The 72,089-nt window shown below is 36.8% G+C and overlaps 1 long non-coding RNA gene and 1 pseudogene across 1 annotated transcript; one reads left to right on the top strand and one right to left on the bottom strand.

Annotated features, from left to right (window-relative positions):
- Nucleotides 1–29,631: 29,631 nt before the first annotated feature.
- Nucleotides 29,632–49,032, bottom strand: LOC112805602 (uncharacterized; annotated as a pseudogene).
- A 4,288-nt stretch (nt 49,033–53,320) lies between these two features.
- LOC112698187 (uncharacterized) lies at nt 53,321–55,117 on the top strand. The gene is made up of 3 exons (XR_003151419.3): nt 53,321–53,544; nt 53,630–53,737; nt 54,578–55,117. It is a non-coding gene; the product is annotated as an uncharacterized lncRNA (long non-coding RNA).
- Nucleotides 55,118–72,089: the final 16,972 nt, after the last annotated feature.

Genomic DNA, 72,089 nt, shown 5'->3' with positions numbered 1-72,089 from the left:
GATAAGCGCATGAAGATGCCTTCCCTTCCGTCTCTCTGCTTTCCTACTGTCTTCATCCAACCCTTCTTACTCCTTTCCATGGCAAGCTTGTGTAGGGTTTCACCGTTGTCAATGGCTACCTCCCATCCTCTCAGTGAAAACGATTGCATATGCTCTGTCACAGCACGCGGAATTCAGCTGTCGGTTCTCGGTCAGGCCGGAATAGAATCCATCGATTCTTTTGCGTCTGTCACTAACGCCCCGCCTGCTAGGAGTTTGAAGCACGTCACAGTCATTCAATCATTGAATCCTACTCAGAATACCACAGACAAGGTTAGACCTTCCGGATTCTCTTGAATGCTACCATCAGTTCTTGCCTATACCACGAAGATTCCGGTTAAAGAACCCAAGAGATATTCACCCAATCGAAGGTAGAACGGAGGTGGTTGTCAGTCACACGTTCATGTGTGAGAATGATGATGAGTGTCATGGATCATCACATTCATCAAGTTGAAGAACAAGTGATATCTTAGAACAAGAACAAGCGGAATTGAATAGAAGAACAATAGTAATTGCATTAATACTCGAGGTACAGCAGAGCTCCACACCTTAATCTATGGTGTGTAGAAACTCCACCGTTGAAAATACATAAGAACAAGGTCTAGGCATGGCCGAATGGCCAGCCTCCCAATGATCTAAGATAGCATAAAAATGAAGATAGCTACCAAAAGTCTCTAAATACAATAGTAAAAGGTCCTACTTATAGAAAACTAGTAGCCTAAGGTTTACAGAGATGAGTAAAAGACATAAAAATCCACTTCCGAGCCCACTTGGTGTGTGCTTGGGCTGAACAATGAAGCATTTTCGTGTAGAGACTCTTCTTGGAGTTAAACGCCAGCTTTTATGCCAGTTTGGGCGTTTAACTCCCATTTGGGTGCCAGTTCCAGCGTTTAACGCTGGGATTTCTGAGGGTGACTTTGAACGCCGGTTTGGGCCATCAAATCTTGAGCAAAGTATGGACTATCATATATTGCTGGAAAGCCCAGGATGTCTACTTTCCAACGCCGTTGAGAGCGCGCCAATTGGGCTTCTGTAGCTCTAGAAAATCCACTTCGAGTGCAGGGAGGTCAGAATCCAACAGCATCTACAGTCCTTTTTAGTCTCTGAATCAGATTTTTGCTCAGGTCCCTCAATTTCAGCCAGAAAATACCTGAAATCACAGAAAAACACACAAACACATAGTAAAGTCCAGAAAAGTGAATTTTAGCTAAAAACTAATAAAAATATACTAAAAACTAACTAGATCATATCAAAAACATACTAAAAACAATGCCAAAAAGTGTACAAATTATCCGCTCATCAGGCGTCTATAGGAACTCAGAGTTCAGATAGTGTTATTGATTCTCCTATTTAAGTATGTTGATTCTTGAATACAGCTACTTTTATGAGTCTTGGCCGTGGCCCTAAGCACTTTGTTTTCCAGTATTACCACCGGATACATAAATGCCACAGACACATGACTGGGTGAACCTTTTTAGATTGTGACTCAGCTTTGCTAAAGCACCCAGTTAGAGGTGTCCAGAGCTCTTAAGCACACTCTTTTTGCTTTGGATCATGACTTTAACCACTCAGTCTCAAGCTTTTCACTTGGACCTGCATGCCACAAGCACATGGTTAGGGACAGCTTGATTTAGCCGCTTAGGCCTTGATTTATTTCCTTGGGCCCTCATATCTATTGATGCTCAAAGCCTTGGATCCTTTTTACCCTTGCCTTTTGGTTTTAAGGGCTATTAGCTTTTTCTGCCTGCTTTTTCTTTTTCTTTCTTTAATTTTTTTTGCCACATTTTTTTCGCAAGCTTTTGTTATTCACTACTTTTTCTTGCTTCAAGAATCTATTTCATGATTTTTCAGATTATCAACAACATTTTTCTTTTTCATCATTCTTTCAAGAGCCAACAATTTTAACATTCATAAACAACAAGATAAAAAATATGCATTGTTCAAGCATTCATTCAAAAAACAAAAAGTATTATCACCACATCAATATTGTAGGACCTCAGGCGCTACCAGCTTGACTAAAACCAATTGGTGTTAGAAGAAGCGCATACCCTAGCCTTATAGTGCATTCAGCAACACAAGCGCCCACGACATTCGATTGTGACTTGGCCCACATAGCCTCCGCCACGGGACAATTGATGCACACATGGCCAACAATCTCCCCCTCAGCAATTGCTCCCGCTGGGAATCGAACTCGTGACCTTGGCTCTGATACCACTTGTAGGACCTCAGGCGCTACCAGCTCGACTAAAACCAATTGGTGTTAGAAGAAGCGCATACCCTAGCCTTATAGTGCATTCAGCAACACAAGCGCCCACGACATTCGATTGTGACTTGGCCCACATAGCCTCCGCCACGGAGCTTAACCCTTTGAAAGACTTAACCGTTTAAGGGAAAAGATCATGGCAAGCACAGGCTTTAACAACAACAACACTAGCGAAGGTAACTCAACCGCTAGACCTCCTCTTTTTAGCGGAACAAATTACTCTTATTGGAAAAATAAGATGAGAATTTGGATCCGTTCTCAAGATGTGAGAATTTGGAAAGTTATTGAGAATGGAAATCATATTCCAACAAAGACAACAAGCGTCAAAGAAGAAGGAGTCTCCGTCTTAAAGCAAGTACCGAAAGGAGAAAATGAATATAGTGACGATGATTGGAAGAAAGTGGCAATGAATGATAAAGCCATCAACTTCATTCATTGTGCACTTAACGAGCATGATTATATGAAGATCTCTACATGTGAAACCGCTAAAGAGATTTGGGATAAACTCCAAATCACTTACGAAGGAACCGACCACGTTAAAGAATCAAAGGTATTCATGTTGGTTCATGAATGGGAAAATTTCAAAATGAAAGATGAAGAAAGCATTGAAGAAGCCCTTGAAAGACTCTCCAAGATCTTCAACAATCTAAGCATGCTTGGTACAAAATACAATGATAAACAAATTGTGACCAAGGTGCTTACAAGCCTTACACCAAAATGGAACTCCAAAGTGAACGCCATTGTGGAAGGAAGGCTCTATGATCAACTCACTTTTGATCAACTGCGAGGAAATCTTCTCACCTATGAAATGACTATGCTAAATAGACAAAAAGGTGAAGAAAGCAAGAAGAAAAGTCTCGCCCTTAAAACAACATCACTGCAAGAAGAAAGTGATGATAATGAAGAAGAAGGAGATGAAGAATTTGCACTCTTGTTGAAAAGATTCAATAAGTTTGCAATGAAGAAAAACTTCAAGAGCAAAACAAAGGTACCAAAATGCTATGAGTGTGGAGAAGTTGGACACATCAAACCCAATTGTCCAAAACTTCAAAAAGAGGACAAAAACAAGAAATTTAAGAAGAAGGAGAAAGCGTACATATCATGGGAGAACGAGGATGAATCCGACTCCGATGACAACGAGGTTGCAAATCTTTGCTTAATGGCAAGCGAAGAAAAGGTTAGCAATGACAACCCCACTTCTTTTAATTTACAAGATGAATATGATGCCTTACTTGAGGTGTACACAAAACTTACCCAAGATTATTCTCTCCTAAAGAAAAAGAATATGGAACTTTTAAAACAAAATGAGATGTTGAAAAACGAGAATATCAATCTTGGAAAAGATAAGTGTAGCACAAGTAGTGATCCATACAAATCTTGTAAAATGCATGAAAACGAAATTACAAATCTTAAGAACACTTTAGCTAAGTTCAATGAATCTTCAAAGAACTTAGATAAAATGTTGAAAGATCAAAAGCATGTTCATAATAAGGAAGGTTTGGGTTTTGATAAAGGAAAACTTAAAAATGTTAAAACCCCTATTAGGCAACCGCAAGCCCAAAAGGTAAGCATGCCTAAAAGGAATGAAGCCTTTAAACATCCTTCTCAACATGCTTCATTTAGAAATTATAATTACAATGCATATAGATCAAAAGAAGTTGCATTTAGGGAACAACCTAGGCAACCATTTAGAAACATGCATAGGATGCATAATCCAAATGTAATATGTCATTACTGTAATAAAGTAGGTCATATAGCACCCGTATGCTTTACTAGAATTAAACATATAAACTTTCGTAGTCAAGATATGAGATGGGCACCATATGGGCATTACGCTCATGCTAACCATCAAGGACCCAAATTCACTTGGGTACCTAAATCCCAATTTTAATTATTTTGTAGGTACGTGTTGGAGCTAAGGATACAAATTGGTATGTTGATAGTGGATGCTCCAAACACATGACCGGCGATGAATCAAAGTTCACCGCAATAGAACCTACAAACGGAGGAAACGTGATCTATGGAGACAACAACACCGGCAAAGTAATCGGCGTTGGAAAAGTTGGTAAAAATCCTTCCACTTCCATAGATAATGTTATACTTGTCAAAGGTCTCAAACATAATCTCATTAGTGTTAGCCAACTGTGTGACAAAGGAAACTTAGTCACCTTTGATTCAAAATGTTGTTTGATAAAAAGGCAAGACACAAATGAAATTGTGCTGATTGGGCACCGTGTTGACAATGTATACATGATTAATCTAAATGAAGTTTCCTCAAATGATGTGAAATGCCTTGTTAGTAAAAATGATGAAACTTGGTTATGGCATCGTAGAGTAGCTCATGCTAACATGGACCATCTCAACAAGTTGGTCTCTAAAGAATTAGTAATTGGCTTACCAAAGCTACGATTTGAAAAAGACGTCCTTTGTGACGCATGTCAAAAGGGAAAACAAGTAAAGGCCTCTTTTAAATCCAAAAACATTGTTTCAACAACAAGGCCATTACAACTTTTGCACATGGATTTATTTGGTCCTTCTAGAACTATGAGCTTTGGTGGCAATTACTATGCTTTAGTTATTGTTGATGATTACTCTCGATTTACATGGACTTTGTTCCTAGCAAACAAGAGTGATGCATTTCGAGCATTCAAAAGATTAGCCAAAGTTATTCAAAATGAAAAGAATTTGCATATATCATCTATTAGAAGTGATCATGGTGGAGAGTTTGAAAACAACCTCTTTGAAACTTTTTGTGAAGAAAATGGCATTGAGCATAATTTTTCCTCTCCTAGAACACCACAACAAAATGGTGTGGTTGAAAGGAAAAATCGTCATTTAGAAGAAATGGCGAGAACTATGCTCAATGAGGCTAATATTCCTAAGTACTTTTGGGCGGATGCGGTTAGTACCGCGTGTTATGTTATGAATAGGATTATCATTCGACCTATTCTTAAGAAAACACCGTACGAATTGTACAAAGGAAGAAAGCCAAATATTTCCCACCTTCACGTCTTTGGTTGTAAATGCTTTATTCTAAATAATGGAAAAGATAACTTAGGCAAATTTGATGCTAAGGCTGATGAAGGAATCTTCTTAGGCTACTCTCTATCTAGCAAAGCTTTTAGAGTATATAATAAACGCATCATGACTATAGAAGAAAGTATTCATGTTGCTTTTGATGAAACTAACCATTGTTGTGCTAGAAAAGATTTTGACAAAAATGTAGAGAACCTTGGTTCACTAAATTTGAATGGTGAAGACAAAGAAAAAGATTTAAATAAAGCCTCTACAAGCTCAACAAAGGATAATGCTCGAGTTGAAGAAATTGAAACATCACAAGCACAAATAAATGCACTTCCAAAGGATTGGCATACTTCAAAGAATCATCCTCTAGACAACATCATTGGTAGTGTTTCGAAAGGGGTAACAACTCGATCCACTTTTAGAAATTTATTTGCATATAGTGCTTTTGTTTCTCAAATTGAACCATCTACCATCGAGTCCGCAATTGATGATGAACATTGGGCTATGGAAATGCAAGAAGAGCTTAACCAATTCAAACGAAATGACGTTTGGGAATTGGTACCTAGACCAAGTAATCAAACAATTGTAGGAACAAAATGGGTTTTTAGAAATAAACTCGATGAAAATGGTACAATTGTTAGAAACAAAGCTAGATTAGTAGCTAAAGGTTATAATCAAGAGGAAGGCATTGATTATGACGAAACTTATGCTCCCGTAGCTAGATTAGAAGCTATTAGGATGTTACTTGCTTTTGCATCCTCTTATAACTTCAAACTTTATCAAATGGATGTTAAGAGTGCCTTTCTTAACGGTTTCATTAAAGAAGAAGTATATGTTGAACAACCTCCCGGTTTTGAGGATTATGAAAATCCTAATCATGTTTTTAAACTTAAGAAAGCTCTTTATGGTCTTAAACAAGCTCCAAGAGCTTGGTATGAACGTTTGAGCAAGTTTTTAATAGAAAAAGGTTTTAGAAGAGGGAAGGTTGATACAACTTTATTTATCTTGATTGAAAACAAAAATATTCTTTTGATACAAGTTTACGTCGATGACATAATATTTGGTTCAACTAACGAATCACTTTGCAAGTTTTTCTCAAACCTCATGCAAAGTGAATTTGAAATGTCCATGATGGGCGAACTCAACTTCTTCCTTGGTCTTCAAATCAAACAAGGAAAAGAAGGAACTTTCGTTAGTCAAACCAAATATTGCAAGGAATTGCTCAAAAGATTTGGAATGGACAATGCTAAGGCAATGGACACACCAATGAGCACTACTTGCTACCTTGACAAAGATGAACAAGGTAAAAGCATAGATGTAAAGAGGTATAGAGGCATGATAGGATCATTGCTTTATCTAACAGCAAGTAGACCAGATATCATGTTTAGTGTATGCATGTGTGCGAGATACCAAGCTAATCCTAAGGAATCTCACTTAAGTGCGGTAAAAAGGATTATGAAGTATCTCATAGGTACATTGAATGTCGGACTGTGGTATCCGAAAGGATCCACCTGTGATTTGATTGGCTATTCCGATTCCGATTTTGCCGGTTGCAAATTGGATAGGAAAAGCACTAGCGGCACTTGTCACTTACTAGGAAATTCTCTTGTTTCATGGTATAGTAAGAAACAAGTAAGTGTAGCCTTGTCTACCGCCGAAGCCGAGTATGTAGCCGCCGGTAGTTGTTGCGCCCAAATTTTATGGATGAAACAACAACTTATGGATTATGGACTCATGCTTGACCACATTCCTATCAAATGTGATAATACTAGTGCAATAAATTTAACCAAGAATCCGGTTCAACATTCAAGAACCAAACATATTGAGATTAGACATCACTTCATAAGAGACCATGTTGAAAAGGGTGATGTGGTTATTGAATTTGTTGAAACTAGTAAACAACTAGCGGACAACTTCACTAAACCTTTATGTAAAGAAAATTTTTTTAACATCCGAAATGAACTTGGTATCTTGGATTCTAATCTAATATGATTTGCTTAAATTCATTGTATTCATGTTGCTATTTTTTTTGTATCTCTTACTGACTTAAGCATTGGAGATATCCAATTAGTCTTTGTTTTGCAGGTTTATGAGTTGATGAATGAGTAATCAATCTTGAGGTAGGTTGAAGAATTTGAAGACTGGAGGATCAATAAATTGAAGTTCATAATGGGTTAGAGTCAGTATATACATGATGGAACGCACAAGGGTTGAAGAAAGAACCTCCAAAGGATGAAATCTTGGTGTTTTCGGGCAACTGATGCATGTTGCATCGATGCAACCAAACTGTGCATCGATGCAAAGTACACGACGTACTATGTGCATCGATGCAACCAAACTGTGCATCGATGCAAAGCACACGACGTGCTATGTGCATCGATGCAAAGCCTATTGCATCGATGCAAACTCGCCCAAATTACACAAAGACACGTGATTTTGGCATTTTTTGAAAACCTAAACCCCCATTTTTCATCATCTTCAACCTCACAACTCATATCCCCACATTCAAACCTCCATAACCTCCAAAAACAAACTCACACATACCTTCATACAACTCACAAAATCTTGATACCCACTACAAACAAACTACATATTTGAAGTCCCCACTTTCTCCTCTACAAAACCCATAAAACAACATCATCAACAATGCCTAGAATCAAGAGAACCATGAAGAAGTCAAAAGGTTCTTCAAGTGTGGTTCCACCTCCAAGTAATCATCCTTTGGCAAGGTACTTTGCTTCTAATGAAGATCTTCAATTCTATGAGGAAAAACTCGCCGGAAGAAAGGAAATTCCTCCGAGGTATTTGGATCCGACCCTTCTTGCCACTCATAATTTTGATAATCTTAAGGCTATTCTAGTTCATCAAGGTCTCATGGATTTTGTTCAAATTAAGAGTAGATATTACCCGGATTTAGTTGCCATAGCCTATAGTACACTCATGATTGAGATTGTTGAGGGAGATGAATCAAGTTTCACATTGCTCTTCAAGTTAGGAAGAAAGGATTATAGGCTAGATGGAGATGAATTAGCCACCATTTGGGAGTTGCCAAATCAAGGTGACTTATTTCAAGGTGGTAAAACCCCAATTGATGAATGGGGTTATTCTAAGGAAAATGCCATGCATCTGTTCAACCTTGTACAAGGAGCTCACTCCAAAATTAGTTGCAATTCCATGAGTGCGGAACATAGAACCCTGCTATATCTAGTCACCTATGTATTGCAACCAAGAATATCCGGGCATGCGAATGTAACTGATGAAGATTTGATTATCATGTGGGCTATGGTAAATGGGATTAAGATCAATTGGCCATACTTTATATTACAACATATGATTAGGCTCAAGATGAAGGATAGGAATGGTGGACTAGGTTTCCTTTGCCTATGGTCTAAAGTCTTCGATTATGTTGGTATTGATGTATCAAATGAGATTGCAAAGGAAGTACCACCCCAATCTTGTATCAACACTCATCTTCTCAATAAAATGGGAAGAAGAAATGTTGATGAGCAAGATCCTCAAGAGCAAGCTCCTCCACAAGCACCTCAAGCTCAAGAACCACCCTCCTTGGTTGATGTAATGAGAGAATTACAATCCATCAACCAAAACATCCAAAGGATTGAAGTTGATCATGGTAGGCAACTTGAAGCACTTAATCATCGTGTGTCTCGTGTAGATCGTCGCACTGGTCGCTTGGATCGTCGCTTTGATGATTTATATGAGCATTTTGGCATCCACCTACCATATGAAGAGGATATCGATGATAATGAAGACCAAGATTGATTATCTCCTCTTCATCAAGTCATTTTTTTTTTATTGCTTTATGTTTAATTGATCATATGAACTGTTCAACTAACTCCTAGTAAGCCAAGGTTTTCTCTTATGGTTTAAACTCTTTAATCTCTGTTTAATGATTATTGCTTGTATGCCTTTTTAGTAAATGACTCAAAATAGGCTTGGTACTCCTATTTTAAGTTAATATGCATGCTTTGAAATCTTTCACTTCTTTAGGGGGAATTATGCATGTTTATCATATATAAAAAGAAAGGAAATCAAAATCTCTTCTTTTTGATAATGTCAAAAGGGGGAAGAAAAGGTTGAGGATATTTAAAGATTTGAAATATTTGAAGATTTGAAAAGGAAGAAAAGTTTGAGGATTTGAAAAGGAAAGAAAAAGTTTGCAAAACAATGATTTCAAAAAGACTTCCGCTAAAGCAAAAACTTTGATACCAAATTTTTTTTTCATTAAGCACCCTCTTAAAGGAACAAATGCACATACTTAGGGGGAACTCTTGCAAAAGTTTTCTATAAAGGAAAGTGCATTACAATTGCTTTCAAAATCATTTATATATCCTCAAAATTGGTTTGTCATTATCAAAAAGGGGGAAATTGTAAATCATAGTTGCTTGTATGCAAAGTTTGTATTCGTAGGTTTTGATGAATGACAAACCAACGACATGAAAGGACAAATCAACAAACATCTTAAATGAACAAACATGAAGAGTTGAAAGCAAACACAACAACAGCAAGAAACTCAAGTCCACAACTTTTGAAGACATATATAGAATCTTAGGACTTAGGTAACTTCTTGTAAAGAACCAAATGTTAAATCTCTCAACACACACTCACAAAATGTTTTGATGATTCAATGCTAGCCAAAAGGATTTTAAAAACTTGTTTTCAAAGGTACAAAAGCATAGGAATTGACTCCAACAAGTTTGAGATCAATCCTAAGCATTTTGAAGCGTTTTTAAACCATTCCTTGAGGTTTGCATCGATGCACACTCATCTTGCATCGATGCAAAGCATGCAACGACTTGTTGCATCGATGCAAAGATGCTTGCATCGATGCAACCTAGCTGAAAATTCAAATTTCAGCATCAAAGGCATATTTGCATCGATGCAAAGTGTTATGCATCGATGCAAATAATTCAAAAACATAAAAAAACGGCTAGTTTTGACATAAATGCTCCATCCCATTAATTCCCCAACGTTTCTAAGGTTTAGGAAATCTATAAATGGATGGATTGAAGCCTTATTTCACAAGTTTTTGATTTAGAAAATTACCTCATTCATATTCTTACATTCTACACATTTTTCAAGTGATTTAATACACATTTTTGAGAGATAAATTACAATTGGTTCAATAGTGCAAAAATTGTAATCACACACTCTTCCAGAGAGCACTTACTTTATCTCAACAATTCCTTGAGAATTGTTTTTCTTGTACACCTTGTGAATTGGAGTGTGATCTCCAAGGCTGAGTCGAGAGTTATAAACACTATAGTCGGTGAGGATACCAAAAAGGCATACTAAGTACTCAAGGCAAATCTTAGAGAAGGTATCTCTAAGTGGAGTGGGTTAGTATACGAGTGGTGATCACATACCGTGAGGTGTTAGAAACTAAGGACTCGAATTGTAAAAGGTTTTGCGCGAGCACCTTGAAGCTTGGCAATAGTGGAACTTCTCAATTGCGATTGAGAAAGAAAGTGGACGTAGGACAAAGATTGTGCCGAACCACTCTAAACAGCGTTTGCTTCTCTCCAAACTTATCTCTTTAATAATATTGCCTTTTTACTTTTGAACAAATAAATTGTGATCGAAAAGTAGCTTCGTAAGTACTTAAGGAGTGGCTTAAGTCCGATTGGTGAAAATCTTGATCAATTTATTTGAGTTAGTGTCTATTGGAAAGTAAAAGCTCCTTATAATTGCTTAGCAATTGAGTTAAGCTCTTGGAAAAATACTAGTACAATAACATTTTTATATATTGTTCTTAAATTTCGCAAAAAGATAAATTGTTGTTGCATTACTCAATTCACCCCCCCTCTTGAGTAATTGTGCATAGGTTCTACAAATATAATTAAACTAATTTCAAGGATGAATTCGGAACTCATGTACTTCTTGTTCTTTTGTATTAAAAACATTTTTCATTTAAGAAAGGTGAAGGATTCATGGAATTATTCATAGCCTTAAGACATAGACACTAGATACTAATGATCATGTAATAAAGACACAAACATAGACAAACATGAAGCTCAAAAACCAAAAACACAAAATAAATAGACAAGGAAATTAAGGAATGATTCCACCTTAGTGAGGGTGGCGTCTTCCTCTTGAAGAACCACTGGAGCTCTTGAGCTCCTCTGTGTCTCTTTCTTGCCTTTGTTGCTCCATCCCTAGTGATTTTCGTGCTCCTATCCTTAGCTGCTCCCAATAGTTATGTGGAGGAAAATGTATCCCTTGAGGCATCTCAGGAATTTCTTGATGAGGGAATTCCTCATGCTCTTGTTGAGGTCCATGAGTGGGCTCTCTTGATGTGCAGTCAAATGCTCTACTACTGAGCTATGAACCCTTGAGATGAATCTCTCCATCTCCCATGACTCGAAGGTAGAAGCATTTGTCTTCCCTTTCCTCTTTCTAGAGGTTTCTCCGGCCTCAAGTGCCATAAATAGTTATAGAAAAACAAAAAGCTATGCTTTTACCACACCAAACTTAGAATGTTGCTCGCCCTCGAGCAAAAGAAGAAAGAATAGAAGAAGAAGAAGAAACTATGGAGAAGATGGAGAGAGGGGTGGGTTTTGGCCAAGAGGGAGAAGAGAGGGTAGTGTTGTGTGAGAATGAAGAAGAGAGAAGTGGGGTAGGTGGGGATCCTGTGGGATCCACAGATCCTGAGGTGATCCTGTGGGGTCTACAGATCTTGAGGTGTCAAGAATTTCTCATCCCTGCACCTTTTAGGCATGTAAAATGCCTTCTTTATGCAATCCCAGCATTTAACGCAAGACTGCAACATGTTTCTGGCATTAGACGCCACTTCTATGCTTGTTTTGGGCGTTCAACGCCAATCTGCAGCATGTTTTTGGCATTGAACGCCATTCCATGCTTATTTCTGGCGTTTAACGCCAGTCTAATGCTTCTTTTTGGCGTTACTGGCATTTAAATGCCAGCTCTATGCTCCTTACTGGCATTTAAATGCCAATGAGTTCCTCCTCCAGGGTGTGCTTTTTCTTCTGCTATTTTTTATTCTTTTTTTAATTTTTACAATTTTTTGTGACTCCACATGATCATAAACCTAATAAAACATAAAAGAACAATAGAAATATAGATAAATAAAAATTGTGTTGCCTTCCAATAAACGCTTCTTTAATGTCAATAGCTTGACAGTGAGCTCTCATGGAGCTTCACAGATCATCAGAGCATTGTTGGGACCTCCCAACACCAAACTTAGAGTTTGATTGTGGAGCTTTGTTTGACTCTGTATTGAGAGAAGCTTATCGTGCCTCTTTTCCATGGTTGCAGAGGAAGATCCTTGAGCTTTAAACACAAGGTAGTCTCCATTCAATTGAAGGACTAGCTCTCCTCTGTCAACATCAATCACAGCTCCTGCTGTGGCTAGGAAGGGTCTTCCAAGAATGATGGATTCATTTTCATCCTTTCCAGTGTCTAAGATTATGAAAGTAGCAGGGATGTAAAGGCATTTAACCTTCACTAGCACGTCCTCTACCAATCCATAAGCTTGTTTTATTGACTTGTCTGCCATCTCTAATGAGATTCTTGCAGCTTGTACCTCAAAGATCCCCAGCTTCTCCATTACAGACAGTGGCATAAGATTTATACCTGACCCCAAGTCACACAGAGCCGTCTCAAAGGTCATGGTGCCTATGGTACAGGATATTAAGAATTTACCAGGATCTTGTTTCTTTTGAGGTAGAGTTTACTGAACCCATGTATCTAGTTCACTAATGAGCAAGGGAGGTTCACCTTTCCAAGTCTCATTACCAAACAACTTAGCATTCAACTTAATGATGGCTCCTAGATATTGAGCAACTTGCTCTTCAGTTACATCTTCATCCTCTTCAGAGGAAGAATAGTTCTCAGAGCTGATGAATGGCAGAAGAAAGTTTAATAGAATCTCTATGGTCTCTATATGAGCCTCAGATTCCTTTAGGTCCTCAATAGGGAACTCCTTTCTGTCTGGGGGACGTCCCATGAGGTCTTCCTCATTGGGATTCACGTCCTCCCCTTCCTCTTTGGATTCGTCCATTTTGATTATATTAATGGCCTTGCACTCTCTTTTTGGATTCTCTTCTGTATTGCTTGGGAAAGTACTAGGAGGAGTTTCAGTGATTTTCTTACTCAGCTGACCCACTTGTGCCTCCAAGTTTCTAATGAAGGACCTTATTTCATTCATGAAACTTAAAGTGGCCTTAGATAGATCAGAGACTATGTTTGCTAAGCTAGAGGGGCTCTGCTTAGAATTCTCTGTCTGTTGCTGAGAAGATGATGGAAAAGGCTTGCTATTACTAAACCTGTTTCTTCTACCATTATTAAAGCCTTGTTGAGGCTTTTGTTGATACTTCCATGAGAAATTTGGATGATTTCTCCATGAGAAATTATAGGTGTTTCCATAGGGTTCACCCATGTAATTCACCTCTGCCATTGCAGGGTTCTCAGGATCATAAGCTTCTTCTTCAGAAGATGCCTCTTTAGTACTGTTGGATGCATTTTGCCATCCATTCAGACTCTGAGAAATCATGTTGACTTGCTGAGTCAACATTTTGTTCTGAGCCAATATGGCATTCAGAGTATCAATTTCAAGAACTCCCTCTTTTGAGGCGTCCCATTACTCACAGGATTCCTTTCAGAAGTGTACATGAATTGGTTATTTGTAACCATGTCAATGAGTTCTTGAGCTTCTGCAGGCGTTTTCTTTAAGTGAATGGATCTACCTGCAGAGTGGTCCAGTGACATCTTAGAGAATTCAGATAGACCATCTTAGAATATATCCAAGATGGTCCACTCTGAAAGCATGTCAGAAGGACACTTTTTGGTCAACTGCTTGTATCTTTCCCAAGCTTCATAGAGGGATTCACCATCTTTTTGCTTGAAGGTCTGAAGAACTTGGCCAAGAAGGTCGTGACCAGCTTATCCTAAGAGCCCAGACTATCTTTAGGTTGTGAGTCCAACCATGTTCTAGCTCTGTCTCTTACAGCAAAAGGGAAAAAGCATGAGCCTGTAGACTTCAGGATCTACTCCATTAGTCTTAACAGTATCACAGATCTGCAAGAACTCAGTTAAAAACTGATAAGGATCTTCTGATGGAAGTCCATGAAACTTGCAGTTATGTTGCATTAGAGCAACTAGTTGAGGCTTCAGCTCAAAATTGTTTGCTCCAATGGCAGGAATTGAGATGCTTCTTCCATAAAAATTGGAAGTAGGTGTAGTATAATCACTAAGCATCCTTCTTGCGCCTCCACCATTGTTATTGGGTTCAGCCATGTCTCTTTCTTTTTTGAGATTCTCTGTAAGGTTTTCTCTGAATTGTTGTGCTTTAGTTTCTCTTAGCTTCCTCTTCAGAGTCCTTTCAAGTTCAGGATCTGCTTCAACAAGAATGTCCTTGTCCTTGCTCCTGCTCATATGAAAAAGAAGAGGATAGAAAAGAAGAGGAATCCTCTATGTCACAGTATAGAGATTCCTTTATGTGAGTAGAAGAAGAAAAATATAGAAGAAGGAGGACAAAAATTCGAACACAGAGGAGAAGAGAGGGTTCGAATTTTAAGATGAAGAGAAGTGTTAGTAAATAAATAAATAAATAGAAGGAGATGAGAGGGAGAGAATTTCAAAAATTGTTTTTGAAAAAAAAAAGGTTAGCAATTTTCGAAAATTAAGAGAAGAAATAAAATTAAAATTAAAATTTGAAACAATTAGTTAATTAAAAAGAATTTTGAAAAAGAGGGAGATGATTTTCGAAAATTAGTGAGAGAAAAATAGTTAGGTGGTTTTGAAAAAGATAAGAAACAAACAAAAAATCACTTGGTTAGTTGAAAAAGATTTGAAAAGCAATTTTGAAAAGATAGGAGGTTAGAAAAGATTTTTGAAATTGATTTTGAAAAAAATATATGATTGAAAAGATATTATTTGAAATTTATTTTGAAAAAGATTTGATTTTTAAATTAAAATTGATTACTTGACTAACAACAAACTAAAAGATATGATTCTAGAATTTAAAGATTGAACCTTTCTTAATTTTTGAATCAATTACATTAATTGTTAGTAAAGTTTTCAAAAATTATGAAAGAAATATAAGAAAAAGATTTTGAAAATCAATTTTAAAAAATTTTCGAAAAATAATAAGAAAAATGAAAAAGATTTAATTTTTGAAAAAGATTTTGAAAAGATAGGATTTTTAAAATTGAAATCTTGACTTGACTAACAAGAAACAATTATTTTAAAAATTTTTGACTAAGTCAACCCAAAAATTTTGAAATTTATGTGTAAAATAAGGGAAAGATATTTTTTATTTTTGAATTTTTAATGAGGAGAGAGAAAAACACAAATATGACCCAAAACATGAAAATTTTGGATCAAAACCAATGATGCATGCAAGAACACTATGAATGTCAAGATGAACACTAAGAACACTTTGAAGATCATGATGAACATCAAGATTTATTTTTGAAAAATTTTCAAGAAAAGAAAAATATGCAAGACACCAAACCTAGAAATTTTTCATGTTTAGACACTATGAATACAAAAATGCATATGAAAAACAACAAAAGACACAAAACAAGAAAATATGAAGATCAAACAACAAGGCTTACCAAGAACAACTTGAAGATCATGAAGAACACCATGCATGAATTTTTCGAAAAAATGCATAAATTTTAAAAACATACAATTGACACCAAACATAAAAATTGACATTAGACTCAAACAAGAAACACAAAATATTTTTTGTTTTTATGATTTTATTAATTTTTTTGTATTTTTTTCGAAAATTACTTTTTGGAAAAACGAAAATAAATAAAAAAAATTTGAAAGATTTTTGAAAACTTTTTGAAAAGAAAATAAGAAGAAAATTACCTAATCTGAGCAACAAGATAAACCGTCAGTTGTCCAAACTCAAACAATCCCCGGCAACGGCGCCAAAAACTTGGTGCACGAAATTGTGATCATCAACAATGGCGCCAAAGACTTGGAGCTCTCAAACGTGAATCACACTTTGTCACAACTTCGCACAACTAACCAGCAAGTGCACTGGGTCGTCCAAGTAATACCTTACGTGAGTAAGGGTCGATCCCACGGAGATTGTTGGTATGAAGCAAGCTATGGTCATCTTGTAAATCTCAGTCAGGCGGATTCTAATGGTTATATTGGTTTTCGAATATAAGGATAAATAAAGCATAAAATAGAGATGGAGATGCTTATGTAATTTATTGGTGAGAATTTCAGATAAGTGCATAGAGATGCTTTGTTCCTGTTGAATCTCTGCTTTCCTACTGCCTTCATCCAATCCTTCATACTCCTTTCCATGTAAAGCTGTACGTAGGGCATCACCATTGTCAATGGCTACTTCCCATCCTCTTAGTGAAAATGGTCCAAATGCTCTGTCACAGCACGGCTAATCATCTGTCGATTCTTGATCATGTTGGAATAGAATCCAGTGATCCTTTTGCGTCTGTCACTACCCCAACACTCGCGAGTTTGAAGCTCGTCACAGTCATCCCATCTCAGATCCTACTCAGAATACCACAGACAAGGTTTAGACTTTCTGGATCTTAGGAATGGCCACCAATAATTCTAGCTTATACCACGAAGACTCCGATCTTTTGGAATAGAGGCTATGAGATACACGCTCGATCTAAAGTAGAACGGAAGTGGTTGTCAGGCACGTGTTCATAGGTGAGAATGATGATGAGTGTCACAGATCATCACATTCATCATGTTGAAGTGCAGTGAATATCTTAGAATAAGAATAAGCGTGAATTGAATAGAAGAATAGTAGTAGTTGCATTAATACTCGAGGAACAGCAGAGCTCCACACCTTAATCTATGGTGTGTAGAAACTCCACCATTGAAAATACATAAGTGATGAAGCTCCAGGCATGGCCGAATGGCCAGCCCCTAAAATGTCATCAAAGGATCAAAAGATAATCCCAAGTTCGTCCAAAGATCAAAAGATGAAAATACAATAGTAAAAAGTCCTATTTATACTAGACTAGTTACTAGGGTTTACAGAAATAAGTCTTAGGGCAGAAATCCACTTTCGGGGCCCACTTTGGTGTGTGCTTGGGATGAGCTTGAGCTTTACACGTGCAGAGGCTTCTCTTGGGGTTAAACGCCAAGTTGTAGCGTGTTTTGGCGTTTAACTCTGGCTTGTGACGTGTTTCTGGCCTTTTACTCCAGAATGCAGCATGGAGCTGGCGTTGAACGCCAGTTTGCGTCATCTAAACTCAAATAAAGTGTAGACTATTATATATTGCTGCAAAGCTCTAGATGTGTACTTTCTGAAGTAGTTGAGAGCGCATCATTTGAAGTTCTGTAGCTTCAGAAAATCCATTTCGAGTGCAGGGAGGTCAGAATCCAACAGCATCAGCAGTCCTTTGTCAGCCTCCTATCAGATTTTTGCTCAGGTCCCTCAATTTCAGCCAAAAAATACCTGAAATCATAGAAAAACACACAAACTCATAGTAAAGTCAAAAATGTGAATTTTGCATAAAAACTAATAAAAACATCCCTAAAAGTAGCTAGATCCTACTAAAAACTACCTAAAAACAATGCCAAAAAGCGTATAAATTATCCGCTCATCAGGTCCCATGAAATCTATGCACCATATGTCAAACAACTCAATCTCTAGGATTCCTTGCGGAGGCATACTGTGATCATGATGGAGATTGCCAGCTCTCTGGCAACTATCACAGTTACGAACGAACTCTCTAGAATCATTAAAGAGAGTAGGCCAGTAAAAGCCACTTTGGAGAACCTTGGTGGCTGTCCGCTCACCTCCAAAGTGTCCTCCATAGTCTGAGCCATGTCAATGCCATAGAATTCTCAGTGCCTCTTCTTCAAACACACATCATTGGATTATTCCATCCGAGCATCTCTTAAAAAGATATGGTTCATCCCAAAAGTAGTACTTTGCATCATGCATGAGTTTCCGGGCTTGTTGCCTGCTAAACTCCTTGGGAATGAACCTTATAGCCTTGTAATTTGCAATATCTGCAAACCAAGGTACTGTCTGGATGGCATAGAGTTGCTCATCTGAAAAGGTTTCGGATATGTCAGTAGAGGGAGAAAAAGTCCCTACTACTGGTAAAATCCTGGACAAGTGGTCAACCACTTGATTTTCTGAGCCTTTTCTGTCTCTAATTTATATATCAAACTCTTCTATCTTATGAATCTGGGCTTAGAGTCCTGCTTAGTGAGCAGATACTTTAGAGTGACATGGTCAATATAGATAATGACCTTAGATCCTACTAAGTAGGATATGAACTTGTCAATGGCATAGACCACTGCAAGTAGCTCCTTTTTGTAGTAGTGTAGTTTTTTTGCGCATCATTTAATACATGACTAGCATAATAAATGACATGCAAAAGCTTGTCATGTCTATGCCCTAGGACTGTGCCAATTGCATGATCAGTGACATCACACATTAGCTCAAATGGTAAGTCCCAGTTGGGTGCAGAGATGATAGGAGCAGTGACAAGCTTGGCTTTCAGAGTTTCAAAGGCATGCAGGCATTCTTGGTCAAAGACGAATGGAACATCAGTGGCCAAGAGATTACACAGGGGTTTTGCGATTTTAGAAAAATCTTTTATGAACCGCCTGTAAAATCATGCATGTCCTAGGAAACTTCTGATTGCCTTGACATTAGTAGGTGGAGGCAAGCGTTCAATCACTTCCACCTTAGCTTGATCCACTTCTATCCCCTTATTTGAGATCCGATGCCCAAGAACAATGCCTTCAGTTACCATGACGTAAAATTTCTCCCAGTTTAGAACTAGGTTTTCTTGGCATCTTTTCAAAACTAGGGTCAGATGATCAAGACAGGAGTCAAATGAGTCTCCGAAAATAGAGAAGTCATCCATGAACACTTCAAGGAACTTTTCTACAATATCAGAGAAGATGGATAGCATACATCTCTAAAAGGTGGCAGGTGCATTGCACAGGCCAAATGGCATTCGCCTATAGGCAAACACGCCAGATGGGCATGTGAATGTTGTCTTCTCTTGATCCTGTAGATCCACTGCTATTTGATTGTACCCGAAATATCCATCCAGGAAACAATAAAAAGCATGCCCTACTAGTCTTTCTAGCATTTGGTCAATAAATGGTAAAAGAAAAATTATCCTTCCTGGTGGTGTCATTGAGTCTTCTATAGTCAATACACATACGCCACCCTGTAACTGTCCTTTTAGGGATAAGTTCATTCTCTTCATTATGAATCATTGTCATGCCTCCCTTCTTGGGAACAACTTGGACAGGGCTCACCCTAGGACTATCAGAAATGGGATAAATAATCCCAGCCTCCCAGAGCTTAGTGACTTCCTTCTGCACCACTTCCTTTATAGCTAGATTCAATCGCCTCTGTGGTTACACCACTGGTTTGGCATTATCCTCCAACAGTATTTTGTGCATGCATCGGGTTGGGCTAATTCCCTTAAGCTCACTTATAGTCCACCCAAGGGTGGTCCTATGTGTTTTGAGCACTTTGAATAGTACTTCTTCTTCCTGTGGCTCCAAGGCAGAGCTTATTAATGAAGCAGGTATTAGGTTGATGCTTGCTCCAAGGTCACATAGAGCTGTCCTTGTGTAACCATCACCTATCCTTAAGTTTCTTTGGCAAGCTATTTTGAAGTAGTACACTGCACTCTTCAGTGAGGAGGACTGTTTACATCTCTCTCCAATCCTTCTTATGACTCAGAATGTCCTTCATAAACTTAGCATAAGAAGGTATTTGTTCAAGAGCCTCTGCAAAAGGGATCTTGATCTCTAATGTTCTGAGATAATCCGCAAAGCGGGTAAATTGTTTATCTTTTTCCTCTGGATAGAGTTTTTGAGAGAATGGCATCTTAGCCTTATACTCATCAACTTTGGTTGATGAAGGCCGAGTGCCATGTGTGTTGGAAGGAGGGTTACTAGCTTGCATAGGAGGGTTGTTATCAGTGAGTGACTGTCTTCCCTTGTGGGCGTTCAACGCCAAAGGGTGCTGCCTCCTTTGGCGTTTGAACGCCCAGTCTCTGCCATTTCCTGGCGTTCAACACCAAGAGTGATACCTCCCTAGGCGTTTGAACGCCTAAAGTTATCTTGTGTAGAGACTTGGTTATCCTCTGTCAGTTGGTCTTTTCCTAACCTCCTGTTGTTTTGAGGATGGTATTCAAGGTTTTTCCACTCCTTAGTTAAATGGCTTGGCATTCATCTGTTATCTGCTTAGATAACTGCTGCCTTATTTGACTCAACTGTGCTTCTACATTCCTGTTAAAAGCCCGAGTTTCTCGCAAAGCCTCTTGCAATTCCAGTAGTTGCTGGGCAAGGGCATGCAATTGCTGAGCCAATGGGCCATCCTATTCTTGAGGGTTAGGTTCAGTAGTTACTACCTTAACCTCTCCTTTTATGGAAGTCTCAGTAGATGAGAATAGGTGTTGATTAATGGCAACTGTCTCAATAAGCTCTTGAGCTTCTTCAATGGTCTTTCTCATATGTATGGAACCACCAGCAGAGTGGTCCAAAGAGATTCTAGCCATGTCTGAAAGTCCATAGTAGAAGATGTCTAACTGTACCCGTTCTGAAAACATTTTAGTGGAACATTTTCTTAGCATCCTCCTATACCTCTCCCAAGCATCATAAAGAGATTCATTATCTCCTTATTTGAAGCCTTGGATGTCCAGCCTTAGCTGTGTCATCTTACTTGGAGGGAAGTATTGGTTTAAAAACTTGTCTACTAACTGTTTCCAAGTTTTTAAGCTAGATCTGGGCTGATTATCCAACCACCTCTTTGCTTGGTCCTCTACAGCAAAAGGAAAAAGCAATAATCTGAAGACATCTTGGTTTACTCCCTCATTATGTACTGTGTCAGCAATCTTTAAGAAATTTGCGAAGAACTCTGTAGGTTCTTCATGAGGAAGCCCAGAATACTAGCAGTTTTGCTACACTAGAGTAATGAGTTGAAGATTCAATTCAAAGCTACTTTCTCTTATGTGAGGTATGCTAGTACTTCTTCCATAGAAGTCAGCAGTGGGATTTATATAAGATCTCAGAGTTCTTCTGAACTCCTCATTCCCATTTAGGTTCATGATGAAGAAAGGTAGAAGAAGAGAAAAAAGAATAAAGATAGAAGAAATAGAAGAAGAAATATAAGTAGAAAAGATGAACAATAATTAAAATATTTTTTATTTTATTTTATTTATTTATTTAATCCAAAATTAAAATTAATTAATTAAAAAGAATTAATTATTAATTTTGAAAAAGAAGAAAGAGAGGTAGAAGAGAAGATTTCGAAAATTGGGAGAGAGAAGAATTAGTTAGGAAGTTTTAAAAAAGAAGAGAGAGAAGATAAGTAATTAATTAAAAGAGATTTGGATTTAAGATTTGAAATTTGAAAATTAAATTTTAAATTTTGAAATTTGAAATTAAAATTTGAATTTTGAATTTTGAAATGGATTTTTGATGTTTGAATTTGAATTAAGAAAAGATAAGATTTTGAAAAATGTATGATTTTTGAAATTCAAAGCTAAGATAAGATAAGATAAAAATTTAAAATTGAAATCTGAATTTTTAACTAAAAATTTCGAAAATAATTAAAAAAAATAAGGTAGAAAATATATTTTTTATTTTTGAATTTAATGAAGAGAGAGAAAAATAAGTAAAAGACACAAAACTTAAAATTTTTAGATCTAATGCCCCCAAGTTTTGGAAAAGTTGAAGGAAAAAAACACAGTGGGACACCAAACTTAAAAATTTTAAGATTAAAACACAAGAAAAAACAAGAACACCTTGAAGATTAAAAAGAGCACCAAGAACAAAACTCAAAGAACTTAAAGAACACAAGAACACACAAAGAACACCAAACTTAAAATTTTTGAAAACCAAAACACAAGTTTTCGAAAATTATGAAAGAAAAACACAAAAAGACACTAATTTTAAAAAAATTTTAGAAAAAGACTCAAGATTTTTGAAAATTTAACCAAGAACATAAACAAAAAGACTCAAACCAAGAACAAATATTAAACAAAGAAAAGAAAAATATTTTTGAAAAAGGTTTTAATTTTTTCGAAAATAAAGAAAAGAAAAATTAAAAATAAAAGACTCAACTAAAATCAAAATACTCAATTAAAAAAGATCAAGAAAAGAAAATATTTTTGATTTTTTTGAAAATAGAGAAGAAGAAAGTAAAAATAAAAGATTTCAAATAAAATATAAAAAAAATTACCTGATTTATGGAACAAGATAATCCGTCAATTTGTCCAAACTCGAACAATCCCCAGCAATAGCGCCAAAAACTTAGTGCATGAATTCCCACACTCCGTACAGCTGTACCAGCAAGTGCATTGGGTCGTCCAAGTATTACCTGAGTGAGTCAGGGTCAATCCCACGAGGATTGTGGTTTGAAGCAAGCTTTGGTTATCTTGCATGTCTTAGTCAGGCGAATCAGAAGTTTGTTGGATTGAGACAAGGGCAATATTGTATAAATTAAAATCAGTAATAGGAATATGATTAAGAATTGGAGTTGCTTTGTCTTTCTAAATTAATTCTGGTGTTACTGTCTTCTTTGCTTGTGAGTGATCTCTTCCATGGCAGGTTGTATGTGATCGACGCCATGGGCCGTGGTCATCAATCTCCCCGATTTTCAGATCAAACGCCATTGGCCGTGGTCATTCAATCTGAACGAGGGTGAAGCTCTAGTAATTCATTCTCTTGGCGATCCTACTCAAAATGCCACAGACAAGGTCAAATCTTCTGAATCAGAGAATGATTCTTCTTTGGGTTCTAGCCTGTACCACAGAGACCCTAATCTCTCCGAAAATTGGCTAAACTAGTGTCTCAAGAAGTCCCCAATGAAGTCGTAGATTAGCCGTCTGAGAGATGTATAATCAAGCTGGCACGGGTTGTTGTCAGGCACGCGGTCCTAGTATGATGAACAGAGCTAATTGTCGCTAATCATCCTATTCACCATGCTAAATAACGAGTGTTTGGGCTAATCTTTGATGAGATCCACGTGCTAGGAGGCCTCTAGGGCATTGAACGCTGGCTAGGGGGTCCTCTCTGGGTGTTTGGACACTAGGCTCTGCTTCTTAGGCGTTGGACGCCTGGAAAGGGGCAGGAAGCTAGCGTTGTACACCAGTTTTAGGCCTTCTAATATAAAGCAAAGGATAAACTATTATACATTTTTGGAAAGATCTAGAAGTCAGCTTTCCATAGCCATTGAGAACGCTCCATTTGAATTTTTGTAGCTCTAGAAAAGCTCTTTCAAATGCAAGGAGGTCAAATTTGAACAACATCTGCAGTGCTTTCTCTGTCTTTGAATCAGACTTTTGCTCCAGCTCCTTAAATTCAGCTAGAAAATACCAGAAATTGTACAAAAGTACACAAACTCAAAGTAGAATCCAAAAATGTGAATTTAACACTAAAACCTATAAAAACTTAATAAAAACTAAACAAAACATATTGAAAACTATATGAAAACTTATGCCAAAAAGCGTATAAAATATCCGCTCATCAGTTTGCTATGGTATTCTCCAACTCGGTAGACTAAGGACTAATCCACCAAGGTGGGTTGCTGTATGTACAAGACGGGATTTGAACTCTCAACATTTGTTTAAGCGAACTAGTGAACAAACCACTAAACCAATCCAACTAACGATATAAATATAACATGCAAATAAATATGTTGAAAGTTACCTACAACAAAAGCAATAATTATAACACTAAGCATAAAAAAATAATACGCATTACTAATAGTGACACTAACGATATAAACCTACCCTAACAAAAAAAAATAACACTATCATAGAAATGCACCTAAATCATCTAAAAATTTAAAAATGAGATAGATACAAAATCGATAACCAAAAGATTCTGACACTAATAAAATAGTACCTGACATTTGTTATTGATAAAATAATCTTTAAAAAATTTTAAAATTTGACAATAATCCTAATAACATGTTATAACAATAATGCTAATAACATGTTATTTATTGCATATAATCTTGCATTTCTATCAATCAAATATAAAAAAATGACATATTAAATACTTACAAATTTTGGATTGTTGAGATATCTATGAATATATTCTTTTGGTTTTATAATATTTTGAATCATTGTAAACTATAAATTTGAACTAATCTCTTCTAACACTTCAACAATAACTACCTTCTCTTCCAACATTTCTAAACCCTTCTCTGTCAAAACTTATCTTTCTCTCCCTTAATGAAAATGATGAGTTTCCTACCTAACAGGTCAAGAACTAATCCACCGTAGTACTGAGCTCCATTTAAGGGTTTACCTCTAGCCAATTGATTGATGCATGCACAAAGCGGGATTCAAGCCCCCAACTCTTATTTAAGCAGACTAGTAAACTAACTAATAGACCAACCTAACTTAGTTTATAACCTATATTTTATAACCTTCTTAATCTCTCATAGTTAAATCACACTTCACATGCAAGACACATGTCAACTACAGAGCCATCTGGCTATGTGAAAGAAATATGCTGTAGAGCATGCAAATTTGTAGCTGCAGTCTTGTCCAATTAGCCCCGTCGGTGGAACACGTGTGATGAGCGGATATTTTATATGCCTTTTGTATAGTTTTCATATAGTTTTTAATAGGTTTTACTTAGTTTTTATTAAGTTTTTACAAGTTTTAGTGTTAATTTCACATTTTTGGATTCCACTTTGAGTTTGTGTATTTTTGTATCTTTTCAGGTATTTTCTGGCTGAATTTGAGGAGATGGAGCAGAAGTCTTATTCAAAGACAGAGAAAGCACTGCAGATGCTGCCCAGATCTGACCTTCCTGCACTCGGAAGAGATTTTCTGGAGATACAGAAGTTCAAATGGAACGTTCTTAATGACTATGGAAATCTGACTTCTAGAGATTTCCAGCAATGTATAATAGTCTATACGTTGTTTCGGATTAGAAGGCCCAAAACTGGCGTCCAACGCCAGCTTTGTGCCCTTTTTTGGCATCCAGCGCCCAAGGAAGTAGAGCCCAATGTCCAAACACCCAGAGATGACTCCCTAGCTGGCGTTCCACATCCAAGAGACCTCATAGCATGTGGATCTCATCAAACTCAGCCCAAACACTTACCAAATAGGCCCCAGAAGTGGACTTTAGCACTAAAAAGACTATTGTACCCTTACTAGTCATTAGCTTAGTATTTAAGAGATTTTATTCATGTCATATGAATAACTTGCATCACTTTTCTCATTATACATGTTTATCATTGTTTTTTTACCTCAGTATGAGTTTCTAAACCTCCTAGGTTGAGGGGAGGAGCCCTGCTGAGTCCTATGAATTAATAAAAATACTATTGTTTCTTCTTCGATGCGTGTTTGATCTATCTCTAAGATGTGTATCCAATCTTCATTGTGGTGAATAGGATGATCTAACCAATTAGCTCTGTTCATCACATTAAGTCGAACGTGCCTAACAAACACCCGCGTCTACTTGGGTTTGTGTGAGTACCTGGAAGAAAAGCACGAGCCAACAGCTATGTTTAAACATCTCTCAGACGGTTAATCCACGATTTTGTTGGAAACTTCTCGAGACACCAGTTCAGCCGATTTTCGGGGAGATTAGGGTCTCCGTGGTATAGGCTAGAATCCAAGAAGCAGCGTTCTTTGATCCGAAATATTCGACCTTGTCTATGGCATTTTGAGTATGATCGCCAGAAGAATGATGTGCTAAGAGCTTCACCCTCCATTGGATTGAATGACCAAGGGCCCTGGCATTCATTCTGTAGTAGAGAAGATCAAAGACCACGGGCAATGGATTTGATCACTTATAGCCTACCATAGAAGAAGATCATTCACAAGCAAAGAAGATAATAGTACCAAAGTTAATTCAGAAAGACAAGGCAATTCCGACTCTTAACTCAATTCCCATCATATAATTCCTATTATTTTATCCAAGCATTTATGACATTTAATCAATCAACATACAATCAACGAACTTCTGATTCCGCCTGACTAAGACCTACAAGACAACCATAGCTTGCTTCAAGCCACAATCCTTGTGAGATCGACCCTGACTTGCTCAGGTATTACTTGGACGACCCAGTGCACTTGCTGGTACTGCTGTTGTACGAAAAGGTAAAGGCTTTTGCGTACACGCGTACCTGATGGTGTTTTTGCGAAAAAACGAATTTCCAACACACAAATCCAACCGGCAAGTGTACCGGGTCGCATCAAGTAGTAATAACTCACAAGAGTGAGGTCGATCCCACAGGGATTGATGGATCAAGCAACTTTAGTGGGTGATTAGTTTAGTCAAGCTAACATTGAGTGAATTGTGTGAAGTGTAGCCAACAGAAAGTAAATGGCAGAAATCTTAAAGATGCAGAAAGTAAATTGGCAAGTAACTTAAAGAGCAAGAAATGTAAATTGCAAGAATCTTAAATGACAAGAAATGTAAATTGCATTAAATGTAAAGGGGAGTGGGTGCTGGAAATTAAAGGAAGCAATAAATCAAGCAACTGAGAATTTAAATTGCAGGAAGAATAAAAGGATTTTGGGAGCTGGGATTCAAGAAATCAAACAAAAAATTATAAATGGCAATCAAACAGAGAAGTAAAAGATGTAGTAACTTGCAACCAATCTCAAACAGAAAGCAGAATTGCTTGAAGAAGCAAACAGAAATTGAATTCAACTCAATTGGAAAATCAAAATGAAGATCTCAGGAAATCAAAGAGACTAGAAAACAAGTCTAGATCTCAATTCCTTCCTTGATCAAAGTAGAAAATAATCAGCAGAAGAGAAGTAAATCAAGCAGCAAGTGAAATGTAAATCCAATTCTCAATTATGCAGAAGAACAAAGCAGAGATGTTGCAGATGGAGAATGAAAATAGAATTCCTTCCAATCTCCACCCAAGATTCAAAATAGAAAAGAAAACTCAAAGAGAGAGCTATCTACTACTACTACTCCCTAATGGAGCAAGCCCCTCCCCCATTCAGCATTTTTTTATGCCTTTATATAGGCTTTACAAAATGAAAAAATGAAAATGAAATTAAAACAAATTACAAAAATAAAAATCCTAATTTAATTGATCCATGTGCCTTTGAGTGATGATGTGGGCTTTGCTTGCTTTGGATTTGAGGAGAAATGGGTTTGGTTGGCCTTGATTCAATTTGGTGAGGAATTGAATTAAATTGAATTTTTTGGTTGAATTTTGGCCCATGTTGCTCCCAGGAGGCTGCCCTGCCCTTGTGGAGGGCAGAGCAGGAAATGGTGCGTGCGGCCCTCGTTGCGTGTGTGCTTGGTGCGTCAGGATGCTGCCCTGCCCTTGTGGTGGGCAGAGCAGAGTTGCCATGGTGCGCGTTTGTTGCTGGCCGAAACTCCTTTGGTGCGCGACAATTGTGCAAGCTGGCCGTGCCAATTTTTGTGCCATGCACCAAGAATTGTTGCCTTGCCCTTGCGGAGGGCAGGGCAATGTTGCCAAAAGGTGAGGTTCCAAGTTTGAAACTTGGTGGAGGCACACGCTGCTCCTTTTCCATGGTTTCCTTGGCACCTAATTCACGCATAAGGCTTGGCTTCCTTAGAGGTCTTGTGTTCGAACCTTGGTGAAAGCATTTGGGGGAGCAATTTTCCTTGATTTTTCATGAAGAGAGCACGACATTGCCCTGCTCTCCAAGAGGGTAGAGCAGAAAAATGAGCGCTACTTTGCTTTGGGGTGAGGCTCCAGCTTCGAACCTTGGTGGAAGCACATTGGTTTATTTTCGCTTATTTTTTTGCCCTTAAAGATGCCTTTCATTTCTGCCTCAATTGTATGCCAAATATGAATTGCTATATATCGTTGGAAAGCTCTGAATGTCAGCTTTCCAACGCAACTGGAAGAACATCAATTGGACGTCTGTAGCTCAAGTTATAGCCCTTTGAAGGAGGCATGGTCATGCTGTGAGCGCCCAGATTTTACCTTAGCGAAAATTCTTGCTTCCAACCTCACTTTGCATCATGATACTGCTCTGCCCTTGGCAAGAGCAGGGCAGTGTGTGCTGATTGCCTATTCTCCTTTAATTTGGTCATGGGCCATGCTTTTAAAAGCGTGGCCTAAGGCTCCAAAGTGTGCTCCAACTTCAAAGTGTGTCCCAAAGCTCTTTTTTTCTCCTTTTTTTGTGCTTCTTTGCTTCTTTTTCTTCTTATTTCCTACAAGATTTATAAAATTAAAAGATCAAGAAAATATACCAATTAAGTATAAAAGCATTCAATATTTAAGCACAAATCATCAATTTCTTGTATGAAAAAGCATAGAAAATAGGTATATGATGACATGTCATCAGTACCAACGTGTCGGCTTCAAGGCATGTGCAAAAGGAAGTGTGTCGACTGTTCAAAATTCTTAGAATTCTTTAGTTTCAATACCATTTATATTAAATCATTAAAAAATAGATAGCGTACCTGAATTCATAAGTACGATTAAAAGAGTTTGATTCTTTGATCTTTGTCAACCAAAACCTTTTGTATCCCTAATAGAATTTAATCGCAACTCCTTTGATGAAAAATGAAATGGAAAGGCGGCTTTGATATATTGGGAACTCAAATCCTGAAATCACTATTTATATTTGAGTGCAGTACCTATTAAATCCTAAAACCTAAATAAAATAGTATCTTTAGTTTTATTCTCATTTAATTCTAAATAAAAAATAATAATGACTTATTCAATTTAGTATTTATAACAATAAATAAATTATCATTATATAAATCATTTAATATGAAATAACTTAATTTACGATTATAATTAATATATGTATTACTCATAAATATATTAAAAAATTAATTTCCTAACATCTGCAGCTTGCCACCGACGAGAAGCTGCTCCATCTATATCCGGTGTTCAACATGTATAACATCATTTTAATTTCCATTTTAAATTAATTTCTTAAAAGTTTTGTGTTTTTTTTCTTTTTTCTTTTTTCTAACACTAAATCGGTAGCAGCAAGTTGTACTTGGTAAAAAGATTTATAAGAAAAATCATAGTAAATAGTTATTTGTGTATAAGAGCCATTTAAGAGCCATTTGTGTATAAGATATATCCCTAAAACAACAAATCACACTATTTTTTTAGTTAAATAACAAATCTTCTAACATATTTAAAATAAAAGTAAATAGTCATAAAAGATTCATACGCTAAAAAAATTAATTATAAAATATTAAAACTGAAGTTATACCCATGTAAGATAAGTTTTGTTTGACAAAAATAATCAATCGTTAAATTTTTTTATAATTCCGTAGATATCCTTTTCCTTTCTTTTTTTTTTCTTTGTCTTCCTTCGATAACCACTACCACCACCACTTCCGTTGCAAAATCCAACATCCTACGTGTCACCATGGGAGGATTCAACATCTTAAATCAAATCAAGAGCGTAACCATAATAAAGTACTTGATTGCTTGGTGGACGAAATTGTGATCATCAAAGTTGGTCTCTTTGTTATTGTATGGAATCATTATTGTGGCTCTATGCTATGTGTGGACACAACTCCATTCAACTTAACCAGCAAGTGTACTGGGTCATCCAAGTAATACCTTACGTGAGTAAGGGTCGATTCCACAGAGATTGTTGGTATGAAGCAAGCTATGGTCACCTTGTAAATCTCAGTCAGGCGGATTATAATTGATTATTGGGTTTTCGAAAATAATAAATAATAAATAATAAACTTAAAATAAAGATAAAGTTACTCATGTATTCCCATGGTGGGAATTTCAGATAGGTGTATGGAGATGTTGTGCTCCTTCTGAATCTCTGCTTTCCTACTGCTCAAATTACAGTTTTCTTACATCATTCCTTTCCATGGCAAGCTGTATGTAGGGCATCACTGTTGTCAATGGCTACATCCCATCCTCTCAGTGAAAATGGTCCAAATGCTCTGTCACAGCACGGCTAATCATCTGTCGGTTCTCAATCAGGTTGGAATAGAATCCCTTGATTCTTTTGCGTCTGTCACTAACGCCCAGCCTTCAGGAGTTTGAAGCTTGTCACAGTCATTCAATCCCAGAATCCTACTCGGAATACCACAGACAAGGTTAGACTTTCCGGATTCCCATGAATGCCGCCATCAATTCTAGCTTATACCACGAAGATTCTGATTAAGGAATCCAAGAGATATGCGCCCGGTCTAAGGTAGAGCAGAAGTGGTTGTCAGTCACGCGCGTTCATAGGTGAGAATGATGATGAGTGTCACGGATCATCACATTCATCAAGTTGAAGTACAACGAATATCTTAGAATAGGAATAAAGAGAATTGAATAGAAAATAATAGTAATTGCATTGAAACTTGAGGTACAGCAGAGCTCCACACCCTTAATCTATGGTGTGTAGAAACTCCACCGTTGAAAATACATAAGTGAAAGGTTCAGGCATGGCCGAATGGCCAGCCCCCATGATCTGAGAACTAAACGTCCCAAGATGTCTAATACAATAGTAAATTATCCTATTTATACTAGACTAGCTACTAGGGTTTACATGAGTAAGTAATTAATGCATAAATCCACTTTCGGGGCCCACTTGGTGTGTGTTTGGGCTGAGCTTGATCTATCCACGAGCTAAGGCTTCTTTTGGAGTTGAACGCCAAGTTGTAACGTGTTTTGGGCGTTCAATTCCGGGTCATGACGTGTTTCTGGCGTTTTACTCCAGACAGCAGCATGGAACTGGCGTTGAGCGCCAGTTTACGTCATCAATTCCCGAATAAAGTATGGACTATTATATATTGCTGGAAAGCTCTAGATGTCAACTTTTAAACGCCGTTAAAAGCGCGCCATTTGGAGTTCTGTGGCTCCAGAAAATCCATTTCGAGTGCAGGGAGGTCAGATTCCAACAGCATCAGCAGTCCTTTGTCAGCCTCCTATCAGAGTTTTGCTCAAGTCCCTCAATTTCAGCCAGAATTTACCTGAAATCACAGAAAAACACACAAACTCATAGTAAAGTATGAAAATGTGAATTTAACATAAAAACTAATGAAAACATCCCTAAAAGTAGCTTGAACTTACTAAAAGCTACCTAAAAACAATGCCAAAAAGCGTATAAATTATCCGCTCATCATTGCTCAATCCACAAAGGTTGAAGTCATCCTAGATGTAATCATCATCTACCTCACAGAAGAACTCGTTCCCTCTCAAATTATAGAATCACGAGATCCACGATGTGTCATCTCCATCAGAACCACTAACATTAGACTCCTCGCTGTCAGTCTCAAATTTCTCGTCGGAAGCATTAGAGTACTTGGAGATAGTGGCGGAGGCGGTGGAGCGAGAGTCTTCGAGAGCTTGGTCAAGTGGGGAAGAAGACTTGCCAGATAAGAGAAATGAGGGTTTGGTCCCTACCGTTGATTGGCCTCGACCTCGATGTTGATGATGACGACGCTCTAGCCTGCTTGTCGAGGATGTCGTTGATTCACTTCCGATCAACCTCTGATTTAGTATTGATACCTCTTTGCTCTCTCTCTCTCTCTCTCTCTCTCTCTCTCTATCTCTCTCTCTCTCTCTCCAGCAGTTATTGGTTTTGTTTTTCCTCCGAGCTAGTTAGGGTTTCAAAAATTGGAGGAAGTACCATCAGATCCAACATAGTGGCAGTAGAGAGTGAATTCGGTGGTGTCGTTGCTGAGAATAGGGAGCCTTTCCTCTTGGGTGTAGGTCTTAAGGGCGGTGTCAATAACCGCCGCAACATGCTCCTCCTCATTCCCCACAAATCGAATCGGATTCGCTCTTCCAAACACATTGATGCTTAGCAAAAGAAAAGAAACTAGTTAAGGAACCAAAGAATGTGGATTCTCGTTCCAAAAGAAAGGAGGGAATTAGGATTTGTTAAATTAGCGTGAGAAAATTTAGGGGTTGAGGCGGATGTGACAGAAGTGATGGTAGTTATGGAAGGAAGACGAAGAAAAAAGAGAAAAGGATAAGGGTATTTACGAAATTATCAATTAAAATTTAACGATTGGTTATTCTTGTCGAACAAAACTTATATGTGTATAACTATAGTTTCATTTTTTTTATGTTCACTTTTATCAACATCTGCATTATCCATGGTCAGAAATAGCTATTAACTCTTTAAAATAATTTGGAGTTAAACCCCAAAATGATCCCTGAGATTAGCGTGGCGCATTAAAATTGTCCTTGAGATTCCAATTGCACTAATTACGTCCCTGAGATTGACAAAAGTGCACCACGTTAGTCCCTGACCCATTTTCCATTAATGATGTGATGACATGGCTTGATGATGTGTGCTGTTAGTGACACATGTCGCTCCATAGATTGGCCACGTGTAACGTTATGATGATGTGGTGACCAGTGATATGTGACATACTGATGTGGATGGTTATGCCATGTGTCACAATGCTATTTGGCCACGTGTCCATTTGTGCTCTGTGTCGCAACAATATTCGTCCACGTGTCGTCCATTATGTCATCATTGTAGATGCACTAAATTAGTCCATCACTTTGCATTAAGTAACTCATTTTAGTCCCTAAAATTGAATATCATGCACCAAACTAGTCCCTTCACCAATTTTTTTATTTTTTAAAAAAATTAAAATTTTCAATATCTTGGATGCACGGATTTCAATTCTATTTTTTCATATATCATTTAAATACAAGTGCTTTCATAAAAATTTTTAAAATTTTAGTTTTAATTATTTAATTTTTTATAATAATTTAATATTAGTAAATTTTGTAATATAAAAGTATGTTATTATAAAAAAAGAATTATATGATTGATTAGACACATTTTTCATCAAAAAAACATGTGTTTTTAACAAGAAATTAATAATTAAAATAAATATTTTTTTGTTCTTATGAAATACACATTTTCGTTGTGTGTAAATGGGCTAGACTGAAGGCACTTCAAGCACCCTCACTATCATCTCTGACCTCTTCGGTCTAGACGAAAGAGGTCGGAGATGGTAGTGAGGGTGCTTGAAATGCCTTCACGTCAATTCCAAGATGGCGGTTAGGGGTATTCGCAAGAGAAAAAATATTTTATAAAAGCACTTATATTTGAATAACATGGGAAAAAATAGAATTGAAATTAATGCATTCAAAGATATTGAGAATTTTAAGTTTATAGAGAAAAAATGAGAAAAAACTGGTGAATGGACTATCTCATTTAGGTGTTACTTATCGTACGAACCTACTTGGCTCTAGACTCGGATTTTATAAGCAAATATTAATATAAGCCTTGACCGATTCAGCGTAATTAACTTATTTATCATAAAAAAATCATCTAGTTGCTCGCAAGGTTAATACTCAAATCAATATCACAGATAAATACTTGGTAACAGAAAATAACATATATACATATATATAAATATACACAAGAGTTAAGCTTAGAGATACATGTTATCTATCAAAAGCCGAGTGTAACACCAAGTTATATACAGATACAAAAAAGGAAGTCGGTCCCAATCCTCGCATGGGTTTCCTAAACTGGAACCAACTACTAAGAGGTCATACCCCTCTAAAAGTACTACAAAAGTGAGGGAAAAGTAATACTACTGATCATCAAAATGAGTAAAATGTCAGCTAGGTCAATCTCCGGAATGCCAGGATCGAAATGTGGACGATGTACCGAAATCCAAAACTCAACTGACTCTTCTGCCGATCCCATCTGGGGAGGGAGAGAAAGAAAGAAAAGAAGGGTGAGAACCTAGAGTTCTCAGCAAGGTAAACGGGGAACCTAGGGTCTTTGTCTCTAATTTGTCCTGAAACCGAAAAAGAACAAACATAGAGACACAGGGCACAAATATCCATTCAACGAGTAGATAGTATAAACAATTAGAAAATGGAAATAAACAATTCACAGGAAGTTCATATGCGCAAACAAGATGATGCATGCATGTTCCTAGCGCAGGTCATGAGCTCATGAGTCGGTTGTCTACCTGCAACTCGACGTTACTCGGAGCGAACCTGAATATGGTTCCTTTACTGTGTCAGTTAGGCCTCCTTATAATAACATTTTAATGTGCATCATAGTAAGAAACAGTACTATCAGTTAGGCGAACATTCCCGCATTAGCAATCTCAGACTATCCGTTAAGCGGGCTCTTTCGCATTAGCAGTCTGGCACAAGGCCCATTCAATATATACTTTTCTCAACTCATTTCCGTTACCATTACCCCTTTTACATATGACTCTCTATTTTTCTCTTCCTTTATTATATTCACATCCAATATTATAAAACGTACCTCCGCATCACCGCCTAATTATACATACCTCCGCATCACTAATTATCCTTAAATCTTTCTTGGCTGTATTAATACTACTGTGTTAAAATCTAAAACTTGGTATTGAGGTAATTTGGTCTTAGTTTAAACTTGTACTATCTCTTTTAAAAAGATGCTGTCACGATTTTTTTAAAAGTGCAGAAAAATAACAGGGGGTAGTAAATTTGTAAAATGCCCTAAAAATCCAATTTTCACCCATTGCTTTTCAAAATTTATGACCTTATGCAAGAATCTTCTAGTTTTTTCAATGAATCAAATTCTAGATCTTTATCATGTCGCATGAAGAAGTTATGAGGTTAGAAACACAGTCATGCCTTTTAAAAATCTGTTTTCAAAATCCAGCAAGCAACTCACATTTTTTGCTATATATCTAATTGGTTAAAAAGATTTTTGACACAAAATTTAAACTAAATATTTTGGACGCAAAAAGCTTGAAACTTCCATTGGTTTCAGCTCAAAAACGCTTCAGAATTGTAAATTAAGTGGGTTGGAAGTTGGTGCTTCTGCAGTAGAAAAACAGAATTTTCTGTAGAATCCATCAATCTTTAAAAACTCGTTTTTTCCAAACTACTCATCAATAAATTCTGAATTTTTTATGAGACGCTCATAACACATAAAATTTTATAGAAAAATAGTTTCATTCAAAAATAGGACCTGGTCTGCTTCCAAAAAACTGGTCTATTCCACTGTCAATTATGCAGAAAATTCTGCCTTGGACCTTTTCAACAACCTTACATACCATAACTCACATTTGAACTTATATCCCTTTCAAAATCATATTTCCAACTTTTCTTCAGTTATCTAGGGTTGCTTTCACAACCAACATAACCTAAAAACCCAAACTCGACAATTTTTATAATTTCAAGTACCTAAACAAAGTCAAGCTTTCACCTTTCAGCATTATACCAAACATATCAATTCATATATCCTATCCATCATTCAAACACATACTAGAATCATATTTATCATCAGTCAAGCATATAATACTTCATCAATTCTCATCACAGGCACAGCCACAAAATTAACAATCTAATTATCCTAACCCTTACTTGGTGATGTCAAAAATTGATATGCTTTGCTCCTAAACTCACTTTCTTAACTACAACACCTAATGCATCATAATTTAATTTCATTCATCATTATCCTTAGGGTCTTAGGGCCAAACTCTGACCATCAGAAAAGAGGAGATGTAACTCTCACCTTCTCTGATCGAATGGCTCAGTGGAATAGAGAGACTAGAGGAACTTCCCTTGAGCTTCCTAAACTAGAAGAAAGAGCAAGGCTGAATTGTTCAATAATGGTGAAACTGAATCGTATAGAAGCGAGGGAGAGCCAAGACTAGCTTACCCAGTAAAGAATTTCAATTCTATAAGGGTTAATAGAGGAAGAGGAGGGCTACATTCTTCAACCTCCTACCGAAATTGAAGGGAAGAGGAAGATGACAAGCTAACCGTGTTTGTTGGGTCACTTCGGTTTTCACTCTTTCTCTCTTCTTTTTTTCAGATTGTGTGTGAGCAAATGAATAAGTGGAATGAGGACAATGTAGTGAATAACGGGTGTAAGCTTGCATGTGTGTTTTGTGGCTGATGTTGGTGAATAAGACAATACATGTACTTGAGTTTAATGACTAAGCATCTACTAGGTTAGTTAACCATGAGATGAAATCACGGTTTGAGAAGGGGAGAGGTGCTGTCCGTGGCAATAATGGAAAAGAAAGGAGTGACATTGTTGCTTCTAATCATGGTTAAATTATAATTGGCTTAGGTGAATTAATGGTTTAGTTGATCTTAAGATTTTTCATAAGAATGACTAAAGCATTAGTTTGATTTATCCTATGACAAAAGTATTTTGGGTTAAGAATAGAAATTGTGATCATCTACCAATTGTTGATTGACGATGCATTTATAATTGTTCCTCTACTAATTTATTATTCAGTGAACTTAATAAATTAATAAAATAAAAGAAATTTGATTATAACGGTAATTAATTAATTACCCAAAACTTATCATTTGGAAAAGCTAAAAAGTTTTAGCGTTACGAATTATAATTTTAACTTACTACCTGTTCATACCCTGGCCGGGCTCCTCCAACTCGGCCAATTCATAAAAGGTCCGACCTCGTCCTAAGGCTCACGCCTAAAGGTCGGACCTCGGGTCAATAAAGCAAGGAAAGCCCATCAAAAGGAACGCAGCCCAAAACCTAAAGGCCGAAAAGGCCTAGAAGAGGCGGTTCCACAAAGATAGAGATAAAACTCCCAAAGATAAGATAAGATAAGAATATCTTATCCAGGGAAGATCACGGCCAACTACTATAAATACACTGGAGCACCCAGGTATGGCATTCATTCCACATTCTACACATATCTGCTTGGACCCATGCTAACTTAAGCATCGGAGTGTCATTGCAGGTACAACCACCAACCACTTCACATATCAAGCTCGGGTCCCTGAACCCCCACCTCGGGCCTTTCAAGACGACCGAGCTACACGTTTCAGGTAACTCCCGGAACATTGGCGCCGTTGCCGGGGACCTGGAAGTCATCCCTCTACCATGGCGGACGACCCTCACAGCAATGACCGTGCTGCACCTGAACAAGAGGACGAAATTGACACCGGAGAACGACCGGACAGCCCTCTATCACCACGCACTCCAGGAGAAAAAAAACAGAATCGCCCAAAGACATCACTCCCAAACAAAGATCCACAAAATTCCGAAAAAGAGAAGAGCTCGGAAATTCTAGAAGCAGTCCGGGCACAACAAGACCGGCTGAAACAACTCGAAGGGGACATAAAAAAGCAGAAAGAAACTGAACAAGATCTGAGGAGGGAGACTCGAAGGCGCAGAGAATTAGAAGAAAAACTGCGGAAAATAGAGGCCAACCTGAAAGACCGGACAGAACGCGGCACCACCCCCGAAGGCAACCATGATCCCTTCACGCAAGAGATCATGAAGGAGAAGGTACCGCGAAACTTCAAACCACCCGATATGGATCTCTACGACGGCACCACCGATCCAAGTCACCACCTCAGCAACTTCAGAAGCAGGATGTACCTAGTCGACGCCTCCGACGCGATTCGGTGCAAAGCCTTCCCCACCACTCTCACCAAGTCAGCCATGAAGTGGTTCGACAACCTGCCACCAAGATCAATCACCAGCTTCGAAGACCTAACCAAAAAATTCCTAACAAGGTTCTCTATTCAAAAGGATAAGGCAAAACATGCCCCCAGTCTACTCGGGATCAAACAAGGTAACCAAGAAACTCTCCGAGAATACATGGAGCGATTCAACAAAGCCTGCCTGGACATACAACACTTGCCCACTGAAGCAGCCATCATGGGACTGGAAAACGGCCTAAAAGAGGGACCGTTTAGCCAATCCCTATCCAAACGATACCCGACCTCCCTATACGAGGTGCAGGAGCGGGCAGAAAAATATATCAACATGGAGGAAACCTCCCAGCTAAGAGACTCTTCTAGGAAGGAATCAACCTACCCATTCCGAGATCGGGATCGGGAACAGAAGAAGAAAGAAGAACCCAACTCGGACAAACCACGGAAGTACCACAACTACACCCCCCTCCGAGTCTCCCTGGTAGACCTCTACAGAGAAGTATGTCACACCGAAAAGATCCCACCACCCCGACCGCTGAAACACAAGAGAGCGGGGAGAGATCGGTCCGAATACTGTGAATATCACAAACTCTACGGTCATTCTACTAACGACTGCTACGACCTAAAAAATGTTATAGAAAAGCTGACCAGAGAAGAAAAACTCGACAGATACATAGCAGAGAAAGGAGAAGAGACCAGGAAGAGAAGGCGAGGAGATAACGAAGATCGGGCCGAACAAACCCCATGAACCCCTGAAAGGCACGTTCACATGATAAATGGAGGTTTTGCAGGCGGAGGAACATCCAGATCCTCGCGAAAAAGACACCTCAAAGAAGTCTATCACGTCCGAGAAGACAGTTCCCTGCCCGAGTTACCTACTATCTCATTTACCCGAGAAGATGCTCAAGGGATAATACCCGGGCACGACGATCCAATGGTGATCACCATTATCCTAGCGAACGCCAACTTACATCGAACCCTGATTGACCAGGGAAGCTCGGCAGATATCTTATTCAAAACGGCCTTCGATAAGCTCGGACTTGAAGAAAAAGAACTAAAGGCCTATCCCACCGACCTATTCGGGCTAGGGGATACCCCAATCCATCCCTTAGGATACATCTCGCTACACACTACCTTTGGAAGAGGCGAGCAATCTAAAACATTAAGCATCGACTACATTATAGTCAACGTCACTTCAGCATACAATGCCCTCATTGGGCGACCAACCCTAAACAGACTGGCAGCTATAGTCTCGACCCCACACCTCTGTATGAAGTTCCCTACCGCAAAAGGAATCGCTACCCTAAAAGGCGACCAAAAACTAGCGCGGCGATGTTACAACGAAAGCCTAAGCCTAAAAGGGAAAGAGATCAACACAATAGAACTCGGGCGAGTTCAATCCCGAGAAGATCTTCGGCCACAACCAGAGGGAGAAACCGAAAACGTCCAGATTGGGAACACACCTAAAAAAATAACAAACATAGGAACAAACCTCGAAGCGGGCCTAAAGGAGGAACTCATAACCCTCTTAAGGGAGAACTCCGACCTCTTCGCCTGGAAAGCCTCCGACATGCCAGGCATAAGCCCCGACCTGATGTGCCATAAGCTATCAGTTTACCCGGGATCCCGACCTGTCCAACAAAGACGCCGGAAGCTCGGACCCGAGCGCATGCAAGCAATAGAAGAACAAGTACAAGCACTGTTAGATGCAGGGTTCATTAGGGAAGTAAAATACCCCCTATGGCTCGCAAACGTGGTCCTGGTGAAAAAGCCCAATAGAAAATGGAGGATGTGCGTCGATTACACGGATCTCAACAAAGCCTGCCCCAAAGACCCATATCCACTACCAAACATCGACGCCTTAGTAGACGCAGCCTCAGGCTATAGATATCTCTCCTTCATGGACGCATACTCGGGATACAATCAAATCCCGATGTATGGACCCGACCAAGAAAAGACCTCGTTCATAACCCCAAGGGCAAACTACTGCTACGTAGTAATGCCCTTCGGGCTGAAGAATGCAGGGGCAACCTACCAGAGGCTAATGAACAAAGTGTTCTCAGAGCACATCGGATTACAGCTGGAGGTGTATGTCGACGACATGCTGGTAAAGACACAAGAAGACAAAAACTTGCTGACCGACCTCACCAGTATCTTCGGTACCCTCAGAAAACACAACATGAGACTTAACCCGACAAAGTGCACCTTCGCCGCAGAGGCCGGAAAGTTCTTGGGCTTCATGCTGACTCAAAGGGGCATCGAAGCAAACCCGGACAAATGCCAAGCGATACTCAATATGAAGAGCCCGACGTGTGTCAAAGAAGTACAACAACTGAATGGAAGGCTAGCCGCCCTATCAAGATTCTTAGCAGGATCAGCAATAAAGTCACTACCTCTCTACTCACTCCTAAAGAAAGGGAAACCCTTCTCATGGACCCCGGAGTGCGAAAAAGCCTTTCAAGAATTCAAGGAATTCCTCGGGCAGCCACCAATCCTAACCCGACCTTTAAAAGGAGAAGAGCTCGTACTATACCTCTCGGTTGGACATCGAGCAGTCGCTTCATCATTAATACGAGAAAATAACCAAGGACAACACCCCATATACTTTGTAAGCAAGGCACTACAAGGGGCCGAATTAAACTATCAGAAGATAGAAAAATTCGCCTACGCCCTAGTGTTCACAGCTCGGAGGCTCCGTCCCTACTTTCAGGCCCACACCATCAAAGTCCGGACAAACCAACCCATGAGACACATCCTCCAAAAAACAGACCTGGCAGGACGAATACTGCAATGGGCGGTGGAGCTGTCCGAGTTCGACCTCCACTATGAAACCCGGACTGCCATAAAATCTCAGTATCTAGTCGACTTCATCGCAGAATACACTGAGACTCCTGGAACCCCACTCTCATGGAACCTGTATGTTGACGGGTCCTCAAACAAAACTGGAAGCGGAGCCGGGGTTATACTCGAAAGCGACCAAGGAACGCGGATAGAACTATCCCTAAATTTCGAGTTCCAGGCTTCGAACAACCAAGCCGAATACGAGGCCCTACTAGCAGGCCTAAAGCTAGCCGAAGAGGTCGGAGCCCAGAAAATCACGATCTTCAGCGACTCCCAGGTCGTCACATCACAAGTCAATGGAAGCTACCAGGCCAAAGACCCCACCATGAAAAAATACCTAGATCAAACACAGGCACAACTACGCCACTTTTCAGAGATACAGATTCAGCATATACCTCGGGAACAAAACGCCCGGGCAGACGCCCTCTCAAAGCTCGCCAGCACCAAGCCCGGAGGCAACAACAGAAGTCTCCTCCAGGAAACCTTACAATCCCCCTCAGTGCTAAGAGAGGAAGAAACGCTAAATATATCCAACCAACAGCAAGGATGGATGACCCCCATACTCAACTACCTGAAGTCGGGAACTCTTCCCGCCGAAAGAAAGGAAGCTAAAAGACTCACGAAAGACGCCCAGAATTATACACTAATTCACGACGTATTATACAGAAGAGGATTCTCAAATCCCCTCCTTAGGTGCGTCCCGACCTCAGAAACAAAGAACGTCCTCGAAGAAGTCCACGGAGGCATGTGTGGGAACCATCTCGGAGCTCGGGCATTATCCAAAAAAGTAGTCCGAGCCGGGTTCTACTGGCCGACCTTACAGAAAGACGCAATGGAATTTGTGAAAATATGCCCCCCTGCCAAAAACACGCCAATTTCCACAAGGCACCGCCCGAAGACCTTATCAGCATCACCGCACCATGGCCCTTCGCAAAATGGGGACTTGACCTACTCGGCCCGTTCCCCCAAGGACCGGGGCAAGTCAAATACCTCATAGTAGGGGTCGACTACTTCACAAAGTGGATCGAAGCTGAACCCCTAGCCACCATTACGGCTCAGAAAAGCCGCAAATTCCTATACAAAAAACATTGTCACAAGGTTCGGAGTCCCCTACTCCATCACAACAGACAATGGAACACAGTTCACGGACACAAGTTTTCAGAACTTGGTGGCCGAACTAAAAATCAAACAGCAATTCACCTCAGTCGAGCACCCACAAGCCAATGGACAAGTAGAGGCCGCAAATAAAGTCATCTTGGCCGGGTTAAAACGAAGACTCCAAGAGGCCAAAGGGGCATGGGCCGAGGAGCTCCCCCAGGTACTATGGGCATATCGGACCACCCCACACTCTACAACGGGAGAATCGCCATTCCGACTAGCTTACGGGATGGAGGCAATGATTCCTATCGAAATAGATGAAGGGTCACCCAGAGTCATCTTCTACAGCGAAGAAGGTAACCCGCAAGCACAAAAGGAAGAACTCGACCTCCTCCCCGAGGTCCGAGAAAGAGCCCGGGTCCAAGAAGAGGCCTTAAAACGGCGAACGGCCCTCAGATACAATCAGAAAGTAATAAAGCGAAGCTTCTCCATTCACGACCTGATTCTAATCCGAAATGACATCGGAACACAAAAGTCGGGAGAAGGAAAGCTAGCTGCAAATTGGAAAGGACCCTACAAGGTAACAGAAGTCTTAGGAACAGGCTATTACAAAGTATCCGACCTAGAAGGCAATGAGCTGCCCAGGGCCTGGCACGCCTGTAATCTAAGACGGTACTACAGCTAGAAAAATTTAACCCGAGGTGTACTCTTTTTCCCTACAAGGGTTTTTTAATGAGACACCCGGTCAAGTAAGGCACCCGACCTAGTCAAGGGTAAACACTTTGTAAATATTCTTTCTTTTTTAATACTAATCAAATTTTTCTATTTTCTTTTCTTCTGCCTCATGATGAAACAAATCTTGAAAAGTACCCCGCCAAGGCGCATTAATTTATGCTCGGCAAAACGCAAAAAATCATTTGCCAAGAGACCACAAAAGGTCGGCAAAGATAAAGCGACGAGGTTCAAATTAATGTGAGAAGTTATAAAGCAACTCTGAAAAGGCTCAAAAAGCCAAATAAAAAGAGATTACAAAAATAACTTAAAAGGCCGACCAACGACAAGGTCGGACCCAACAAAGGGAGGTACTCGAATGCCCGAGGTCCGAGAAAAAGCCCGGATCCAAGAAAGAAGCCTTAAAGCGGCGAAAGCCAAAGATTTCGAAAACGCTTACTAAAAAGTTGCTATACAAAAACAACTAAAAAGTACAAGCGAAAAAACGAAATCGAAGGAAGAGGTAAAACAAAAGTTTCAAGCGCTAGCTAAAAGGTTGTTATCCAAAAACAACTAAAAAGCATAAAAGTGGAACAAAAAGTCAAAGCGCGAACAAAACACTGCATAATAAGCTAAAAAGTTACTGCAAGTAGCTAATAGCAAAAAGGCGTCCAAAGCGTTCACAGAAACCATCCAAAAACAAAAGAGCCCACAGGCCGGGCAAAAAACCAAAAATAAAAGATTACAGAGGATCAAGGTCCTTTCCGGACTCCACATCAACAGAAGGCTGCGGAGGAAACGTAGAAATCGGGACTGCATCAACGACACCGTCATCCCGGTTTAAAACCTCCACACCAGATCCATTCCCGGCTAAAGGTGAAGTCGGGTTCGCAACCGGAACTTTGGGGTCGGACACCGGAACCTCATCCTCGTTGGGAGCAGGAACAATCTTTCCCTCCACAACAACGTTATCCGTACTGAATAAGCTCAGATCCAGGTCAGGAGCAAAAACCCGGACCTGAGCCTTCAAATTTTCAAACATAGCATCCATACCCTTAGCCACATGACCTTCTAGCTCGTAAAACTCATCCTGAGCGGATTGCAACCTCTCCTTCGTCTCCACAAGCTCGGCATATATCCGAGTATAATTCTCCGTCGCCGCCTTCGCCATCTCCTCAGATGCTTTCGCTGCCGCCACAGCCGCGGTAGCTTTAGCTTTCTCTTTCTCCAAAGAGGCCTCCAGCTCAGTAATCCTAGCAGCCTTCAGCTCACTAATCCTCTCGAACTCAGACTGAGCCTTCTCAAGTCGGGAGCTGGTCGCACCAATGGGGGATTTCTTGAACTCCCGGGCAATAGCAGCATGAAGACTGGCCATCCGGACGCAGCTCCGCGCCATATACTGAAAATGGTGCTCCATAGACACATCATCAGTAGAAATGAAAGTCTGAGGGAGAATATGCTGTTCAATCCAACCAAGAGCATCGAAATCCTTATCGTTAAAACCCGCAAGCTCTTGAGAGGTCTTCTGCTTCTTGGGAGGAGGACCCGAGGACGGAGGAGGAGAAGAAGTAGCAGGCCCAGAAGTCGGAGGATCTTGATTTATAGCTCGGAACTGGGGAGTCGGAATAGTCTTCGACCGAGTAGTAACACCCACAGTAGTCTTCTGCGGAGAAGATCGGGCAGAAGCCTCCCCAGCCTCGATATTTCGAGCAGCCACAGACTTCTTTGTCCGACGAAGGAACTTCATGGAATCCGCCTGAGAAGACATCTCTGCAGAAATAAAAGAAAAAGGATTACCACATCAGAAACTCCACCAAAACAAGCAAAACCAAAATACTAAAAAAAGATGATGAATCTCGGAGAGGTCGGGAACTACCTAACTCGGAACGGAGAAGGCTTGGATCTCCCAACATTTTCTTCGTGTCCAAGTGAGGTGCCCGACCCCATAAACTGCTCACCACACCCACAAAGGCCTGCTCCACCTCATCTAGACTCTCAAAGGTATACTTAGCAGACACTACATTCTCCTGCCAACAAAGAGGAAAGGAAGGCTCCCCACTCTCATCTAGAAAGAAAGGTCGGACGTCTCCAGTAGCCCGGACCTTGAAATAAAAGTTCTTAAAATCATGAAAGGACTCATCATAAAGGGTACAAAACTTCCTTCCCTGGTTAGCCCTAAAAGAGACCCAAGATACCTTCCCACCACCCGACCCTGGCTTCGTCAACACAAACAAGTAGGAAAAAAGAGAAATAGAGGGAGCGACGCCCAAAAACTGACACAAAAGTTGAAACAGCTTTAAAAACGCCCAAGAATTTGGATGGAGCTGCGTAGGGGCAAGGTTACAAGACCATAACACCTCGGACTCCAGGTCGGTAAAGGGAAGTCGGACACTCAGCTTAGAGAAAAAACAATCATAAGCATAAAAGAAGAGCTTCTCGGAACTATCTAAGGGCGGGAAGCACACTCTCTCCTCGGAATCCGGGGCTACTAGTTCATAATCCCTCTCAGACTCTCTATTTTCACATATGCTACAGTGCCTACGGAACCTAGCTAAATACTCAGAATCTACCACAGAAGGGACTCTTAGAGGAAGAAGGTCTACCCAACCAAGACCACATGGAATCTTGGTCGACATCGCTTGAAGAACCTTTCGAGACATAAAATTCTTACCTACAAAGAAGAATAAAACAGCAAGCAAAAATCACATAAAGTAGACAGCGAAAACCCATTCAGCAAAGCAAGAAACAAAAACCCGAACGAAGAAAATGCGGCAGCCCGGAACAAAACACCAGAAAACAAAAAGAGCCCCCCCCCCCCATATACAAACAAGCAATGGCGGCGCCTCTTTCGGGGCAACCCAGGCATAAAGGAAAAAGAAACAAACAAAGAGCCACACAAAAGAACAGAAGCATATATGCACAAGAAAAGAGATGGGAACAAACCTGGAAGAAAGAAACGAAGATGACGAGCTCCGAAGCAAGGAGAACGGAACGGCGGTGCAGAGGAAACCCCGGAAAGACACACAGAAAGATTCGGGGAAGAAGAACAAAGAGAAAGAAGAAACGGTGCTCGAAAAAGGAGATGGCGAAACTTAGAAAAACAGGAAGGGAACAGAATAAACGAAGAAAAAGGAAGGGAGCAAATAAATAATGCCTTCACAGAGCCCGAACGGAAATCGAGGAGAAACGGTAAAATGCAATAAATGCAGGAACGGCCATTTTTTGAATTTTGAAAAACTACTATGCCCGAGCTCGACCTCCCAAAAAGGACGAACTCGAGCAGGGGCACTGTTCATACCCTGGCCGGGCTCCTCCAACTCGGCCAATTCATAAAAGGTCCGACCTCGTCCTAAGGCTCACGCCTAAAGGTCGGACCTCGGGTCAATAAAGCAAGGAAGGCCCATCAAAAGGAACGCAGCCCAAAACCTAAAGGCCGAAAAGGCCTAGAAGAGGCGGTTCCACAAAGATAGAGATAAAACTCCCAAAGATAAGATAAGATAAGAATATCTTATCCAGGGAAGATCACGGCCAACTACTATAAATACACTGGAGCACCCAGGTATGGCATTCATTCCACATTCTACACATATCTGCTTGGACCCATGCTAACTTAAGCATCGGAGTGTCATTGCAGGTACAACCACCAACCACTCCACATATCAAGCTCGGGTCCCTGAACCCCCACCTCGGGCCTTTCAAGACGACCGAGCTACACGTTTCAGGTAACCCCCGGAACACTACCTATGCGGGATATATATTTAAACCTATTCATGTCGGCGAACATCATGAGAAATGAGAAATCTCAGGCCTCATGGGGTAGGATGGTTACAACATTCAATTTGTGGGACTAAAATGAGTCACTTAATGTAAAGTGATGGACTAATTAGTGCATCTACAATGATGACATAATGGACGACACGTGGACAAATACTGTTGCGACACGTGGCACAAACGAACACGTGACCAAATAGCATTGTGACACATGACACAACCATCCATATCAGCATGCCACGTGTCACTGGTCACTACATCATCATACCATTACATGTGGCCAAATTATGGAGTGACACGTGTCACTAACAGCTCACGTTATCAAGCCATGTCATTACGTCGTTAATGAAAAACGGGCCAGAAAGTCAGAGACTAACGTGGTGTATTTTTGTCAATCTTAAAGATGTTATTGGTGCAATTAGAATCTCAAAAACAATTTTAATGCACGACGCCAATTTTAAGGACCATTTTGAAACCTAATTCAAACAATTTGCGTGAGTTTTCATCACCGTGTTGTCAGATTTTTTATTTTTGTAAATTAAATAAATATAACAATTACCGAAATAAATAATTTAAAAAATATTTACTAAAATAAATATCCATATCTTATCTCGTTTACACTGTAATTGAGATAATTTATATATATATATGTATTTTTTTAAAAAATTGAAAATAATAAAAAATATTAATATTATTAATAATCCAAACTTTTTGCATGCAATTAGTACATAAAAAAGTTTATAGAAGAGATTAAAATAGATATATTTAATCAATTAGTACTCAAAAAGGTTGATGGGACAGTGGGAAGAGAATTAAAACGGTTATCTTTCACGCTAATTATCTCTCACTATCCACGTGGAATATAACCGTTTTAATTCTCTTCCCACTATCACATCAATCTTTTCTAAAAATCGGTAAACGGTTATTTTTATTTTTCAAATTTAAATCAATTTAATTGGACCATAATTTAATTTAAATTTTTTAAAAATAGATATGTTTAATCAATTAGTACTCAAAAAAGAGTACATAAAAATTATTTGCCAATTGTTAAAAAAAATTGATGGGGATAATAGAAAGAGAATTGAAACGGTTATCTCACGTGAGAGATAATAACCGTCTCAATTCTCTTTTGAGTACTAACTGATCAAACTTATTCATTTTAATCTCTCTTACCAACATTTTTATGTTCCAATTGCATGCTAAAAATTTATATTATTGATATTATTAATATTTTTTATTATTTTCAAATTTCTTTTAAATATATGTATTACAATATAAACGAGATATATTCATATTGCGTCCACCTGTCTTGTCTCGTTTATACTGTAAACGAAATAAGAAAAGAATATTTATTTTAATAAATATTTTTTAAATTATTTATTTCAATAATTATTATAATTAATTTATTTATTAAAATATAAAATTCCCGTCCCAATTTTCAACGTTAGAGTTGCGTCTTTGTGAATTTCAGAGAGACGACACAAACGCGGATCCCACAGTTTAGTGTGCAGTACTATCCTCAAACAACTTAATTGATTTCAATTTCTATTAACAGTTTACCCTTTGAATTCTCAATTGTGGTTTCCCACTCTTTTTTGTCTATTGCTGCTTCTCATAATAATAATGCATAGTACTAGGGACCTACTAGAATTAATTAAGCATATTAATAATTTAGAATAACATTGCTAATGAAACATTTTTGTTTTAGCGTTTTAGTTCTACAGAGAATATCAGTTCTAATTCCCAGTTGTTACTTGCTTTGCTTGCTACTTTGCTAGCTAGATGGTCCATCACTCCATCGTATTGTGGTTCTCTCGCAGCTTGATTTTATCTCTCACCCAAGGATATACATATAGCATTAAATTTATATACTCAGAGAATATGGAAGAGGCCCCACAGGCATAAGTCATAGTAGACTGTGAAGTGTGCACATTACATTTGTAGTAGTTTGTTAAGAGGATCAAGCTTGGCTACTACTTTTATAGAATGCATGTTGGGTCCTTCATTGGATTCTTCTATGATCAACTAATAATTAATTGAAAACAATAAATGCCTTTGTAATCTATTTATAATATATTTTAAAAGAAAAATCAAAATAATTCTACAATTATTTTTAGATATTTGATATTGTTCTATTTTGTTATTACAATTTTTTCTTAAATAGTATAGTATTCATTAATCTATATTTTTTTCTCTCATTTACTTTTTCAAAAGTGATTTAATGATGATAGACGATTATGAGAAAATTAACATTGACAATACTTATTAAAATCTAATTTAAAGAATAATTATTTAAAATAAATTATATAAAATCATAAGAGAGTTCATATATGTTAATTTATTCGTTTGATAAGAATTATCGTTATTTAATTTTTAAAAAAATTAAACCGAATTTTATCGAAAAGATAAAAGAAAATACTAAAAATAAGAGAACATCAATTTAGCACAATTGTAATTCTAAAACTTCTAAACAAGAGAGTTCTTCACAATATGTTAATATATACTTTTGATAAAAATTACCACTATATTTTTCAAATTTTAAATACAACATTTTACCATTAACACTACTAAAAAGCTAGTTATTACAGACGGATATTTCTGACGGATTTTATCCCACAGAAATACAGACGAAATTTCAAAGGAATTTTTTGTCGGAAAATAAAAAAAATGAATTAGCATAAATTACAGACGGAAAAGAAAATTCGTCGATAATTCTGTCGGAAAAATTAATTTTTTTCGTGGAAAATGGTTACAGACGGATTTTTCATCTGTAATTAAATGGACAAAAACGGTGCGTTTTGTTAAATTATTACAGACTTTGTAATTTAAAAATTTCCGTCGGTAATATTGACTTAAACCTAAACGTTGCTTCTATACCCTCGAGCTCCACAGTTACACTCCAAACGAGTTTCACAAGCAGCTTCAGACTCCATTCACACTCCAAATCTTGCTCCTCAGTGCCACATTCTTCCATCACCGCTGTTCCATAACCACAGTCATCCACCGCATTCTTCCATCATCAACACATTTGGGACTTCCATCACTCTCGTCGTTGTCAATCATCACTCTCGGTAAACCTAACTCTACTTTTATGAGTATAAATTTTAATCCTCCTTCAGTGACTTTTTCTTCTCTTCAAACCCAACATCGATGGTGACTATATTTTCTTTCAGTTAGTTTAATTGCTGCTTGATTTCATTTCCGATTTGAGATTAAGCTAGGGTTTGCTTTTGATTTTGTGATTTATTTGGTTGCTGTGATGAATTTTTTATTTAATCAAAGCATTTCGAATGATGCATGTAAGCTGTTTGATGAAAAGCCTCCAAAACATTCTTCTATCTTGTTATGTGCTTTCTCATAAGAAAACATACTTGCTCTCCTAACTACACAGTAGTTTTCTGTGAAGGTCACTTGAACAAACAGAACCTGGAGTTTTTCTGAGCTGGGTTGGAGCTGAATCCAAGGTACGGAAGCTTCTCAGTACATCCAGTTGGGAAAGCTATTGTGGATGCTGCTCAGAAAGTTAATTGTACTAACGCTAAGGTTCTTCTTTCTCTATTCAACTTCCCCATCCTGATATCAAGTGTTCTCATTGCTTTATTCTGTGACGAACTTTACTTATTTATTTATTTAAATTATTGATTAGTTTATCATATTAATAAAATGTATTTTACTTAAATAATGGAAATAAATAAACAAATTATTTGAAAATTAAAATAAAAAGATAATAACATTGTTATATTTGCCGACCCTGCTCTTTACTATATTACCTGGTTTATCTATGCGTCTGAGTGTGTATGTGTCAGAAAGGGAATGATATTATAGTTTATAATACTGGTGGATTTTTTGCTTTCCATGAGCTAATCTGCCTCTAATAACAGTTGGCTAATTGCTATTGAGTTGCTATTCTTTTGTAGAGGAGAAACGGCTGGGTACTTAACTTTGTTTTGTGCCCCCTTTTACTGTCAGTATATGCCATCTATATGAGATTGACTTATTAATAGGCAATGTTTATTGACTGTAAGACTCACTGACTAATGTACTTTTGTAAAATAGAACCTTTTGGTGGTAATTTGTGAATGGCTGAAATCTGTAATTCATGTTAAATATATTGTCATAAAGGTTAGTTTCATGAGGACACACATGTTAGTGTACTATAAATTTGCAGGTTACAGATGGAACATTCCTTGAAGAACCTGGTTCTGGTGCAGTAGCAACTGTTGATAACAAAAAAGTCTTTGTTGGGACATTGGATTGGATCACCAGGTACTGGAGTATTTGATTTTTATCATTCTCTGAAAATATACAAGGTAGGATGCACCTCAAATTTTATTTATTTTTAAAATTTAATTTATTTAAAGGAATTTTTTTCCATTTTTTTCAAATGAATGCAGCATATTGCTGATTATGCTTGCTTTAATTAGCTGAATTGGTTGAATTTTTTTTCCATTTTTTCCATTTTTTTCCATTATGCAGCATGTCCTTCATACATATATATTATCCTGAATGGGTTGAATAAGTAATGATAATATGCGATTCTTGATTTGAGAATATTGAATGCTATGGCCATCTCCACGTTGGTACATGCATAGTGCTATGGATTTTATGCACTCACCAGTCTCATTCTCACGCTGCATCTGTTTCAGAAGCTTCGTTTTCGTTCATCAAACATTGAATTGACTTAATGAAGTCACCAGTCTCATTCTCACGCTGTCAAGGAAAACAAAACATAGAATTTATTGGCATAATTTAAAAGAAAATTTTCTAAAACGAATTAAAAAAATTATTTTTTAAAATAAATAAAAATAATTATTCAATTCTATTTCTTTTCATTTTAGGTTAGAGACAAATTGAGTGTGCCAAGTCCAATTTGAAAATAGCTCGGTCCCGTGAACTACCAACCCATGAACCCGATGTGCAAACTAAAGTACAATAGTGTTTGAAAAGTGCATTTGGTTTACTAATAAAACGTGGTGCGTAGGTAATTGCTTTAATTTTGTTTTAATTTCAATAATAATCTGAGATATTTTTAATTATAATTTTCTGTAATGATATTATATTTTACTTCTGCTTTACTGCTGCTATAGTACTTAATTAATTTATTGCTAGATTATTTAATTAAATGATTAACTGTTATGTCAGAATTCTACTAAAAATGATTGTATTATATGATCTCCTGAGTTTGGTATTATGTCTATTTATAATTTAACTTAGACTACTCACTTGTGCTGTGTTTTTAGATCCTTAAAGATAGACGGTTGAATGAGACTGCCGTTCTTGGTGTCCTTGTGAAAGCTACAATCAAAGAGGTATTTTTGTAAAAAGCAAATCCTGATAGATTATTCACAAGCTTAATATCTAGTTTGCTACATTAAAATAAATTTGGTGGAAGCTTAATATTCACAAGCCTCCTATTAGTCTTAAGTCTCCATTTGGAGAGGACCGCATTATCGAATTGTCCATCGGCTCTAATTCTGGAGCTAATAAAAATGAATATGATGATGTTGCAGACTTTGATGATGATATCGATTTTTAATAGGGTAAAATTCTTTTCTATCTTTCTCTCTAAATCTAAATATATAGTAGAGAATGCAGGTAGTTGAAACATAAAAGCTGCAGGTTGAGTACGGAAATAGCTTTTCAAACTTTCATGTTTAATTTAATTTAATTTAATTTAATTTTGTTTTGGTGCAGTATATATAGAACTTTCCATTTTCAAAATTTTAATGTTTCATCTCTCATTTATTTTCTGCAATATGGTTAAAAGAATTAAAATATTTTTCGTAATTTTTACATATTTTATAATCTGTTATACTACTGAATCAGTTAATAGTAAAAAGGGTAATTAAAATAAATTATTAGGTTTTATTATTGTAGAATTTGCAGTGATGCAAAGTTAGTAGGTAGTCTTTTTGTTCTTTTATTTTTTATTTTTTGAATAATGGGTGGTTTAAATTGTTTACATTACACAACGCTATATGGTAGTTGCTACTTTACTTAATTGTTGCTGATTTGCACTGAACAATGTTATATATAACATAATTTAGCTTGTGTTGATGGAATTGTTAGTGCAGCAGTTGATGGAATGCATGCTGGTTTTATCTTTAATATTATTTTTGCTTGTGTTGTTTTAATTTTGTCTTTAATATATATGTAGATCATGGCTCCTCAGGTCAAGGGTAAAGGTGTCAAGGGTCATAGAGGTTCTCGAACCACCGCCGCAACCGCTATTACCAACACCTCCACCTCTTCTAGGACTTCAGTTGTGCCAGATTTTCAGTCAGGACCACTTACCCAGCAACCGTATTTGATGGTGTCTAATCCAGGCTACACTGGTCTTCCTCCACCAACTTAGCCTACTCCAGGATGTATGGGCCCTCCACCACCCCCTCTTCCAATTTCGATTCCTCCTCTGTCTCGCAATTCCAGCCTATTAGTTGATTCAGAAACACCTGGAAGCTCTAGTACATCTCCTCCATCAGAAACTGCATCGGTTCCTAATGTTGTCACAAAACAAAGATTGGTTCCAGATAGAAAAACAAGGTAAAATTTGATTGTTTGAATTAGAGAAATAATTGCTTTTTTTTTAGTTTCCTAACATGTCAATTCTTTATAAAATTATCAGTTGGTTACCTTTCCCTCCTGGTTCGCAAAAGATTACAGAGATCATCAAGAAACGGTATGATAAACCATATAAAAAGTTTGAGGATGTCCCTCTTCTGACAAAGAAGCTTTAGTTTAAGGAGTGGAAGGTAAAAATAACATATATATCAATGATCATATATGATTTATGTATATCTTTGTCATCTATACTATAATTCTACCCTTTTTTTTGCTAATGTGTTGATTAATGTCCTGCAAGAAAAATATCATGAGAATATGTGTTTCACTTAGCTTTATAAATGTCCTATATATAAATTGCTAAGTTTTGTTTACCTGTTTCAATCAGTTTTGAATAATCATAATAATCATGTTAATATACCATAATTCATGATATATAGTTGTATAGCTAAAATAGAAATATATAGGATCTATAAAGAGGTAACAATAAATCATGAACTGGAGAAAAACGAGAGCAAACATGTAGTAGGTTAACATCCAGGGTCTTAATTATGATAGAGAGCTCTAGTATCCAAAAAGAGCTTAATACTGGGTTATTTTCTTGTCTTATCTTATATTATAGTATTATTTTTATGTGCAGAGCCATTTTCTTACTGATGATGATGATGAGGAGTTTTTTTGGAGGGCTTTCAAATATAGGACAAGTAAGCGATTTAGCCAAATGATGTCAGATATCCGTGAGGGTGTGGATACAACCCATGAATGGCTAATTCCTGCTTACAAAAAGGTGTTGGAAAAGTACTGGGAAGCGGATGAGAAATGGAAAAATATAAGGAAAAAAGCGAGGGAGAATTGAGCGTCACTCTTAGGTGGTTCTGTCCATTGCGGTGGTTCTATTCCACTGAGCTCAACTATAGAGAGGATGGTAACATAATTTAAGTGGCTTTAGATCTTATTTAATAGACATTTATTTATATAAATTTTTTTTATTCTGTGTTTATGTGAAACAGAAGAAGCATTTGGACCGTACACCAACTCATGAGGAAGTCTTCAAGGAAACCCACACACTTAAAAGTGACAAGTCTAAATGGGTGGACAAACGCTCTCAAGACACTCATGTGAGATATAGTATAAATATTAAGTAGATAGATTTTTCACTACTACTATTTAGTTTCTTCTCTGTTACTTATTAGTAGTAGTAGTAGTAGTAGTGTTTTTGAACTTTATTTTTTAACAGAATTACATCCAAAAACCAGAGTTATAGTACCTTTATTTTTTAACATTTCAAGCAAAATGAGACTAATTTCTTCTAGATCTAAGCAAAGCAACATGTGTTTTAATTTACATATTTGAAAAAGATGGATTTACTGTTCCTTTTGCTGCATTTTCAGTGAGATGTTAGAGTAATTCATGACCTTTATTTTGTTGGTTCAGCGAAGCAAAATCTTGTGTCATTGATGCCATTTTGGCTTGACTTTGATTAATAATTATACTAATTCATTTTTTTCAAATAATTGTTTATTTTGAACAAAATAGTATATTAGAAATTGAAGAATGTGGAACTATGCATGAATATAAGAATACTGAATTCACTCACCTAATTATAGATTATTATATATATGTATAGAGATTCTAATCAATGAGTATTTGATATGTTAATGAATTGAGTTTTTGTGTGGCAAACAAATGCTGTTAAAAACCTTTTTTTGTGTGGCAAACAAATGCTGTTAATAATGCATGCCACCTAATTGGGATATTCTCTGTTTGATGTCTTGATTTATGTCATTTATTCTTCTACTTTAGTTAATTATTCCTTTCGCCAATTGTTCCTGTTGCTTCTTGTGAGAATATTATTTTGTATTTTGTAATGAGAATCATGAATATTTTAGAGCTTATTCTATTTGAATTATTGGGAAAGGATGAAAATTTGTTGGTATTTTGTAATCATTGTGCAACAGGAGAAGTTTATAAAAAAGTTAGCAGAAGTTTAGGCCCAACATGTCGAGGCTCAAGCACAAGGAATGGAGCTACCACCAATTGATAAAGACTTGATTTGGGAGGAAGTGTGTGGTGGGCAAAAGAAGAATCGAGTTTATGGAAAAGGAGCATCCTTTTCTAGATTTATTAAGTCTAGAACCACTTCTGCCAACTCTGTATCTGGAAGAGCATCTACAATCAAAATTATGTTCCTGATTTGCGAGAACAGATTCATAATCTCAATGAAGAGCTTTTTCAACGTGTTACTCAACAGATAGATGAGTGTATTAGTAAGTTGTTAGATGCACGCTTGGCTCCTTTGGAAAAGACTCAAAAGAAGTTAGAAAAGTTAGAACGGGCAATTGGAAAGGCCAAGAAGGAAAAGCTGAAACAGAAGAGATGGAATGAGGCTTATGTTAGCTATTACAAGAAGGTTAGAGCGTCAAGTAGTTCCACTACTGCTCCACCGCCACTGCCACCGCCGCCACCTTCAATCTCTTCGGATGAAGACTATGATGACGATGGGGATGAAGATGATACTGAGGACTATAGTTGATAAATTTAGTATGGTTAAACAATATACTGAGGATTATAGTTGATAATACACTTTGTTTATGTCTTGAATTATATTGACTTGCTTGTTTATAATACTTTTCTTTTAGCTTTATAATATGATGAATTTGTTTATTTTTTGTAATATTATAAATATTTGAATGCTAATTAGATAAAAAATTGTAATTATTAAATTTATATTATTTTATATAAAACAGGTTTATTTTACAATGAAAAAATCTAAAAAAAATTCCATTTCATCTTACCGGCAGATTTACAGACGGATTTTTGTCTGTAATCTAAAAAAAATTACAGACGGAAAATCTGTCGGAAAATCTGTCTGTGATTATCGACGAAAAATCCATCTGTAATTACCGACGGAAAATCTATCGGAAAATCTGTCTATAATTACAGACGAAAAATCTGTCTGAAAATCCGTCGAAAAGTTCGTCGTCTTCAAGGAAATGGATGGATAATTTACAGAGGGAAAATCTGTCGGTAACAGGTAAAAATCCATCGGTAATTTTCCGACGGAAAAAAATCCGTGGGTAAATAATTTCTGACGAGGCTTTTACAGAGGGACAAAATCCGTCGGTAATTCCGTCGGTAACCAAAAATTCGTCTGTAATATAGACCAAATCTGTCTGTAAATCTGTCTTTATTAAGCCATTTTCTAGTAATGTAAGATAGAAAAGTAAAACTTTGTTAAGAGAAAACTAACATAGAAGCATTTAAAAAATGTATAATTTTTACATTCAAATTTTTTATTCAAAAAGTGCGTATTATTTTGTAATTCTTGAAAATAATTATTATTTACACATTCATATTTAAATTCACAAATTACTTGTTTCATACAATAGTTGATATATTTTACTCTTTAATTTATTTCATACAATAGTGGATGTCAAGAGGGTGGGAGATCGGATCATCTCTATCAAACTTGTGGTAGAGGGAGGTGCTTTCCATGTGATTAGCGCCTATGCACCGCAAGTGGGTTCGGACGAACAACACAAGATAAGGTTTTGGGAGGATCTAGAGAGTTTGGTTCAAGGCATACCTTTGGGAGATAAGATTTTCTTAGGAGGGGATTTAAATGGCCATCTTAGGAGAGAAGTGACTGGATATGGGAGTATTCACGGAGGCCATGGTTTCGGGGCGATCAATGCCGAGGGTAAAATTATTTTGGACTTTTCCTCTACCTTTGATCTTCTCATCGCAAATACATGTTTTAAAAAGAGAGACGAACATCTTATAGCCTATAAGAGTGGCATGACAAGCTCTCAAATCGACTTCTTCTTGTTGAGGAGAGTCGACTGGAAATTTTGCATTAACTGTAAAATTATCTCAGGAGAGAGTTTGACAACACAACATAGGGTGCTCGTCATGGATTTTCGCGTTGAGCAAAAGTTGAGGAAAAGACATCATACGAAGAACCCAAGGACGAGGTGGTGGCGGATGAAAGGTGAGGAACAAAGAAGCTTCCTAAGACGGGTAGGAGAAGAGGCAAAGTGGGATGGGAATGGAAGCGCGGAAGAGATGTGGATGGAGATGGCAGAAGTTATTAGAAGAACAGCAAAAGAAAGTTTTGGTGAATCTAAAGGAATAGGACCAAGAGACAAGGAGTCCTAGTGGTGGAATGCGAGTATACAAGAAAAGATAAAGATAAAAAGGGAATGCTTTAAAGAGTGGTGTTTATACCGCAATGCAGATAACTGAGAAAAATATAAGGCGGCTAAGAAAGAGACAAAAGTGGCTGTAAGTGAAGCAAAAACAAGAGCATATGAGGGTCTCTACCAGTCTTTGGACACGAAAGAAGGAGAAAAAGGTATATATAGAATCGCAAAGAGCTGGAAAAGAAGAACGAGAGATTTGGATCAGGTTAAGTGCATAAAGGATAAGGATGGAGAGATGTTGGCTCAAGAGGAGAAGATTAATGAAAGGTGGAAGAGCTACTTCTACGAATTATTTAATGAGGGACAGAAGACTCTTCCGAGCCTTGGTCGATTATGCACAAGGGAAGAAGATCAAAATTTTTACTACTATCGAAGGATTCGAGACTTCAAGGTAAAAGAGGCTCTAAAGCAGATGAAAAATGGCAGGGCAGTAGGACCTGATAATATCCCGATTGAGGTTTGGAAGGGTCTTGGAGAAAAAGGCATCAACTGGTTAACTAAGCTTTTTAATGAGATTTTAAGGTCAAAGAAGATGCCTGATGAGTGGAGAAAGAGCACCTTGGTACCTATCTACAAGAATAAGGGGGATATACAAAGTTGCGGAAACTATAGAGGGATTAAGCTTATGAGTCATACTATGAAGTTATGGGAAAGGGTGATAGAACGGAGGTTGAGAAAAGAGACACAAGTAACAGAGAACCAATTTGGATTTATGCCAAGAAGATCTACCACTGAAGCGATATACCTATTAAGAAGGATGATGGAGAGGTATCGTAGTAATAAAAGGGATCTACATATGGTGTTTATTGATTTGGAAAAAGCGTATGATAGGGTACCAAGGGAGGTCTTATGGAAGGTTTTAGAAAAGAGAAAAATAAGGATCGCATATATTCGGGCAATTAAAGACATGTATGATGGGGCCACAACTAGTGTGAAGACGCAAGGTGGTGTGACGGAGGAATTTCCTATTGGTGTAGGATTACACCAGGGATCATCCTTAAGTCCATACCTTTTCACATTAGTCTTGGAAGTACTCACAAAGCACATCCAAGAGCCTGTGCCATGGTGCATGCTTTTTGCCGATGATATCGTCCTTATGGGAGAGTCAAGGGAAGACCTAAATAAAAAGTTGGAGTTATTGAGAGAAGCTTTAGAAGTGTATGGTCTGCGCATAAGCCGTAGTAAGACAGAATATATGGAATGTAAGTTCAGTCTGAGAAGGGAAAACCCCAATATAGAGGTGAAGATTGGAGAAAACATCCTAGGAAAAGTTAAAAGTTTTAAGTATTTGGGGTGCATCATACAGGATAATGGAGAGATTGAACAGGATGTAAATCATAGGATCCAAGCAGGTTGGTCAAAATGGCGGAGTGCATCTGGTTTTATATGCGACAAAAAAGTGCCTTTAAAACTTAAAGGTAAATTCTATCGCACCGCTATAAGACCGGCTATGCTGTATGGTACGGAGTGTCGGGCGGCTAAAGGGGAGCACGAACATAAGCTGAGTGTGGCAGAGATGAAGATGTTGAGATGGATGAGTGGTCATACGCGATTGGATAAAATAAGGAATGAAGATATAAGGGAGAGAATTGGAGTAGCACCCATTGTGGAAAAGATGGTTGAATCGCGTCTCAGGTGGTTTGGACATGTGAGAAGAAGACCGATAGAACATCCAGTCAGGAGGGTGGATGAGATGGAAGATGGACAAAAGGCGAAAGGCAAAGGAAGACCTAAGAAGACCATCCATGAGGTGATCAAACGAGATCTACATGTAAACGGTCTCTCTGTAGACATGATACATGACAGAGCACAATGGCGTCGTTTGATTCATGTAGCCGACCCTACTTAGTGGGACAAGGCTTTGTTGTTGTTGTTGTTACAAATATAAATCTATTTCTTTTCCCAATTAAATTGATTATTCATATGTTGATATTATTATTAATATTTTTTATATGAATAACCATAGTTGATAATATTTATCTAACTAATTATAATTTTCTTTTAAAGGGAAGTTTATTCTTGTAATTAGAAGATAATTTACAAAAATCAATAATATAAGTAATTATCTTTAATTATAAATGTAAATAATTAGTTAATAATATATACAAGTAATTTTAATTAATAGCAATTTTTTAAATAACTTAACGAATATAGAATTAATATTAATGTTTAAGATTTTTTTATTAAATAATTTTTTACATACGAAAATTAATTATTTTCGTTTCGTGGAACGCGAATCTAAATCTAGTTAATTTTAAGAGAGGAGGATAGATAATGTGTTATGAGTGGATAATATTTTCGCTCGTGGAGCCAAGTGTGCATGCATGTTTGGAATGCATGTCAACGGCTATATATACGTCATTATTTTTCCAGTTAATACAATAACGCTCCAACCATATTATTTGAGTAGGGATCTTTAACTATATGATAACCCATTTCTAAAGTTGCGTGAAATCTTCGTAATAATTGATTCCCCCAAGCTATTAAGTATAACAAAGTTTAATTTGAAAAAGGGTTTCGTTCTTATCATGAGTTAAATTTTAAAATGATTTTTGAATTTGTAATCAAATTTCGAATTCGTTTCTAAATTTGAAATTGCTTTAGATTTATGATGCACGGATATTGACACGGACACGGGACACGACACGATATGAGACACGTTGATACGTAAATTTTAAAATCTTACATGATACGGGAACACGCATACATAAAAAATATAAAGTTTTTTTTAGATAAATCCTAATGATATTTTAATATTTTATTAATATTAAAATATAAATTATTTTTTTAAATTATTTTTAATGTCTTATTTTAATTATATCAAGTATTTAAAATATTTTTTATTTTAATAAATAATAATATATACTATATCTAAATTTATTTTAATAATTTATATTAAGAATAAGATCGAACACGTTGACACGTGATGGTATTTAGGTGTGTCCAAGTGTGTCCAGAGAAGAACTTTTTATTTTTTATTGAGACACGGTTTGGACATAGTAGACACGCGTGTCGGACGAGTGTCGGTGAGTATCGTGTCCGAAATGTGTTCGACACGCAGACACGGCAACTCAGCAAAGTGTACGTGCTTCATAGCTTTAGATTTATTTTTGAACTTAACAACGATCGTTTTTTAGGTATTTTTCAGTGATAGAATTGATGATGTGATTGGACAGAGATCACACTAGATTTATAAATGTCATTGTTTTTTTTTAAATCCTAAAATACAACTGAAACGATGTTATTTTAAGTATTGAGAGGGGTTTAATGCATTAGTGTTATTGTGCCTCTGTCTCTCAAAAAGTCTTTTCTTCCTCCCCACCAATTCACAAAGCTTATGTACCATAATCTTAGTAGCTTTAGATACCCTAATCGAATATCATAACACATATCCACCTCTATCACTACCATCATCGAATTTAACATACTTTCCATCAACCCCTTGACGTACAACACATCACTAACCAATACTTCTTTAAAAACCTAATTCCCTTTCCTAACCAAATTGACAAAATCTCTAAACACACTTTTCTAATGAAATCTATAAAATCTCTAAACACAAGCTTGCATATATTCTCAGGATACTTTAAAACCAATAGATTTCTTTTAACCCAACATTTTTTGTTATTATCCTCTAAAGGCTTAATAGAAAAAAAACTCTTACCCTGGTTGAAATTGGCATCATCAGAGAGGGACAAATTGGATAAGAGGTTAAAAGGGTAATATTGAGATTTCACACCATTAATTTGCGATCTTCGAAGATGATCTTGATAAGGTAGATGATGATCCACTTGTTGTTGACGCTGCCGAGATTGGTCTTGGAGGAGAACTTGGCAAAGGAGAGAGCAAGAAGATGAGCTTTCGTGGGAGGCAAGGCGGCACTTGATGGAGTCAGCGATGGCAGCAGCGTCAGGGGCGAGGAAAGAGGGTGAGGCAGTTGTAAAGGATACGTTGGGCATAGCGGAAGGAGTTGATAAATTGAGGGGAGTTAAGGTTGGACTTGGAGTTGGTGATGGTGGAGCCGTCATCGTTGGGGGAGGAGAGGATGTGTATTATAAGTTTATGCACCAGATCTAAAGCCTTCGGTTGTATTTGAACGCTAAAAAAGAAACGACGACGTTTACAAGTTTACATGACTTTTAGCGTGACTTTCGTCCAACCATGTCATCAATTCATCACTAGAAAATATATCAGAGACGATCGTTATTAAGTTCATGAATAAATTTTGGGTAATTTTAAGTTTAGGTACGTGTTTGTGACTCGATTACAAATTTAGAGACTATTTTAAGATTTAATTCACTTATTATTAGTAGAAAATTTTAAATATTTTTATTTAATAAATACAAAATAAATATATTAAAAACTAAATTTTTTTTATATTTTTAGTAAAAATTTTCTTAATTTGTTAACTTAACATGTGTTTTTAGGACACAAAATAAATAAACTCTAAAAAAATAAAAATAATAAAATCTTATTTTTTATTTTTATCTTTTGCTTTTTATTTTTTTCATAAAATTTTGAAAAACAAAAAATACTATAGATAAAAATAGAAAATAATAATGCAAATTAAACTCAACCTTTTTAATTATACTAAAGTTGGAATTAAAAGAAAAATTGAGAGGGTGCAATTGATGAATGGTAGAACTTCATCTTTTCCTATCTGAATATCAAGAATTTGATTCTTGAATGGAGTATAAAAATATTTAAAAGTCTATGCCTACAAACCATAAAAAAAGTCATGTTAGTCAGTCGGTCACTACTCTTGTTTAAATAATTTTAAGATGGGCCCTAATAAGTGGGCCTATATCATGATCATCGTCTTGCTTCGAATTATTGTTATCTTAGTTTGTGGTGGAGCTGGACTCACATAAGTGGCGCTGCTTTACGAGGGTGTACATTAAGAAAACCAAAATATGGTTATGTGATTAAAAAATTATAATTTTATTTTGGTTAATTAATTACTAAAATAATATTTTTAAATTAGTTAACTAAAACCAAATTTAAAAAACTAGTTTTTAATTGATTAACCAAAACTAAAATTAAATTTAAAAAATATTCTAATTTCAATTTTTTAGATTAAAAGTTCAATTTAAAAAATAATTTTTTTTGTCGAAAAACTGATTTTTTTATAAACTAATTTTTTTATCTAAAAACCAATTATATTTTCAAAATTAATTTTTATTTAAATAACCGATCAAAAACTAATTTTTAAATTTTTTAACCAATTAATAACTAATTTTATTATATAAAATTAATTTAGTTAATTAATTAAAATTAATTTTTTAATTAATAAAAAAATAAATTTAACTTTTGGATTTACCAAACTATATACAAGCCTGCTGCTCTAGTTCAAAAAGTTCCTAGTTGCTCATGGTTCATTCCTTTGAAGTGTGTTTATGTTTTATTTACCACTACTATTAATATAAGGATGTCTTTCCCTAAAGAATAAAGATCATAACTTAGATATTAATATATAGTATATTAAGAAGTTAAATAATTTTTAATTATTATTTTTATAAAGAGTCTTTATTTAAATAATTATTTTTTTTATAATTCCTTATATAAGTTTAATTTGTTGGATGATATTTAGAATATTTAGGTAGTGTTTAAAAGAAAGATAGAGATGGAAAGATTCAGTTAAAAAGATAAATATTGAGAGATAAAGGCTAAAATAAATTTTAGTATTATTGTGTTTGGTATAAAATGGAAGACAAAGACTAAAATAAAAATGAAACTCTAATTTAATTTGTACAAATGATAAAGTTAAAATTAATTAATTGAAATGAGAGTATTTTAAGTATAAAATATTATTAAAGTTTTATTCTTTGTTCCCAAAATATTCAGTTTCTTGTGTCTTTATTTTTTGGAGATATTGACATACTTAAATTTTAGAGATAGAGACTGAAATTTTAATACCAGTCTCTGAGTCAACAAAACATAATACTGAATTTCAGTCTCTCAATCTCCGTCTCAATACCTAAAAATAAACGCTACCTTAGGAATAGACCCAAATTAAGGAGTGAGGGGGCACTTAATCTCGTAGAGTTAAAAAATATATATAATTATATATAATAAATATATCATTGTATCGTTTATATATTATTTTTGTTTCTATAATCAATTATAAATTATTATGTTGTCTTTATTTGTTTCTATTTTATTTCATCTTGCAAATTTAATTTAGTATTAAACTAAAAATAAATAAATGAATTGACTTAATAAAAAATTAATAAATAATAATAATATATTTTTTAAAATTAATTAATTATTTAATTAATTATCAAATTAAAGATTAATTTTTAATTATAAGTGAAATTATTAATATTTTTTTCTATTATCAAAAATAAAAAGAGATAAGGAATTATATTAGGCTCAATTTTTTCGATATGGAAGGCTTGTGCGTGACTTCTCCAGATATGGAGTCATGGGTACCAGACCAATCTGTGGGGCAGCTTTTTTGAGAGTGTCAGGTCGAGGAACTCGGACCGTGCGAGTTCTTTGAATTTGAAATTTAGCTCAACAAATCGCATGGTCCGATTTGGAGACGGAGATATTTTGAAGTTTCGGAAGGTGGAAATCGGACCCTCCGAGTTATTTGTGGTTGGTAATTTTTTTATGAAATGGGTTATGAAATCGCATGGTACGATTTGAGTATTTTATATTTTTTTTTTTTGAATCAACTAAACCTAATCGAAGGGCAAGTTGATTGTGGCATATATAAAAGTGTGTGACTGCTGGATCAAAACAACTCGCATCTTCTTCTCATTTTTCAATGGCTTCTTTCTTCTGGTTTTTTGTTTCTCTGTTTCTTCCGTGCTTGGCATGAAACCTAAAAATCTAGTAGTCAAGCTTATGATCTTGTTTAAGTGATTGAGAGAAATGAGTGACAGAGTTCTATTGAAAATGTATTATTTTGGTCAGACTGTGTTACAAACATCTGAACGAGTAACATTTGTTTGTGAAAATCCGTTAGATGTTGTGATTCCTTTCACAATCTCATTTGAAGAGGTCAAAGTTGTGATTTGTGAAAAGATTGATTCTTAGAGGGTAAGAAAAATATCTTGTATTCTATACAGATATCCTATACTAGTGTTTGGTGGATTCGTCCAATTTCAAACCAAGTATGTAATGGACGAAGCGAGCATGAAAGAGATGTTTTCAATGTATATTGAAAACCGGAGTCAAATCTCGTTCATCGAGTTGTATGTTGAGTTTGAGTAATCTGAGGCTGACCGGAATATTCTACGGGAAGATTACAATAGTGACAGTGAAGAAGAGTTCGAAAGTAACTACGAAGTTGTTGGTCCAGATGGTGATGAAGATCAAGGTGATGGAATATTTCATTAGCACAATTGGATTCTAAATATCAAGATACCGGGTAAATGTAATATAATATTACCTGTTTGCAAGCAAAAAACTGCGGGGTTCCCTAGGAAGCGGCGCTAGATATGGCAGTGGAATCCAAGCTCAACCAAGCAGAAGTGTTAGTGGACCATCGATTTCCTTACAATCAAAACGAGATGCCCTACATAACGCCCTGTAAAGGTGTGCTAGGCATGCCGATCCCCAACTGTACTGTCCAATGTTGCCAAAATCACAAAGCAAAGGTAGAAACTTCCAGTGCACACCTGTCCCAGATTTATCCCCAAATAAGATCGTCCCGATCAGGAACATAATGTGGCACTTCACATACCTCTATATATTGTTTTCATCAGTCAACTGTAAATTTTCTTTTAGATCTCGCAGCCACGTCAGTTTTATGTAGCTTCCTCTGCAGTCCGACTTACGAGGTGTAACTCCAAATTGGTGCAAACACTCCGCCTCCAACGCATCAAAACTACTCATTGTCATCCCTGTGACTGGAAGACCGTCCGTCGGAAGACCAAGAATTATAGCGACATCTTCAAGCGTCACAGCACATTCACCAATCGGAAGGTGAAAGTTTGTGTATCTGGGTGCCACCTTTCAATTAGAGCATTCACCAGTGCTTTCTGACATTGGACAACTCTATCTAAGATGCATAATAAAAATCAATAAATTGTAAATGGTCCTCCACCCTATCATTGTACCGATCCGGAGGAATTGGGTGATCACATGTCAATATTCTTAATTTTTACAAAACCATAACAAATTATTAGTCAACTCATTAACAATTATTAAGTTACTACTAAAAGATAATAATTTTTTAACTACAGCAACTCATTAACAACATTTGCACAACTAACTCAACAACATACATATTACTTAAAACCACACAACTACCATAAATTATTTTACTAAATCAAACTAAAACAAATAAGTCTAACTTCTAAAATTAACTCTTAATCCTTAAAATTCTTCAAAACTAACTATTAATAACAATAACTAATACATATATTCCTAATCAATTCTCAACAATACTACAACATTAGAGATGTTGTTTATTTATTTATTTGGAATACAAAAACTTTTTATAATATCTAAAATTATAATTTGTAATATTAATTATTTATTTACTATTATTTAAACACATATTTCTAAATTTTAAAAAATACTAATAATCATTCTCATTATATTCTTAAATTCATTTTCTAATAACAATAATAATTAACTTCCTAACAATGATAATTATAATTAACAAAAATTTAAATAATCCCAAAACTAACTTACATACTTTTGAAAAAATAGTACTAATTATTCAGTTTTAATTCCTAAATTCAATTTCTCACAACAACAATAATATTTAATTTCCTAACAATTATAACTAAAAATTTTAAAAAGATTTAAAAAAACGTTGTGATAACTCGGATGGTGTGAGTAGGTATTGAATGGTCTATGTTAATATTCATGGCACCGTTTGGAGAGTGGCCTCTGTGTGACGCATGTCCAGGCCTCCACAAAATGGACCGTGCGTTTTGATTGAAGCAACTCGGACCGTCCGTTTAGCGATTGGGATATCGTATGGTCCGAGTTCTATTTGTGCTTGACACCACACCAATGTAAAGCACCGCTCCTTCTCATAATCGAGTCCAACACCAACTTTACTTCCATATTCAAATTAAAAAGCGATAATATTATTTATCTATTAATTAATGTTTTTATTTTTATTTTTAAATAATTTTATTTATAACAACTGTATATTGTTAATAAATTTCTTATATTTTAAATATTGTAACAATGTAAATAAATTTTTAATTGAATAGGAGATAATCAATAGTTAGAATTTACAATAAGTAACAGAATAATTATTTACGAACATAGAATTTAATTTTTATACATTTTATATATAATTCTACTTTTAAATTACAAAGTAGCATATATATGTTCATTGATTTATATTTTTATTTATTAAATATGTGTAAAAATAATAACAATGAAATTAGTTGAGATGATAAATTATTTATAATTTAATTAAATTCAAGTTTTAAAAATAACAAATTTTTTATAAATTATATATAATAAAAGATATTTTAGAATAAAAAGTTGTGATAAACTTTTTTAAATTTCCATACCCCTGTTATATATAGTATAAATGTAGATAAATAAAAGTATAAATATAAATATTAATGTCTAACAAAATTTATTTTAATATAATTTTATTTTTACAACTAAAATTTTTTAAATTCGTCGCCGAAAACATTTCATTTTCTGGCTTCATGATTTAGTTTAGTTATTTGGGCGTTTGTCCCATTTAACCACAAAAAAAAGTTATGTTAGATAATTAATAAATTTTTTGAATAATATAAATAACGGACTTTAAATTTAATTATTATTAAATATTAATTATTTATTCCACTAATTAAATTTAAAATTAATTAATTTTTTTAACCCTATTATTTATATTATTATATATCTATACTTTTTTAAAAAAATTATATACTATTTTTTAATATAAACATACTGTATAAATTAATAATTAATTATTAAATAAATTTTAAATATATAATATATATTAAAAATAAATTAAATAATTATTTTTATATATAAATATGTAATAACAAATTAAAAAAATCATTTTTTATGTACGCTTAATATTTTTATTTTAAAATATCCATTAATAAAACTTGAGGAAAGTAATAACAAAAAAAAGTCTTGATTTTTGTAAGCGCATTCACGAATAAAATGAAAAAAAAAGAGTTGTACGGAACTAAAAAGGGTCCATTAATTTATCTTTATTTATTGTGTTCTATTTTTAGTGTTTTATCCGAAAACCATAGCCTCTGCGTTGCGAGGGAGAGGAGAGTTGAATAGGCTAATTTTTATCGATATGGAACCTACAGGGGAGCTTTTCACAGATATGGAAGTATGGGGGAATACACGCATATGTGGGATAGCTTTCTGACACTGTGAGGGTGGAGAAATCTCACCGTGAGATTTGTATGAGAAGGAGAAATGAAAATTTATGCTACATGAAATCGCACATTGCGATTTGTATGATAAGGAGAAATGAGATTTTCTGCAACTGAAATCGCACCCTCCGTTTAAAGTTGGGTGTGCTACAACGGTGCAACAAATCGCATGGTGCGAGTTGTAGGGGGTGGATGTTGGTAGGAACTCGCACCCTCCGTTTTGAGTGGGGATGAAGTTTATTCCAGGAAATTGAATAGGAAATCGCATGGTGCGATTTGAGTTGTAAATATTTAGCTGTGTCATGTTAACCTAGTCGATGGGTGCGAGTTCCTTAAAATGGTCCATATAAAAGCACGCAGTAAGGAAGTAGGTCACTCGCGTCTTCTTCTTCCCCAACTTGAACGGCCGCATACTCTTCTGTTTCTTCTTTCTTATTTCCTTATTATTATCTGGTGATTCAAAATTGAACTCTACTTGCCAAATCTATGTTCTTTTCTTTTTATATGTTTGAGAGAGATGAGTGACCGAGTATTATTAAAGGTGTATTATTTTGGTCAGATTTTACTACAAACTTCGGAAGGAGTAAAATTTATATGTGAAAAACCCTTAGATGTTGTTATTCCCTTTATCATCTCATTTGAAGAGCTGAAAGGGGTGATTTCTGAAGCCATTGATTCTGAGAGAGCAAGAAAGATATCATGTATTCTATACAGATATCCCATACAGGTATTTGGTGGATTCGTCCAGTTTCAAAGCAGATATGTGACGGACGAAGCGAGCATGCAAGAGATGTTTTCAATGTATATTGAAAACCGGGCTCAGATCTCCTTCATCGAGTTGTATATTGAGTTTGAACAATCTGAGGCCGACCGAAATATTCTACGAGAAGATTATAATACTGACAGCGAAGAAGAGTTCGAAAGTAACTACCAGTTTGTTGGTCCAGATGGAGATGGAGGTGAAGATCAAGGTGAAGGAGCTACGGCGCCAGATGTAACAGAGGTGGCAAATGCACTCGCAAACGATGAGCCGTTTGAGGAGCCATCATTCATGCGAGTTTTGGATTTGGAAGCCATGCATGTTCCGGAGTTTCCGGGATATATGACTGCAGGTAGGTAAAATTTACATGAGTTTGTAAATATCATTCGCAGTTAACGGTTAAAATCCAGTGAACCGGACCGGTTAGGTTCCGGTTCATGTCGTGCGACGGTCGAACCGGCCTTTATGGTCTAATTTTTACATGACTTGCTGGTGTTTTTGTTTTAATTAGAGTGACATAATAAGGTGTTGTCAGATTTGTAATATATGTCTCTTTATTTGATTTTTCCTATGCTGGTTGTCAAATGCAGAGATTCCTATTGTCGCAGATGGTGAGTTTGCCGTTGGTATGGAGTTCGGTTCGAGGGAAGCTGTTATTAAGGCGATAAAAGAGTATACCATACGACGAAGTGTAGACTACCGGGTGTATGAGTCTGAGCCGTTGACATTTTATGCCAAGTGTACGCAGTACGGATCAGGGTGTGATTGGCTTATCAGGGTTAGCATGATCAGCAGGAAGTACTGTTGGGTTATAAGGAGGTATAATGGTAGTCACACATGTACCCGAGCCATGATTTCACAGGACCATTCGAAGCTGGATTCTCTCACAATTGCAGAAGCGATAAAGCCATTGGTTGAGGCGGACCCGTCCTTAAAGGTAAAGTCGGTTATAGCAGAAGTGCAATCGAAGTTTAAGTACACCATTAGTTATCGGAAAGCATGGCTGGCTAAGCAAAGGGCAGTAGAAAAAATATTTGGAGGTTGGGAAGCATCGTATGAAGCGTTGCCTATATGGTTTGAGGCCATGTGTCATAGGGAGCCGTCAGCTGTTGTCCATTTTGAGACTATGCCTGCTTATCAAGGGGATGAATTGGTGGGTGATATTCGAGTACTGCACCGAGTATTCTGGAGTTATTACCCCTGTATTAGGGCATTCAGACACTGTAAACCAGTTGTCCAGGTGGATGGGACTCACTTGTATGGAAAGTATAAGGGTTGTCTGCTAGTGGTAGTTTCACAAGATGGGAACAACAATATTGTCCCAATTGCGTTTGCTGTTGTGGAGGGAGAGACTTCTGATGCATGGCACTTTTTCCTAAGTAACCTTCGTCAACATGTTGTCACTCGGGATGGTATTGGTCTAATATCCGACCGACACGAATCCATCAATGCAGCTGTGGAGCGCAGTAATGGAGCTTGGTCACCTCCTAGAGCTTTTCATATGTTTTGCATCAGGCATATTGAGTCAAACTTTCTGCGGAAATTCAAGGCACCGTACCTCCAAAAATTGGTCGTCAACATTGGTAACCATTTACTAAATTTAGTTATGTTATTAATAGATTCCACCATCACGCGATTTCTTTCGACAGCTAATTTTTTTTTTGCATGACGTTTTTATTTTGCTTTTATGTTAAATTAGTAACTATTTTTAACTTATAATAATTTGGTAAGTAATTAATATGTATTATATTAAACTGTGACATACCCCAATGTTGTTGATGATGCGTAAATGATGGGTTGAAGTGTGACTGCGGTACATACTGGCCTGAGAACTGAGGTTGTTCTTGTGGAAGCGGATTCGTAGGTGGTACCTCAGGCGAATGTGGCTCCTGTTCATCATTGTCATCATCCATATCCTGACTACCCTCATCCATATCATGATTACCACCATCCAAATCCTGATTACCTTCATCATCCTCTTCACCCACAAGATTTGACAAACACAAGCGGTTCCCATATTCTCCTCGGTACCAATGCATATAAGTTTCCAACTGAGGCTGTGAAGGAATGGGAAGCTCGGAAAGAACGTGATGATACCTGTTGGTCCAATGCATCACCCACATGTAATGAGTAGGTGCCGTGGCCCAGTTAAAATTCTTAGGACCAGTGAGGACTTCTCCATGCGCCTTATCTAGATTCCGCACCTCCTCAGGCACTCCCTGAACGAGTCTGAATTGTCGCCTATACCTATCGGTAGCATGCCACTCAATACATTCAAATGATACCAAAGGCACTGTAGCGCTCCACACAACCGAGTGCATATAGATTTCAGCAGGAATTATGTTAGGATCCACGCGATCCACAGCATACGCAACCCAGACAAACTGAAAAAAAAATAAAGGAAATTCATGACTACACTCCGACTTACGCGGTGCAACTCCGAATTGATGCAAACACTCAGCCTCCAACGCTTCGAAACTACTCAATGTCATCCCTGTAACTGGAAGTCCGTCCGTTGGAAGACCAAGTATTAGAGCAACGTCTTCAAGAGTGACGGCACATTCACCAATGGGAAGGTGAAACGTATGTGTGTCGGGGTGCCACCTCTCGATTAAAGCATTCACCAATGCCTTTTGACATTGGACTACCCCAATCTGTGATGCATGGTAAAAGCCAGTAAGTCGTAGCTGCTCCTCTACCCTATCATTGTACCGATCCGGAGGAACAGGATGCTCACATGTCAACATTCTTAACTTCTGCAAAGTTCATAACAAAGTATTACTCAACTTCTTAACACTTACTAGGTTACTACTAAAATAAAAATATTTTATACCACAACAACTATTGATAATAATGATAACTAATACATAAATACCTAATCAAATCTCTCCACAGTAACACATTTATCTTGAATAATATGTAATAATACCCACTAACCACCTACTACTGCATATACCATTAGTTAACTAAAGATATTTCACTGAATTATAAAAAACATTTATAACAATTACTTTATGCCTAAATTCTTTTTGGAACATCATTCATACTAATTAATTAATAGTTTCCCAAACTAAGACTAACTCACAACAACAAGAACATTTACCTTCATTCATTACAATATACCTACTTAATAATTTAAATAGAATTATAAAAATTAAATTAAACCTATTTTCAAAATTAAATTAAACCGTTGGGGCTCCAATTTTTTTTTAATTTCCTTATATTTATATTTAAACATAAACATAACTATAAAAATTAAATTAAACCTATTCTCAATATTAGTTACAATTATAACCGTTGGGGGTCCAATTTTTTTAATTTCCTTATATTTATATTTAAACATAAACATAACTATAATAATAATACAAAACATTCAAAATTCACATTCTAAAATTTCCGTGCTCTCTATAAAAAACGTCCCAAACTTACTAAATAATAACAATAATTTCACTAACAATAATACTTATATTCTAAAAATTAATTCCAAAAATTCTATAAATCTTAAAAAATACATATAAATCCTAAAAAATAGTAATAATCATTCTATCCTATGGATATTTCTAATTTGCACTTCTAATAACAACAATCATAACAAATAAATATTTTACATTAATACTTTTAAATAAAAAAATTTAAAAACCTTAAAAAAAAACTTACATAATCAGAGTGACTGAGATAATGCATGATATGAAGCTCAGGTCGATCAACATCTCTAGTTTTATTTTTTTTGGGCATTCTTTCATGTATTGAAACATGCAGAAATGAGAGGAGGAAGATGAATAACAATGGGGGCTTCAGGTTTGAAAACGAAAGCTGGGAGAGTGATGTCTCGGAGGGTGAGAGAAGTTAATGCATGAGTGAGGGAGCTGTTATAAGGGCACCGAATTGGGGTGGCTCCTGCTACGCGACACGTGTCTTCGGTGGTGGCAATCGCACGGTCAGATTTGCTGGACGGAACTCGCACGGTGAGATTTGCTTAGTGGAACTCGCACGGTGCGAGTTGGGTGGTCACTGACACCACACTCTCGTCATTCCCCTCCCTCCCCCATAACGGCGTCTGTTAGAAGTTCCGGTACCATATTGAAATTAAAAAGCCGAGTTGAATAACTAGAAGAAAACAAAAGAAAGAATAAAAAATGAAAATGAAACTGAGTCACATGTCTGAATACTGACGCGTGTG

This window comes from Arachis hypogaea, chromosome 6 (assembly GCF_003086295.3).
Source record: "Arachis hypogaea cultivar Tifrunner chromosome 6, arahy.Tifrunner.gnm2.J5K5, whole genome shotgun sequence".
Classification (NCBI taxonomy): Eukaryota; Viridiplantae; Streptophyta; class Magnoliopsida; order Fabales; family Fabaceae; genus Arachis; species Arachis hypogaea.
The sequence above is the reverse complement of the archived record's forward strand: the minus strand, read 5'-3'. Positions and strand labels throughout refer to the sequence as shown.